Below are 72089 nucleotides of genomic sequence, written 5' to 3'. Positions count from 1 at the left end.
TATAGTAACAAAATATTAAGGTTAGGACCCAACTATATTATTTACAACTTAGAAAATGGATGTTGTAATCTAATTGTAAATTTTATAAGGGTAGGTAAATGACGATTTACCAATTCCACCAGAAAGAAATGAAATTAAGTGAAGTTCCTAGGTCTTTTGAGATTCACTGAAACTATTCAATGGCATGTTTAATCTTGGATTATGCTCTTCTATTTGCGACTGGGATACCGAGGATTACAAACAAAATGTGAATAATCATGCAAATGTGCTTGGTAACCTCAATGTCATTTATCATCTGAATTGATGTGCCATTAAACCACACACGCTCCATCAACAATGATAATTTATGAGATACCCATTACAACTCTTTATTAGTCCCTATTAGTGTGTCGGTTAACCACACACGCTCCACTAACGACTTATAAAGTGTAATGTGCAATTTCATGGGTTAGCATACTAATTCACATTTTTCCTAAAGTAACTAGATTTGGGATTTTAACAAAAAAAAAAGTTCTAGTACTTTTTAATACCATTATACTTTTAATGAGAATTAGTGTCCTATCAAGTCCATTCTGCTAACAAACCTCCACCAATCAAGGAAGCGGTGGGTGAGAGTGGACATCCATTCAACTACTATTTTATAGGCAGTTTCCTGATACCCCCCTTATAGATTGGCTTCATGAATAAGGCATACTAGCGACTTGACTGACTTAATCTTATACATATAGTAATTAACATTTAATATTATATATAAGGTGTATTTTAAAACTTTTCAAAATACTATGTTTATAATTTAAATTTCAAAAATTAATAAACAATTAATTTAAATTTAAAAATAAACCAAATGATTTAATATTTATCTATTAATTTAACAATTAACTAAATTAAATCAAATAAGGATTAACTAATTAAATTAATCAAATAATTGTAGGGTTTTGAGCATTCTAACACTCCTAAGGTGTACATGCAACCCTAGAAACCTTGATCTATGTTTGACTAAGATACATGCAAAATTGATTTTCCAAGGTTCATAATCATATCTAGCATACATGGGGAACTTTAAACATAAAAGTAAGCTAGAAAACATACCTTGTAGTAGTTTGGATTCCTTGAAAACCTTGAGAGCCTAGCACCCCAAGTGTGATGCCTCAAATGTCTCACACAACACCAAATGCACTTGGAATAAACTTGAGAGAAATGTCACACTACTTGAAATCGGCTAGCCCTCTTCTTTCTTGCTTAAGTACCGATTTTGGTGAACATAAGGATCCTTATATAGTGTGTTACAATTAGGGTTACACCATGTAAACCCTAATTGTCATGACCTTTCATTTCCATGACCCATGGGTTCTATAACCACCATGAAGCATCCAATGGGTTTTGGCCCAACTTGATAATCCATGGAGCATTAGCCCACTATACAAGTATGAGTGATTTACACAATCAACCCATATATTTAATTAGTCTTTTTTGATCACTTAATTAATTCTTGATCAATACTAATTAAATAATATTATTAATATATTAGAACTTATAATATATTAACAAACCATAAGTGTTATTTCTCTCATTTTAGTCTATCCAAATGCATGATGTCATGCAACCCAAATGGACCATGCCAAACCGGGTCAAGTACATACCAGAAATAGTTATGGACTTAGACACCTTATCCAACAATAATTTAATCCTAATCCTAACCCACTAATTTTCAAAAATTAGGGTATAGGAGTTAGGGGTGAGAAAAAACCGAACCGCAAACCGAAAAAACCGCATAAACCGAAACCGAAAAACTGAAACCGAAATAAAAACCGATGGTGCGGTTTTTAGTTTTGCAAAAACCGAAAATGTTTGGTGCGGTGCGGTTTCTAGTCTTGTAAAAACCGCAAAAAATCTGAACTGCACCGCATATATATATATATATATATATATATATATATATATATATATATATATATATATATATATATATATATATATATATATATATATATATATATATATTAAATGTTGATATTTGTAAGAACGAAGAACTCGTGACAATTAAAATTTCTATAAATATAAATATTTATCTTATGAGAGGATGAGTGTATATTTTTAAGCATACATTTAGTGATATTTATAAGAACAAATAATGTTTATGACATTTTTTAACATTTAAATATGAAGAGTACTATCGATGATAGTATAATTTTTATGAATACATTAATTGATATTATCTGATGTAAATGTGAAATAAATATTATATTTAATTTGTATTATATTCAAGCATTAGAAACATGTTGGATGAATGGTTATGTCATTTGATTTCAAACCAAGAGGTGGTGGTATCATAAAAACTGAATCGCAAAAAACAAAAGGCAAAACAAAAACAAAAAATAATAATAATAAGAAAAACTGACAAAAAACCACAAAAAAAAAAAACCGAACCGCATAAAAACCGAACGGTGCGATTTCTAAACTTCAAAAAACCGAAGTTGCGGTTTTCGGTTCGGTTTTGGGCAAAAACCGCACAATGCTCACCTCTAATAGGAGTTATCCGATTCTAATTATTTCTTTTTAGGCAAGTAAAATAATAATTACCAAAATTAGGAAACCCTAACTAACCTAGCCATTCTCAAAAACTTGGGGAGGAGGCTAGGGTTGTGAAGGATTTCAAAATACATTTTTTGCCGAAAAATGATGAAATCTATGAAAATTCACATCAAATATGGGGGCAATATTTTGTCAATTTCGCATTTATATTTGTTGCTTAACAAGACAGAAAGAACATTTTATGCTATTTTTGTTAGGGCTGAAAAATATATACCATGAAAAATCAACCGACCCAAAAATGTTGGTAATCAATATATTTGGTTGTTAGTACCATAGCAATTGAGTATTTATGGTATGGTAGTGGTACAAAGTTTTTAATATCATGGTAGTACTGTACCAACTAATATATATATATATATATATATATAGGTATGTTCAAATGTTTCTCACATTTATTGTATGCTAGAATGCACCAATAAGAATTTAGTAAAAATTAAGTTATTATTTAATCAAATAAAGATAAATATTAAATTATTTCTATAATTATATGTATATTATATGATATCCATACTTATAATTCTTTTTTATAGAAACTAATTAAATTCTTCATTAATGTCAACAATAATATATTCTTTCAGAATGATTTTTTGTATCTAGAAGAATGAGAGTGTATTCTTATTCAATGCAACTTTATTGTATTTTAAGTGAGTGGGTGCTGAAATGAAACACAAACCCAAACATAAAAAGCTAGATGTGAATTCATTCTGAAAGAATGTTACTGCTGACATTAATGACGAATTTAATTAGTTTCCATAAAAAGAGAATTATAATTATAGATATCTTTCAGGGCCGGTCCTGAGGATTCAAATGCCCGGGACGAGTCGGAAAAAAAATGCTCTTAACCCTAATGTGTAACGAATTAAAATACATAAACTGATAGCATTAGTATTTAGTAAATTGATTATATATGAGATATTCCATTCAGTGAGACAATAAGTGACTCCATGATTAGTATTAGTAACCCATTGCTATCTTATCTTATTTCATTTTGAACGATAACCAAAGCAATTAATAACAAAGATAATAAAACATTACCAAATGTATGACAGTTATGGTTAAGTCAATTGGTGATTACATAGACAGCATAAGCAATTACAGGGATCCACCCAAAAAAGGTGAGAAGCATACATATCCAGAATTCCACCTGCACTTGGTATATAAATAAAAGAAACAGTTAATCTCTATCATATATGTCATTATGCATGTGTGATGTTTGCACGAGAAACAAATAGCTAGAATAACTGGATGTGTAATCTTCAAACAATCATATATTTTATCCCAAGTGAGGTTATGGAAGTCAATGAACGCAATGTATGCCTATGTCATGTGATTTTATGTATATCGTTGATCACAAGTGCAAGATACTCACAATCAGATCACACATTATCCTAATCGATGTCGAGCCCGGAAGTCATTGATTAAAAAATTCATAGTCATTAAAAACATAATGATAATCGATTACCTGATCAAATTATAAACTGATAATGATTCTGGATTGAGTAATCGACGCTACCCTAAACCCTTCACCCTTCTTGCTGTCGCTGAAGCCTGAATGGCTGGAATCTGGATGATCGGCTATCGCTCATCTTCTGTTGCAATTTGCTAATCTCTTCGTTGCATTCTCTATTCGTTGAAGCCTTCTCGCCTGTGGACTACATTTTTTTGGACCCCTCAAAAAAATGGGCTCTGTGCATAAGCCCCTCTTGCCCCCCCTTACCACCGGCCATGATATCTTTTAATATACATACAGTTATGGAAATCATTTAATATCTATCTTTATTTAATTAAATAATTATTTAATTTTACTAAATTTCTATTGGTGTATTTTAGCATACAAAAAATGTAAGAAACACATTAACCCAGCCTATATATATATATATATATATATATATATATATATATATATATATATATATATATATATATATATATATATATATATATATATATATATATATAATCTTTAGTATGTTTGGTGTTTAAGATTTTAAGAGATGTGATATTAACATGTAACATATGAGTAAACTTTAAAGTTTAAACTCATGTTGGTGTGCCCCGTTTTCCTTTATTATTTTAACTTTTAAACTCATGATAGAAATTAAGAAAACCATCTTAAATTGAATTTTCAATCCCAATAATTACAAATATGTTATTCTCGAAACCTCCATTCACGTTCCACAATGTTCAAGAACATGAAAATCCTCTACTCAAAACCCCCATTCACGTTCCACAACGCTCAAGAACACAAAAACCCTCTTCTCAAAACCCCCAAACATGTTCGTATATATAATCACCAATATATACCAACCGAACTTACTGGTAGCCAAACAAGTTGGTACCAACTATAGTTTGTATCGTAGTTGTAGCAAAAAATTTGTGTCAGCTATAATTGATACGGTATACAGTTTAGGAAAAAAAATTGATTGATACCATACCATTGTCATCCCTAATTTTTTTTTTTGGCGAATGTTAAGTCTCTAATGTTTTTTATTTTACTTAAAATTATAATATGTATAAAAAGTATGTTATCATAAAACAAAATTTATAGATTTTTAATATATATATATATATATATATATATATATATATATATATATATATATATATATTTAGGTTCATATGAGATCATCATATTTTATGAGACATGGGGAAGCAATCCTAGTCATTCATTTTGGAGATAAAAAAAATATTTTTAAAATACAAAATAAATAAAATTTTTGGAATAAAATAATATTATTTTCTTCATTTAGATTATCCAAAATAAATAAATAAATAAATAATTACCTTTTTTTTAAATATATGTGAAATATTCTAATAGAATATTATATTATAAATATTCAAATCGAACTTTTACAATGTTAGACTATTCTACTAAAATATTAAACTATAAATATTCAAACAATTCTAATAGAATATTAAAATATTTTATCAAATCTAACAATTCTAATAGAATATTATAATATTTTAATATATCCAACAATTTTATAAAATATTAGAATATTCTAACATTCTAAAAATTCGATTTGAATATTTACAGTATAATATTCTATTACAATATTTTTCATGTATATTTTGAAACAAACGGTAATTTTTTTTTTTTTTTGGATAAATTAAATGACGAAAATAATATTTAAAAAAAATCAGATTTTTACTTTTAATTTGCATTTTACAATTTTTTTAATTTTTTAATGTCGAAGATGAATGGTTAAGATCGCGTCCCCATGTCTTACAAAATTAGCATGGTCTCTCTCTCTCTCTCTCTCTCTCTCTCTCTCTCTCTCTATATATATATATATATATATATATATATATATATATATATATATATATATATATAGTGTTAGGTTAATTTGAGACGGGTCTAATTTTATGAAACCGTGAGATTATTTTTTTCTAGTGAAATATTCTAATATTCTGTTATTCAAATATATATATATATATATATATATATATATATATATATATATATAATATTCTGATATTCTAAAATAATTTTTTGAACACATTTTACATTGAAATATTTTAAAGGTATATAATCTTAGAATATTATACATATTATATTTTTACGATTACTAGAATATTAAAATATTTCACTAGAAAAAAATTGGTCTCACGGTCTCACAAAATTATGTCTGTCTCAAATGAACTCTCTCTCTCTCTCTCTCTCTCTCTCTCTCTATATATATATATATATATATATATATATATATATATATATATATATATCTTAAATTAATTTTTATTTGAAAATATTTTTATTTTACTTAAAATTATAATATGTATAAAAAGTATTTGATCACAAAACAAAATTTACAGATTTTGAAAATATATATCAGTACTAATTTTTATTTGAAAAGAAAAAAATGAAGACGTTTTTTAAATAAAAATAAAAATAAAAATATAGATATATACATTTTGCTCGCAAATAAAAATTATACAACCTTTAGCATTTTGCCATGCGTGTACGAACTTTTCAAGTTGGGTTCGCCACTTTTATTTTCCTATTTCCGTTTCTTTAAACTTAATTCAGCCATTTTCTTCTTGTCGTGACCAGGTTCAGTAAAGTCATCGTTAATTATGATACGTTGCAATGTTGCATAAAGGAAGGGAATCCATGCAATATAAATATATATTTAAATTGGCAACGTAAGGTAATGATGTTAAACTTTTTATATTATTTATTTAGAAATATCCATAAAAATATATTAAGGGTCATCGTCATAGGAACAAAGTGGACAACTGTACTCGACCTAATTTTTTTTATTATATATTAGATATTTTTTTTATTTAAAAATAAAAACTTATAATAACGATAAGTGTTTTTTTTTCTTGTTCGTGTTGGGCCGTTTGATGAATGGCATTGGTTATAGTCTTCGAGTAGAGGTCAAATCAACATATTTGACTCAACCACTACCCAAATACTCCTTCCGTCCTAAAATTATTGTCCACCTTACTATTTTAGTTTGTCCCAAAATTATTGTCCACTACCAAAAATAGATATACACTTTTACCATATTACCCCTAACATTTAATAAAATAAACTTGAATAATTACAAACGCATATTTCCTATTGGTTTTAGAAAATGGCAAGAGGGTCATTTTACTCAAAAAGACAAAATTAATGATTGTTTTTTTTAATCTATGTGTTTTTTGTCTGTGAACAATAAAAAGTTCAGTAACATAGGTGTTCATTATATATATAAGTACGTTTGATCTTTTAATAATGTCAAATCATATAAACAAATGGAACGTTTTCTGTAAAAACAATGACTTAATACGTGTAAAAAAACCTGAGAAACTAAATGGAACATATATATAAAAAAATATGCGTGGCATTTTCTAGCATTTGATCAAACATTAGGGTCAAGAATGTGATTTGAAAACAGGTGATCATCTGGAACACCATGACCACCAACACGTACACATAAAATTCAAACATGTTGCATAGGCAAACCTACTAAGTTAAGTTTTATTGTTGTCATAAATAGATATACTTACACATCCACATCTACACCGATATCTAAATTAGAATTGTCTTCTCGTATCCATTCAATATGATGACCTAATATTAGTATATAGCCGACATGGTACAACATCTAATGCATGTTGAACATATATATACATACATCTACTTCACAATTAATATGAGCATTTACAGGAGAGAAAAGGAAAGCAAATTAAGTATATGAACTTTTGAGGAGCTGCTTTGATAGATAAGGCCTATATCGATCTTCATGTTCAGGTGAAATCATTTGTTCTTATGTCAACCTCTGTGTTATACGATACGATTTGTATTTTCTTTTTGTTTTACAAATATTTTAGTTTTCATTTTCGTTCGTCAAGAAACATCAGTTGATTATAACCTTAAAAATAATAAAAAGTTGTTATGATAAGAATATTTTTAGTTAAAGATTGTTTTACTAATAAACTAATAGGATCGATCTTTAATTGGAGTTTTATTGAGAGTTTGATCATTTAAAATCAACCCTTTTTTTTCTTTTCTTTTTTGTTATTGGAGGTGATACATTTTTGGGTCAATATATATTTATCACTTTTATTCTACTAAATATTATTTTTCAGTCTCCTATGATTTATACAATTAACATTTTTTATTCAATAATGTTCTATTTTTACTCCATAATGATATTTAACTTTCAAAGCTTTATTATTTTTTATTAATATCAATTAATTTGTTTCATTTTACTCTCCGATATTAAATATTAAATTCATAATAGTCTATGATTATAATCTTCAAAACATATCATCAACTATCATACAACGCGATAAAAATAAAATAAGGACTCATGATTAATTAGTACTATTTGTATAAATTTCATGTATTGTTTATATATTGATTTTATTCGATATTATTGTTTATTTTTTTCATAAATATTACATATGTTTAAAAAATATTAAATTAGATGGGATGATTTTATAAAACATTTTATTATGAAGGTAAATTATATAATAATAATAATAATAATAAATCTTTTAAAAATTGTCACTAATTGGAAAGAGTTTAAACAATGTCTCCTTGCTTCATGATTTATTAATAAGTAAAATGTGTTGAAAGGGTTATCAAATGTTTTTTTTATTAAATAGTAAACAATAAATTTATTGTTACAAAAGATAACAATAGTTTACTTGCATTTTCATTTTACAAAAACTATAATAAATATTATATATATATATATATATATATATATATATATATATATATATATATATATATATATAATCAACATCAAATTTTATATCACTATTTTATTCATTTATAAAACAAAAGAAATATTAAGTTTAAAATTAAATATTTAAATAATGACTTCCTTCGTTGCGTCCTCTAATATGTCGCACCCATGAACTGCCAATATGACTTCCTACGATGTTGTCTATGGTTAAGCGGCGTTCTTTCCTTGTCTTTTGGATTGGGATGGTTTAGCCATGGGTTGGTTTTAGGAAAAGTATTTGAATTCTGGCTCAGGTGGGGTTGGGTTTCGGGAACATATATGGGAATAGGCCATAAGTTGGGAAATCGGGTTGGGGTTAGGTTTTGCGTGGTTAAATGAATATGTCATGCTCGGGAAATTGAAATTGGATGGGTGAGTATATATGGGCGTCAAATTGTGACCGGTAAAATGGTGTTGAAGAATTGAAAAAAAAATGTTTCTAGTATGCATGTTGGAACTACTAACACATGATTGGTTTCGAATGGATGTTAGGGTAGTGTTGTTGGGAGAATCATTTCAAGCCAATTGAATGTAAAATTGGATTGAAATAATTAGAAGATTAAGATAGAGGATTGAGTGAAGGTGTGGTAAAAAGTGTTAGAATTGGCTGGGAAATGGAGTGAGGCGTGATGGCCTTCCACCACGCTTACCCCACCACAATGCTACCTCAGTCTACCACACCCTAGGCTGACCACTCATCGGTCTATGGTTTTCAAGGCTTTAAAATTGGTTTCACTTGTCATAAGAGAAAAAGAGTAGGTGATCTAATGAGTGCACAATTAGAGAGGACCCACATATTGGTGAAGAGGTCTTTGTTTTGTCTGGATCATTAGTTTGTTATTTGAATAAGTTTCTTAGTATTACGTTTAGAATAAGTCTTCATTTATTTTAGGAGTGTCTTTTATTTGTTTGATGTATAGGCCTATATAAAGCCATTTAGCTCATTTTAATAAAGCACACATTTTGGGGCTTCAAATTACTTTCTTTGTTTACTTAATACATTTGTATGATAAACTGGGATCAGAGCTTGGTTGATAGAGAAAAGAGAATAAACACAAGCGATGGGTGAGGAAAAAATCTCCAATTTGATGGTGCTCATTACAATCATTGGAGTGAACTAATAGAGAACCTGTTACGAGCAAAGGGTCTTTGGAATATGATCAATCCAGGGTTTGACGAGCCGACAACCCAGGCACTAGCAGCCCTACTAAAGCACAGAGGAATCAAATAGAAAAGAAACGACAGAAGGACCACAAAGTGAAACACTATCTGTTCAGAGCCATCGACTAAACAATATTCGGACAGATTATGGATCGGCGCAGTTCCAAAATCGTTTGGGACTCGCTAAAAGCTAAATACGTAGGAAACAAACGTGTAAAGAGGGTGATGTTAAACGCTTTAAGACCTGATTTTGAAGTGCTACAGATGAAAGAAGGTGAAACTATTTCTGAATACTTTGGTAGAGTTATGAGTGTTGCAAACAAGATGTGCACCAATGGTGAAAATATGTGTGACCAACAAAATTTTCTAAAAGATCTTGTGTACATTGACAGATAAGTATACATACATTGTCGTTTCAATTGAAGAATCAAAAGACACGAATGCCATGATAGTGGATGACCTTTATATTTCTCTTTTGATTCATGAGCAAAAATTAAAAAGAGTAACACATGAGGATGAGGGTCAAGCTCTCAAAGCTAAAGGAAGCAGAAGCAGAGGTCGAAGTGATAAGAAGTGGAAGACTACGGATGAAGATGGGCAAGCTTTTAAGATAGAAAGCAGTATAGGTAGAGGTCGAGGAAGCTTTCGAGTCGGATGAGGTCGTGGTAGGGGAAGGCAATAACCTTTCTTAAAAGCCCACAAAGAATGTCACAAATGTCTTTATCTTAGGCATTTTCAATATGAATGTCTAACATGGGGAAACGAAGCAAATTATTCCAAGCTAGAGGAAGATGAGGAGCTACTTCTGATGTCTCAAATAGATGAAGAACTATTCTACAAAAACCAAGTAGAAAAAAGACAAAGTTTAGGTGTTTAATATGTATAACAACATGTGGTTTCTTGACTCAGGATGCTAAAACCATATTTATGGAGATAAAGACATGTTCCGCGAGATAGAAGACTGCAGCAAAGGCTACATTAAATGTGGAAACAACTCCAAAATGAAGGTTGCTAGAAAAGGGAGTATGAAATTGATTTTTAATAGTGTTGTCTTTAATGGGGTGTGCAATATTTATCATCCAAAAAGGGGAGTAATAGTTCGGTCAAAGATGAATGAAATAGAATGTTCATTTTGATCAATGAACAGTCAATTCAAACAACCTAAGACAGTGATGAATACTTTCATACAAGCCAAGACTTCACACAAAATAACATGGTACACGGGCTACCTAAACTATAAAACCCCGGTATTACTTGTGTTGATTGTCTCTTTGGAAAACAAAATAAAAGTGACATTCCCAAGAAGAGCCAGTGGAGAGTAAGTGGCATCCTGGAGCTTATACACGCTGCTATATGTGGTCCCATAGAATCTGTCTCAAAAAGTGAAAAGATGTATATTTTGTGTTTCATTGATGATTTTAGTCGAAAGGTTTAGGTTCATCTCTTAAGTCAAAAATCATAAGCTCTTAAATGTTTCAAGCTTTTGAAAACATATGTAGAAAAAGAGACATGTGAATTTATTAAAGGCTTACAAACTGACATAGAGGAGAGTTTAACTCCTCTGATTGCAAGGTGTTCTGCATGAAAGCAAGTATCAAAAGGCAGTTGACTAATGCCTACACACCACATCAAAACGGTGTGGTAGAAATGGAAAATAGAACAGTGATGAACATGGTTAGATGTATGTTGATTGCAAAAAGGGTTCCAAAGCCATTTTGGGCAGAAGCTGTAAAATGGACCTTTTATGTTTTGAATCGTATTCCAACCATGGTAGGGAAGGACATCACTCCACAAGAAGCATGGATTGGAATAAAATCCTTAGTTGTTCACTTTAAAGTTTGGGTTTTCATAGGACATGTCCACATACCTGAGAACAAAAGAAGTAAGTTTGGTAACAAAAGTTTTCCTTGTATTTTTTTAGGTGTCATCAAAGAATCCAAGGGATATCGGCTATTTGACCCAGTCATAAAGAATATCATAACAAGAAAGGATGTATTCTTCGAAGAAAACAAAATTTGGGATTGGGACAGCAGTTTCAAAGACCAAATCGATGTAGAACTAACATGGGGTGATGACTCTTCTGATGATGAAAGCGATGAAGATGATGAAAGTACACCACAAGATGAAAATAACACTCAAATAGATGGGGAAATAGGAAACATGTCACAAGGTGGGACAAGTAATACAGCATGTAGGAGATCAAGAAGACCTCCAGCATGGCTAAGGGATTATGAAAGCGGTGAAGGCCTAAGCGGCCAAGAAGAAACTGGACATATGGCATATATGGAAATAGAAGACACAAATGACCCCATGTATTTTGAAGATGCTATAAAAGAAGAAAAGTAGAGAAAAGCCATGAACAAAGAGATAAGCTCAATTGAAAAAAGAAAAAAAAACAACACTTCGAGCTTAACTCACTTGTTGAAAGGAGCAAAGAAGGTTGGTGTCAAATGGATCTACAAGACCAAATGTGATGAACATGGAGATGTGATCAAACAAAAAGCCTGTCTTGTAGCAAAATGGTACTCACAAAGGGAAGGAGTCGATTACATAGAAGTTTATGCACCTATAGCAAGACTCGGTACAATACGCACCATCATCGCCTTGGCAGCCAATAGGAAATGGAATGCTTATCAATTGATGTAAAATCAGCTTCTTGCATGGTACGTTGAATGAGAATGTATACATTGAGCAACCAAAGGGTTATGAGCGGGAAGGAAAAGAACAAATGGTGTATAAGCTTCACAAAACATTGTATGGACTAAAACAAGCTCCACAAGCTTGGTTCAGTCGCATTGAAGCTTATTTCTTGAAGGAATGGTTTGAAAAATATGTTACGGAACAAGTGTTGTTTATCAAGAAAGGTAGTGATGGACACTTAATTATTGTAAGTGTTTATGTAGATGACTTGTTGATTACATGAGATAACCGTTAACTGTTGTTAAGCTTCAAGAAATCAATGATGAAAGAGTTTGAAATGATCGATCTAGGAAAGATGAGCTATTTTTTGGGAATTGAGACTATACAAAAGGAAGAAGGTTTTTTTTATTTGTCAAAGGAAATATGCAATTAAAGTTCTGAAAAGGTTTGGCATGTACGAAAGCAAAGAGGTATGTACTCCAATTGTCTCAGGTTCAAGGCTTACCGAAGATTTACATTGAAAAGAAATTGATAAAACATGGTACAAACAACTTGTGGGAAGTCTGTTCTATTTGACTTCCACAAGGCCAGATATGACATATGTTACAAGCTGGTTGAGTAGATATATGAGCAGGCCAACATAAATATACCTCCACGCAGCGAAAAGAAATCTTAGATACCTTAAAGGGTCTGTGAACTTTGGTATGTTTTTTATAAACATTCGGCTCCAAGCAAGTTCAGTGATTTTGTGAGCTACACTATCAGTGATCATGCAGGAGATGAGGATGATAGTAGAAGCTTTGTGGGCTACACCGACAGTAATCATGTAGGATATGAGGATGATAGCAGAAGCACAAGCGTGTATGTTTTTATGTTCAACTATAAAGTTGTTTCATGGAGCTTAAAGAAGCAACCAATTGTAACCTTATCTTCCACAGAAGCGGAATATGTAGCAGTTGTGTCAGGAGCATGTCAAGTAGTTTGGTTGAATTGAATTTTGGAGCATCTTGGTGTTGATGATGGTGAAAGTTCAAGCATCATGTGTGACAACACATCGGCTATAAAGTTGTCACGAAATCCAATTTTTCATGGACGAAGCACACATATACGAGTACGTTATCATTTCCTTAGAGAACTTGTAAATGAAGGTGCTATAGAATTGTTACATTGTTGAAGTTATGAACAAGTTGCGGATATAATGACAAAACCAATCAAAGCATAGGCATTGCAAAATTCATGATGGGATGTGTGAAGTCAACAATGTAAGTTGATCAAGTTCTACTGTATTCAGCTTAGGGAAGGGTATGAAGAGGTCTTTATTTTGTCCAGGTCCTTAGTTTATTATTTGAATAAGTTTCCTAGTATTACATTTAGAATAAGTCTTCAGTTATTTTAGGAATATCTTTTATTTGTTTGATATATCGGTTATGTAAAGCCATTTAGCTCATTTTAATAAAGCACACAATTTGGGGCTTCAAATTAATTTCTCTCTTTACTCAATAACGGACCATTCTTTGCTAGATATTCTTTTTCTAAAAACGCATACACACATGAATTTGTAACATACATTGGATAACAATCGTTAAATTAATACATAAAATTTCTCCATGTTTCATTTGGCTTTACATTTGTATTAGCCTATGTTGTGCTAACCTTTCTATTCAGCCCAAATCTTTTTCTAATGAATAAAAATTTCGTACATACAAAGTAAGACATAACTTCGAATTCACAATGTTAAAGTCATTATATGCTCCTTGACTAAAAACATTTCCTCCTCTATTTGCTTTCTTTGTATTTATCTCATTTAATAGGTTTTTTAGAAAATTAAATGGAAATAATATGTTGTAATGAGACTACCTTCTTCATAACTTTTACACAATCACGTATGTATGTATATCCTGCGAACCAATTTCTCTAAAAAAATAATTATTTCATGCCCCACAACTTTCATCACTTTTGGATGAATATTAATTAATAATATTCTTTTTTGTTATTTTATAAAAACTACACGTATAGTTAATTTGCAGTAAAAAACCAAATGGTTAGCTAAAAAGATAAATCAGTCAAATCATAAATACATTAGAGAAAGAGAAACACCAAACCCCGTAATTTCATCATCTTAGCTTCGAAGGTAGCAAAATGGTTTCCTCCAACAACACTTCTCTTGAGTTGCACAGCAAGGATGCCATCATCATCGCCATTATTACACCAAATTATCTTGTTATTTATACTTGTTTCATTACACATTCACCATGTCACCATGGCTACCCAAATAACAATTTTCTTCGTGGTTATTATCATTTTGATTTTCAATGGGGACACTAACAGTTTGTTACTTGGTCTCAATGAAGGTCAAGTTACTGATACAACAATGCATAGGTTTGTGGATTTATCTTCATTACTATGTTTGTGTTCTAGACTTTATTTGATTTCATTATTGAATTTGCAGGGTTGATTGCAAGGGTGACGTGGAAATGGAAGATGATGCATGGATGATGGTGCAAAAAAGTGGGAACCAATTTGTGGTGAATAATCAACCGTTTTATGTAAATGGTTTCAATACATACTGGTTGATGGTATTTGCTGTGGACAACTCTACAAGAGGAAAAGTTACTCAAGTCTTTCAACAAGCATCTGATGTGGGATTGACCGTGTGTCGAACATGGGCTTTTAATGATGGTCAATGGCGCGCTCTTCAGAAAAAACCATCTGTTTATGATGAAGATGTTTTCAAGGTTTTTTTTATCTGTCATCTGTTAGGGTTTTATTCTTCACTTCACCTTTGACTAATATACGAAAGCTTACAGGCATTAGATTTTGTGGTGAGTGAAGCAAAGAAATTCAATATTAGGCTCATACTGTCGTTGACAAACAACTGGGATGCTTATGGTGGAAAACCGCAATACGTCAAATGGGGGAAGGAAGCTGGTTTAAATTTGACTAATGATGATGACTTCTTCTCTCACCCGACTCTAAAAAGCTACTACAAGTCCCATGTCAAGGCAAGTTTTCTTTTTTTAATAGAGAACTTTGTTTACCTGATTTTCATCTCACATAATGTTTTTATGGTCGAGCTGTATGAGTTGGGTCAGCTCAAAGGTTGCAAAAAGAATAACCATTTTGCAGAAACTTCCATAATTTACTTTACACGCTTCTTAACTTTGTAGACGGTGTTAAATCGAGTGAATACTGTAACCAACATGACTTACAAGGATGATCCCACTATTTTTGCTTGGGAATTGATTAATGAGCCGAGATGTGAATCAGATCCTTCGGGGGATAAACTTCAGGTACTCTTTTAGGGTTTAGGGTTTATCGATAAAAAAACATTTATGATTTGTATGCTTTGAACTAAGTATATAATACGTAATCATATAGGAATGGATAGAAGAGATGGCGGTTTATGTGAAAACAATCGATCCAAAACATTTAGTAGAAATCGGTCTTGAAGGGTTTTATGGTCCTTCAACACCTAATAAGGTTCAATACAATCCAAATACCTATGCTCAACAAGTGGGTACCGATTTCATCAGAAACCATCAAGTTCTTGGTGTTGATTTTGCTTCCGTTCATATTTATGCCGACTCTTGGTATGTCAACCGTCAACTATCAACTATCAATTGTTAATACTGTCTGTCTGACTGACAGATTCAATGGTTTTATTCAGGATTTCACCATCAATATCTTATGATCATATTGCATTCACAAAGTCATGGATGCAATCACACATTGATGATGCGGAGAACTACCTCGGGATGCCGGTTGTTTTCAGTGAGTTTGGTGTATCTAAAAAAGACCCGGGATACAACGAGTCGTTCCTCGACAACTTAATAAGCACGGTGTACAACACGTTACTTGATTCGGCCAAGAAAGGAGGGAGTGGAGGTGGGTCCCTTTTATGGCAGGTGTTTCCTGATGGAACAGAGTATATGGATGATGGGTATGCAATCATTCTTTCAAAATCTCCTTCAACATCAAGCATCATATCGCGACATTCCACAAGGCTCACGCTTTTTAATTCCTTATGCAAATGGAAGTGTCATTGGGGTTGCAAGAAAAAGCATGAGTTTGATGGAGGATTCCATTTCCTTGATGAGCTTTAAACAATGGTGGTATTTACTATTTACTTTTTACCATATGTTACAGTCGTACAATGAATCTACAAACATATGTTACATGTAAGTAATGACACTGTCTGTTTTATAAGATACACCAAAGTAATGCCATATTCCAGTCGTCTCATATTTTCTTGTGTTATTTCCACTACTCGGTTTCAACTTTCAAATTAAGTTTTATTAAATAATGACCAGCTTTTAGTTTTGTTTCACCTAGTTACCTCAAAAAATTTTAAGGGTTTTGACATCTAAACTTTTTTGTTTTTTTTTTTTTAAATTGCAATTTTTAAGAGCTTCTTCCATTGTATGTTTTCTTTTAACTATATATAAATCAATAAAACAAACTTTAATTTATGGACTTATATAATTATATATCGCAATAATCTATTTTAAGAGTTTCTTCCAATTTAAAATTTAAATTATCCATGAATAACCATAGAGACTAAGCATATCACAAATAAAATTGTAATAAAACACACTAAAATTGAAATCAGAAATACAAGTTTTTTAGAACAAATAAGTAGTACCATTAGCATGCTGGGCTTTGTCTGTGAAGAAAAGAGGCTGCAGGCTTGACATAAGTAAACCCCTGAAAGAGGTCAAATGAGCCATTTGGGCTTGATGCAGGTGAATCCAGTAGGGGCATATCCGTCCAACGTTTATCAAAATTAGCAATGCATTGATTTCCAGAAACTTCCGGACGAAAACTTGGCTGGATTTCACGTGCATCCAGTTTCTTCCAGTTTATTGGTTTGAACCATTTGTGATTCTTTATTTCATCACTTCCTGTTACCCCATTGCCTAGCCTCTTGCTTGGATCCTTTTGTAGCAACTAAAAAAAAAAGAAAAAACAATATTATTATGTGGTCAAACATGGTCAAGATTCAATTTTTTTTAGAAAATACACTTACCCCTTTTAAAAGGGCGTGTGCTTCACTTGACAAAAATGCAGGGAGCTTCATCTTATCTTTCACTATCTTTTTCTGTATTTTGTCCCTGTTTCCTCCATGAAACGGTGGCTGTTCAAGATTAAATGAGACTTGATAAGGACAAAACGGTCATTTCACTAGGAAATTTTTACCAATAAGAAAATCACAATCACCTGTCCTGTGAGCATCTCAAACAACAAGATTCCAACACTCCACCAATCAGCAGCCTTGTCATGGCCTTTACCAAGAATAATTTCAGGTGACATGTATTCTACTGTTCCACATAAAGAATTTGATCTTGCATTTTCATCAAACTCTTTTGCTAGCCCAAAATCCGTAAGCAAAGCCTAAATAAATAAACTCACATGTTTAATAAAAGAACTCTGTGTGTGTGTGTGTGTGTGTGAGAGAGAGAGAGTGAGAGAGAGAGAGAGAGAGAGAGAGAGAAAATTAACAATTTTAAAAAAATAAAAAGTACATGTCCATCCACATCAAGTAGTATATTTTCAGGCTTAAGATCCCTATGCATTATCCCATTTGCATGAAGGTGAGAAACAGCTGAAACAATCTCTGCAGCATAAATACGTGCCAAATCCTCTCTGAAACAATCATAATCATAAATTCTTAATCAGTTTATTTTATTTTTTAAAGTAACAAAAATAAATAAATAAAACTCACCGAAACAGTCCATGGTGATATAGCTGGAAAAAAAGATGTCCACCATTCACAAAGTCCAAAACGAGGTAAAGTCTATATTTTGTCTGAAAATTAAAAGTGTGAGCATAAACAGATACAAAAAGGGTAGTTTTGGAATTTAGAAAAAAAGTACCTGGAAAGAGTATCGAAGCTGGACAATAAAGGGATGATCAATCTTTGTCAAGATATCCCTCTCTGCTTTCATATACTCAGCATGATTTTTCTCCACAATCTTATCTTTTCTCACAACTTTCATTGCATATATTTCCAAACTATCTCTCTTTCTCACTTGATACACTTTACCAAAAGCCCCTTGCCCCACAACTTTCATGACTTCAAAATCTTCAAGCCCTATGCTCTTCGCCTTACAACCATTTTCAGAATCTTCTTCTTCTTCAATCTCTTTATCTATCACATCACTGAAATCCTCCAATGATTCATCCGTTTCACATATGGTTAACTTCCTTAGATTGAGCAAGTGGTTTACACATGGCGTGGGACCCACTAAAGAATGTGAACGGCTGTAAATGACCACAGGGTCATCACTTGGAATTTCAGAATTGCCAGCTGGCAGTGGGAGAGGACCAAATGTATCAGAAAAGTCCAATTCAAGAGTATCTGATGTTTCATTGGGAGGGTTTTTTGGGAATTGTAAATAGTTCTTGGAGGATTTGAATGGTTTGTTTTCAATTAAAGCAGTTAATTGAGAAGAAACCATTGTGAAAATTGGAAAACAGAAAGGAATGTTTTGTTTGTATTACAGACTATGGATGGAAAGATACTAAGATTCGAGCTGATGAAAGGCTTCTACCAATGGCTTTAATTAGAAGGAAGTTCAAGTAAACAATTGGATTTTTAAAGAAATTTGAGAGAATGCAAACCAAAGTAGAGTAAGTGGAGTTCTTCTTGTTTCCCGATTTACAGGAAACGATGGATGCAATGCTGTTTCTTGAATTCATGAAGATCTGGTCTAAATTCTGCTTACATGAAGAAACAACACACAAGTCAGAATTTGTATTTTTGTAAATATGCATCGTGATGGATTTTAGTTGTTATTGACTTATTTCAGTATGTTGTATTATCATATGATAAATTTATACAGACAATAGTAATTCCAGTTTATGAGACTATACGCTCCTTCACACAAAACATGCAAGCCAAGCCTACCACCTAAAAGATTAATATGAACTTCGCAAAAGTACAATTTTGACTTACATGGTCAAATTGACAATTTTGTCATGGTAATATTACTAGGAATCTATTTCCAACCTTGAATGTTCTAGTTCTTTTGTGCAACATACCGTATTTTAAAGTTAAAGCAAGTTCATATCAAGCGTTGACCTTAAATTTTTAAAAGATACCCATAAGATCAGATGCGATATCAGATCTTTCAGGGGGAAAAAAGGCATAACCTAATTCAACAGGGGAAACCAAAATTCCAGATTCTTTAACAATTCACTTTCTGGATTTCATTTCAACAAATGATAAAAGCGCGAGATCGGAATTTTGCTGCGAATTTTGTGTAAAAATATACGCCAAGTAATACGGATTAAAGAATGAATTCTACTAAAACAAACATGAAACTCGTAATGTAGCGAAATCCCAACATAACAACTAACATAAACAGATGGAAGGAGAAAATTTGGGTACCTTTGAGGCGCTTCAAGGATGGTTTTGGTCTTTGGAGATGTGTTTTTGGGGGTTGTTCTTGAGATCGGAAGATAAAAGCACCAAATTTTGGGCCGCCACTTTAAAATATGGAGGACAATTTCTGAGAATGTGGGCTTTACCACGTGTCGACTTTTTAGTGGTTGCTTGAATCCAATACGAAATCATTTTGCCTTTTTCATCTAACGACACAAAAAATGTTGACACTTCAAATTTTAAATTAAGTGAATTTGTTATGCCGCACTTGATTTTTTGTACTAATTTTAGGCTGTTTTTAGGGGTTTTACACTTAATTCAGTAAATGTTTTAGTCTCTTATTGGTATCTTTCTTAATTTTTATTATATTTGGTTGGGGATTTAGGTAAAGTATGGTATTATATTAAATGAATGATGGTTGGTAATTTAGTTGTGGACATGTCTATTCTATAATCATTTTTCTGAAAAAGTGAAATTGTTGTTATACCTGCTTACTTTCTCTACTAACCAGATCAGTTTCAAAAAAAAGAAAAAAAAAAGTATGACCTAATTACCATGAAGACTTCAATTTCTCCCTAAAATATTTATCCAGCTTTGATTATTCAATAAAGAATCCCTAAAGAAAGAAGTGATAAGCTACGAAATTGATAATAGTCTTTTTTTTCAATATTATAACATCTCCGATATCTACCCCACGGCAACAATTATTGTATTGTTGCTAATACGGACAATCGACAACTGCAGTGTAAGATTTCGTTTTTATTTCTCCTTCTCATCATGCAATTCCTTCTTCTTTCTTGATTCTTATCGTGCACTTACTCTTACTATATAATTGGTTTTTCCATTTTTGTTGTTTTTTTTCATTTAAATAGTACAACCAATATCTTAGCATTAGTTGGTTCATTATGGTAGCAAAAAAATGCAGAAAGAAACAAAACTCTTGTTGTAGAATTAGAATTACAGACACAATTGAAATCAATGATGTAGTCTTGATTTTTGAAAGTAGATATTGCTACTCCTGCTCTTCTCAAGTAATGTGTATTTGGGTTGATGTTACTAAGTTTTTTATGTTAATTAATTTATAAATAAACAAAGTTGGTTTTCATCTTTTTACAGATTGTTTAGTCATCTTTTTGAAGCATGCCAACTGTTTGCCAAAATACCACTACCCAATAAGGGTACATTAGGTGTTTGTAAAAATGTTTCATAGAGTACATGGGGCTTATCCGGCATAATATCAAAGACTTTAGCATATATCAAGGCTCTTTTGGAAATGTTTTCTTGCTTTGAAATCCTATCAAGTTAGTAACAACAAAAATGGCATGCTTTTACTTTTGTATGATGAATAAACCAACATGTTTTCAAATAAAAACTGTTCAAAAAAATGTCATTTCATAATACGTATTAGCAAATAAAAATTGTTCAAATATCATAAACCAGGTTCATTGTTTTATTTCCTTACCTGGTTCATATCTACCCATAATATTTTACTAAGATACTTACAATTGGTTGATGTCGTTATCCAATACGTGTCTCTGGATCTTCGACGTCCGCCGTTGTCGACCTCTTCATAGGCTCTACTGATCTCCAACTCTTATTTGCTCTTGAACAACATATCTTCAAGTTCAGGTACTTTTTTGAAAATCATGTCTTCACCTGCGTTAATATAATGTCCATGTTCTTCAATAAATGGTAGGTTGCTGGTATATAGAACTAGAGAAACTAAATGAGATTCTAAGAAAAAAAACACTAAAGTTAGGGGGTGATTGGCAGAGATTGAGGAAGAGAATTGAGAGTTTATGTTACGAGAATTATTTTAAGTCATTAGTTATAATTAGGTGAGAAAAAGACAAAAGCATGGAATACACTTGGAAATTTTGGGGTATTTTATATGTTTAAAATTTAATATAAATCATTCCTTAAATTGATTTATATTTCTCTCTCTCTCTCTCTCTCACACACACACACACACACACACACACACACACACATATATATATATATATATATATATATATATAGAAGTAAGTTTAAATAAAAACAGTAAATAGTGTGAGAACGTAAAAACACTATGTTTATGTTATTATTCTGTAATGAATTTTGTATATGTGTATTGTTGAAGTAATTCTAATATAAATATTAACTTTCGATTAGTCATATATTCATTACAATGTTATTATTCTATTATAAACTTATGTATGTGCATTTTTGTAGTAAATTCTAATTTTAATGTTAACTTTTGACTATTCATTTATTCTTTGCTGAATAATGACATAAAACTGTCGATACAAAATTCATTGCAGAATAATAACATAAAAAAGTGTTTTTACGTTCTCACACTATTTACTGTTTTTTATTTGAACTGTCCCCTATATATATATATATATATATATATATATATATATATATATATATATATATATATATATATATATATATATGCTTGTACAAAATTATTTTTTAGGGATATTGATAACAATATATTAGTATGTTGAATCATTTATTTGAGTTTAAACCAGACTATCATACATAGTCTGGTTTAATAAAGAAATAATTTCAACATATATAATATATTATATCGTTCCAAAATTAAGACCAAAAATTTTCATTTTTAAATTAATAAAACTATTATCCAAAACATCATCATAAACCATGGTGGAACAAGGTGTATCAACTACATCATAAAACATCAGAGTAATCATAAAATGTGAAACGAAATGGTGTGCACTGCAATCATCTCGGGCTCTTCCCATTCGAACCAGAAGTACCTGAAAACATAAACTGAAAACCGTAAGTACAAAGCTTAGTGAGTTCTCCAAAATATCACATATCATACATAATAAACATATAATGGGCCTCACTCGTCATCGGGCCTCGCCCGGCATCGGGCCCCGCCCAGTATACATATAAACATATAAACATATAATCATACAAACATGTGTAATAATCACAAGGATAAATAGCATACAGGATGGTCATCGAGCCTCGCCCGGTAAGCATACAAGCACATAACACATGCAAGAGTCACGCAGACATCTAGCATTCTGACATAACAAACCATGGGCCGACATTATTGCCTTCGACCCGCCAAACACAGTGAGGAAACTCACTTCTAGCTGCTGAAATACGCAAAAGAATCTCTGCCTGCTGGTCCGGAAAATCCTCGCGCTATCATCATCAAAATAATATCCAATTATTAATTGGATCTTGATCCAGCCAAGAAACTAAGTTACTTAGCCCATAACCAGGGCCAAAGACCATTTTACCATTTTTCTTACTTTGCCCAAAACCAAGGCACAACTCAACTACTCAAAAGGCCCAAATCTTAAATGGAAACCCAAGGCCCAATTATGGCCCAATCTTCTAAATTGGGCCCAAAAACCATCATGGGCCTAATTCCAAAGAAGCCCAATATACTAGCCAAAAGCCCAAATCATAAGTCTAATGGCCCAACAAGGCCCAAACTTAGGAAGCCCAAACTATGGCCCAATCCAAGAATCGCCAAGCCCAAACGCCCTACTGTTGAGTACACGGGGCGTACTCAGCTCGTACGCCCAACGTACTCCCCTGATTACTAGTTCTCGGTCACACCCCCAAACCGGAACGGCAGAAACGTTCGGGGGCGGAGGACGTCATGTTTAGTATTACAACACATGCATCATAGTAATCAAAGTAACAAACAGCCATTGTATTAATATTAATGTAATTGATTCACAAAAGATTTACTCCAAAAGTAAATAACAAAACAAGACATGAAGCTACTATGCTCCATCTTTTGAATCCCAATGCGCGTACCTGCCTACCAGTTTCCTGAGAATACAAGTTATTTTGAAAGAGTAGATCAACATTTAAGCTGGTGAGTTCATAAGTATTTTAGTGATGTAAAGTAAGTTGTAAGTTCTTTTTAGAAAAGTTCGCATGTTCCTCCAGAAGATCCTATATCTTTTATATGATGAATGACAGTAAAAATGACTCTGCAATTCCTTCTATGAGTACTAAATGGATACAAGTTATATACAATCTAGATCAAACAGGCAATCGGTTGTGTGAATCTGCCCTAAGCCCACAACCAAACAAGGAACAGGGAATGAGGCGGAAGTCACACATCCCATTGTTTGTTAGATCTTCATTGTATATAACCTTGGTGTATTCATTTGGTACTTACAGAGTTAACTGTAATAGTTCCTTTATTTGATGAAAAGAAAATCATATATTTCCTTTAGTAAAAATGGTAACCACAATAGTTCATTCTATAATCACTTAGTTTATACTAGCTATATGTAATCTAATATCGAACGGATAGTTAATTGTGTGAATCTACCCTAAGCCCACAACCAAACAAGGAACAGGAAGTAAGGCGGAAAACACACATCCAACTACCTATCGGATATTAATTATATATAACCCTGATGTATGAACTAAGGTATTATAGAATTAACCACTAAAGGTCCTTTAAGTTATACTGGTTTAATAAGAAGTATTAAACCTCTTTTTATAAATAAGTTTCTCGTTTCACTAGCTCAATTGTGAACCGTTGTTTTTGGTAAAACGCTATTGTTTTCAGAAAGTACAATCAAAACTGTTTACCTTAAAAGTATGATGTTTACCATAGAAAATCCTATATTTTCTATAAAGGCCAACTTGATGTCCATGTTGTTCTAAGTTTGAAAAGCACAAGTATACTCCCTATACTTACTACAATGATGTATAGTTTTGTTGATATGTTAAACTGAATAAAGACTTGGTTGTTCTGGATACCTGATTACGACGCTACTACCCTCCTATGATTACCTAATACATACGAGTTGCATATAACCGAGATCGAATAGACGGTTGAATGGGTGAATCTGCCCTAAGCCCACAACCAAACAAGGAACAGGAAATGAGGCGGAAAACACACATTCCACTGTCTATCGGACTTCAGTTCTATCTAACCCTAAAGTATACATTGGGTAATCACATAGTTAGTGTCCTTTCAGATTTGTTCATGAAAAGTTTATTACTACGTAAATATATCGTTGTTATCTATTTGTGAGTTTTACGACCATACTTATTGGACTGGTTAACCACGACGTATGGTAGACGTCGAAAAGAATATGGCATTTGTCACCCGCAGACCTGTCGGTCCGACTGTAGCTAACAGTGAGGTGTGGGATTGTCAATCCCGTATAGATCTATACACAAACTCACGCTCTCCCTCCAGGAGACTCTGGTCGTAAAGGTAGACTTTCGCTGGTACTTATATGAGTACAAGAAGACGTGTCTCACAAGCTGGATTAACGACTTTACAAGTAATAATATGGAAAACCCTTTTTATATTTAACATATAAGTTTATAAAAAGATCCTTTTGTTCTTTAAGTTAAGCTTATTAAAGTTTATAAGCTTATTTCTATGTTCTATTCACTGTTTCATGTTCTACATAAAGTTTATTGGTACAAAGACATAATAAGCAGTTTATATTTTAAAACACAACATTTCTTGTGTTTTACTTGTATTCCCCCCCCCCCCCCTAAAAGCATTTAAAACCATTTAAAAGATTAATTATGGGGGTATGAACTCACCTTATGTGGGTGATTCAACTGAAGATTCGAGTAAGGATGAGAAGTTCCACGAATGAATTCCCGAAACACAAACGAGCCCTAAATGACATATAATGGCATATATAGGCATGTAATTAGTGTTTAAAACAACTAACATGCAAGGAAACAACCTTAGGGACTAGGAAACACTTGTAATGAAGTGTATCAATCACATGTGATTGATTAAAGGGAGTTCACGGCCACACAAAGTGTGTTTACGACCAAGGAAGAGTTTACGGCCAAAGATGCTTAAGTGTTTACCGCCAAAGCTTGATCTAAGAAGGGTTTACAGCCAAAGCATGATCTTATGAAGGGTTTACGGCCGTAAACTCTTGAAGATCATGCACTTATGGTTTGTTTCATGGCTAGGAATCAAGTGTTTCTTATGGATAACTAGATGATAGAAGAGATACTCACACTTTGGAGGTCTTTAGGGTGTTTACGGACCAAGAACAAGTGGGTGTTCTTGGTGTTCTTGGTGAAAAGATGAAGACTTGAAGATCTTGAAGGAAAAGTGATGAATTCATGGATGAAATCAAAGGGTTTCACAAGATCAAGAAGGATATCAAGAAACAATGGAAGAATCACTTACAATATTGAAGAGAAATGGAAGTGTTCTTGATGATACTTGAGAGAGAAATGAGTTTCAGCCTTGAAGACGTGAAGAATGATGAAGAAATGAAGGAATTTGATACATAAAGGGAAGGGGTTCACGGCTGCCTAGAGTTTACGGCCGTAAACTCTAGTTTGCAGCCGTAAACTCCTTGTGATGGAGTTTCCGGCTTGATTGCAACCCAATGAACTTTAGCTAACATATCCCTACACACAAACCTTAAGTAAACTAGGCTTAGAACCCTCAAATAGACCCCTGACGATGTTAAAAGATAGCAGAAACAAGGCTGGCCTTTGATTGGATTGATTGGCTTTACCAGATAGAAATTTTTGGGTTGTCACATTCTCGTCATTAGACACTTAATCGGTTAAGACCTTTTGCTATACTCCCATATCTGGTCCCTAAAGGTGACTTATCACGTAAAGTTGGCAACTTTACACACATGCATGGCTTAATGGGACCCAATACTCAAAAAGAAGCTTAATAAAGATCTTAATACATGCATGGACCAATATCCTTCATAAAGATTTCATTTTTATGAACATGGGGCCTAAATTGAGCTAAGATCTAGCATCCATTGCTTATGGAGTAGATCAAAAGCTCAACTTTAACTCAAAAGACTCAAAAGTGCATAAATAACACCATAAAGTAGAGTTAGCACAAAAGACCATCAAGGTGAGAGCTTTTTACCTCAAAAGGCTTGAAAATGATAGGTACTTAGGGTTATCTACTAGCACAAGCTATCCCCCAAGCAATCACCAAGAGTTCTTCTTCTTCTTCTTTCACTAAAAAAACCACCAAAATCACACTTACAGTCTCAAAACTCATAAGAGGCACTTAGGGTTTCGTTTTCAGGGTAAAGGGAGGTGGAGGCTGGTCAAACATGTCCAAGAGGTGCTATAATGAGGTTTAAATAGGGTGCAAACCTTAAAATTTAGGGTTTGCCCAAACCGTGCGTACGCCCAACGTACGTGGGTGATGCCCGCGACCAGCAAGTAGCTAGTACGCTAAGCGTACTCATAGAGTATGCACTGTGTACTAGCCAAGGACCAAATTGAAAGGAATTTGCATAAAAGGGCTAAAAGGAAACTTACCAAAAATTTGAATGTTACATATATGGCTTATTTGATTTTTATACCGGTTATATCTTTTAAATTTAATTTAAAATACAATAATTTCATAATGTTTATCAATCTAATTTCAATATTATAATACCTATTAATATATCTAATATTTATAAACAAGTCCACAACATGGTATAATATTAACCATAAGTATCTTCACTTTTACAAAATATTTTTTTTAGTATCATATTCAAATCAGTCTCGGTTATGTTCTTGTATTTCGACTTGGATTCCTTCTCGAATCTGGAACTCGATCTTCGACCCATCATTCCTTTAGAATACTTTAACACGCTTCTTTGTGATTATGACTCTTTTTTGTATGCAATGAACTCCAATTATTGTTTATAATGTTATGATACCATCAATTCTTCTTGATCGCTCCTTGATTCTGAAAGATAATGTGCAGATTTCTTCCCCTAGTCGTTAACTACACTTTGTTAATAGCAGCGTAAATAATGGAGAAAGTAATCGGTTCTTCCCTATTAATATGGTGTTACCTTCTTTAATGGAGATGTAAAATTACTTCATTATCCTATAATAAACATTCATTTCTAATTCAATGTATTTTCTTATTTTTTTTTAATCTAATAATATTAATATCTCACTTACCAGCTATAACATATTTGATTGGCTCACATTCAACCCTACATTCACACAATACTTATCATCCACATGATAACCTGATCATATATATATATATATATATATATATATATATATATTACTTCTTATGTCTGCAGATGGAAAGACATTTGTTTAAAATACTGTTTGTTTTTTAAAACACAAAAGACAAAAAAAAAATCTTTTTCACCTCATTTCTAAAAGACAAAAAAAATAGTTTTTTGATTTTCGAAGACGTTTTCTAATTCTAACCCTATGTGATATTTCTTTTCCACAACCAATGTCGCCCTCACTACTACCACCACTAACACCATTGCCCACCGCCACCGATTTTGCCACCACCCTACCCCCACCCAACCTCCACCTCTTCCACCACAACTACCTCTATCACCATCTCCACCAACACCACCATTGTCGCCTCCACCAATATCAACTATCTTTTTTAAGATAACTTTAAAAAACAAACATTTTTTTATTAATACTAAAGACATGAAAAAAAAACTGTAACATCCCAAATTTCAAGGCTAAAAATTTCATTTTTAGATAAGTTATTATAAAACCAACAGTATAAGAAAACATCCATAATATCATGTCATGTCAAAACCAAAGTAGAAATAATCAAAACATGTTATCATAAAACAATATCAAAGTGTAATCCCAAAGATCTCATGTGCAGAAAACCATAGTGTGATGCGCTGCGATCGAGCCGACTCCTTTCTTTGAAAACGAGTACCTGAAACCAAAACTGTAAACCGTAAGCACGAAGCTTAGTGAGTTCCCCCATCATACCACATACCATACAATCACGTAGCATACATACTGTCGGGCAATTCTGGGGTGCCCAACCTACCCGCTCCGGCCATTCTGGGGTGCCGACCTACCCTGTCAAGCAGTTTTGGGGTGCCGACCTACCCTGTCAATTCTGGGGTGCTGGCCTACCCATGTCAAGCCATTCTGGGGTGCTGACCTACCCATGTTAATCCATTCTGGGGTGCTGACCTACCCATGTCAAGCCATTCTGGGGTGCTGACCTACCCTTCGGTCCTAACAACCGAACTCCGGGGACTATTTCACCCCTACTACTAATATCACACATATCATAACATAATCATACTGTCATGCATATCTGGGGTGCCCGACCTACCCTTCGGTCCCTACGACCGAGATACGAGGACTATTTCACCCCTACAACTACCACATAATAACATAGCATAAACATACTGTCAGGCATATCTGGGGTGCCCGAACTGCCCTTCGGTCCTAACAACCGAACTTGGGGATTATTCCCCTCATACTACCACTATCACATATAACATATCATGCTAGCACATAAACATATCAGGTAGTAGCAAACCTAGATGAATATCACAAAGACAATCATCTAACATACAACTCCTACTGCTGGGCCGACATTGTGGTCGTAGACCCACCGCTACTGGAAGGTAACTCACCTCACACTGCTGAAGTCCCGTAGACTCAACCCCACACTGCTGAAGTCCCGCAGACTCAACCCCAGCTGCTGGATGACAGATTCCCTAACTGTCAACACCAAAATAACACCCAATTAATAATTGGGTTCCAATACATAACCATAAGTCCATGCTTGGGGGTAAAAGACTACTCTACCTCTAACTTGCCTTGATTCAAGCCCGAGGCCCAATCCAAAGGCCCAAAAGTCCAACTATGGCTCAAAGCCCAACATATGGCCCAATTTTCCAAATTGGGCCTAAGCCTTTACATGTCTTATTTAAAGGCCCAACCAAAAAGTCCAGTCCAACATTTGGTATTCTAATGGCCCAATATCTCAAAATCATAAAGGCCCAAACTATGGCCCATCTATGGCCCAATTTTCCAAATTGGGCCCAACTCCTCATATGGGCCTTACCTCAAAGCCCATTAATTATTCTAGTCCATTTGCTTGATCTTGGATGTCCCATTAATAACCCAAGTGAAATTAGGGTTTCACATGAAATGACGATTAGGGTTAAGTGTTTCTCACTTAACCCATTAAGGACTTAATCCATTAAGTCCATCATTCTTCTAAATAAATCATATGGTGTGATTGGGCTTAATACACAATTTCATTCCAATGGCCCAAATGTGTGTCCCGATAACTCCAAGCCCATAAATCCAATATTAGGGTTTTCTAAACCCTAATTAGGGTTTCCAATCCCATCTTAGCCCAATAGGCCCAAAACCAAGTCCTTAAGCCCATTAGGGTTTTCCTTAGGTCATTTACCGTTTATTACACCCATTAGTCACATGTTTGGGCTTCTAGGGTCCATTAGGGCTTCCTTGGGCCCATTAGGGTTTAATAGGCCCATTAGGGTTTTAGTCCTTTGTCCAAACATCCAACAAGCAATCCCAACACAACTAAGCACACCGCCACCCGACACGGCGGCCGGTGGCGGCAGGAGGCGGCAGCCACCACATCACGGTGGTGGTTATGGATTTTCTATTATTATTCATATACCGAGTACAATTTACAACCCAATCCGAATGGCACACGCACACAATAATCTAATAAAACACACACACAAGCAGCATGTGGTGGTCGGCGGTGGCGCATGGCGCAGCCACCACCTCACGGTGGTGGTGGTGACTATTCTCAATCTTCCACCTAGACAAAGCACACCCAACACACGATTCCGGTTTGTTCAAGAGTCCAGCCACCCACCTGGTGGTTCACGGCAGCGGCGGCAGCTGATTCACGATAGCAGCGATGCGGGAAAGTGAAAGGAATGGCGGCAGGCGGCGGAATTACGATGACAGCCACCACCTCACGGTGATAGCAGCGGTTCTCTTTATTCCTGTGAGCAAAATAACGCACAAACACTTCGATTAGCTCCATAAACGGCCCTTAAAGGCGACACACATGCATTCAACCACCTACAAGGTGGCAGAACATCGCCGGATTGCTACAGAGGTGGCGACAGACGGCGACGACGACTCAAAACGGCGACCACAAGGCTGCCGACGGCAGCAATCGATATATACGACGCCGACTCACCGGGAATGGCGAAGGAGAGGAGAGGGAGGGACGGCAGATGTACTTACCATCGGTTTTTTCCCGGTCACTCACGACCCCCGCAGCAACAACACCCCACTCGATCATCGGTCTTGGCGGCCAACCCGGCGAACACAGCGTTTCCGGTAGCGGGCTGCGACGGCGGCGATCCTCGGCGAGGCAGCAGCGGTTGAAGACGTTCCAATGGTTGTGGCGGCTGGGGAAGGGACGATCTAAGGTTACGCTTGAGCAATGCAACAAGAGGGAAGGAATATGTCGGGTTAAAGTCCCACTCCCATCAAACCTTTGCACAATAGACGAGTTTGGTCCCTCCCCATGAGAAATTTTTCAACCAATGTCCGAAATTTACCATTTAAACCCTGCCCATGAAAACCTTTACTAATTAAGTCCGAATTTTACAAAACAGCCCCTTGCTTGACAAATTCTTCTCAACTAAGTTCCTATAATTACCACGGATCCCCTGTCTTTATAAATAAATATAAACGGGGTCCAGGACTTACACTTTTAATCCCCGACTTCTAAAATTGTGACAATTAGCTCTGGGAGACCACCCTTTTACATGTAATTATTTATTTTAGGGCTACTATCCGTTCATTAATTTATTTATTTATCTAATAAATAAACGGGGTGTTACAACACCCCCCACTTAAATTAGATTTCGTCCTCGAAATCATTCCTTACCATTTCTTATGCACCAAACCACTCAAGTAACATGGTCACCATCCTAGGCACACCCTAGCCTTCCCAGGGTAGTCGTGACCAGTCTTCGCTAAGCCCTAAAATCCGCAGGTGAACGAATTCCTCACAACAGATCACATCTACTTCGTCTGAAATTTGCTGTCTTGAGATAGTCTGATTCCTTGACAGACCACTCATACAGAATCATTATCGTTGAATCCAGTCCGTTTATCCCACAACTGACTACTTAACTTCTGATTACTCGCGGTTCCCACTATAAAACAGGGTCACATACCCAAATATCCTTGCATATCACTTATTCTTGGCCAAGGCTCAGCTAATCCTGTTGTGAGTGACAAATACTAACACTGCCCAAACGCAGAAACTGCCCGAACACTGAACTGCATGAAGCAGTATGTTGCCACATGGATGCTTTCCAAAATCTAACAAGACCTCCCTGGTCTCAATTCGTTCACCAATCATCTGAAACACCAGGTTCCAGCCCGGCTGCGGAGCCAAAGGGCTCCCTACTTAGTCGACTTTTGAACGAAATCCTTCTCCAGAATTAGTTGCCACTAGTTATCATGCCACTGTGGCTCTAGCAACCCCCCGATCTAACCGATCGAGTCCATGCGTCGAATCCTGTCATCCTCAAATCCAAGGCTAAAAGTGATTGCCACCTAACCGATGGTAGCCTTACATCACAAGCAATCTTATACGGTCCATTGCTTTCATGATCCCATAACTGCAGTGGCGCTCCTACAGTCCTATCACTGGCTCAACCAGATCTAATCCATCTGGGTAGTTTCGAAATCTAATCCGTAGATTTCCTTATCCTCACTGCTGCACCCGAACTGGTGGTTACTACTGTTCCTTCTGCGATCTAACAACACGCTCATGCCATCTACCAACCTAGTGTATGCTACGGCTACACCCGCAACCTTACAACACTCTATCACTATCTGCCGACCTCATGAATGCTACGGCTACACCCGTAGACTTACAACATCCTAGCACTATCTGCATGTTTTTGAATGCTACGGCTACCCCCGTAGTCTTACAACACTTTCCATACTATCTGAATGCTAGTGAATGGTACGGCTACCCCCGTAGTTTTACACCACTTTCCATACCATCTAACTGTTAGTGAATGCTACGGCTACCCCCGTAGTCTTACAGCACTTTCCATACCATCTGACTGTTAGTGAATGTTACGGCTACCCTCGTACTTACAACACTTTCCATACCATCTGACTGTTAGTGAATGCTACGGCTACCCCCGTAGTCTTACAACACTTTCCATACTAACTGACCACTAGTGAATGCTACGGCTACCCCCGTAGTCTTACAACACTTTCCATACTAACTGACCACTAGTGAATGCTACGGTTACCCCCCGCAGTCTTACAACACTTTCCATACTATCTGATCGCTAGTGAATGCTACGGCTACCCCCACAGTCTTACAACACTTTACATACCAGTCGAACACACACTCGACCTAACACACAACTAAACTTGAGTTATAACCTGGTTCCCGAAATCTGCTATCTGAGAGTCTCGAAGGTTGTCTGCTGCTCAGGCCCCCAACGAAAGGCCACCGACTTCTTGGTCAGTCGGGTCAAAGGAACTGCAATCTCAGAGAAGTCTCGTATAAATCTCCGGTAATAACCCGCTAGACCCAGGAAACTCCGAATCTCAGTTGGAGACCTCGGAATCTCCCACTGCATCACGACCTCTATCTTGGCCGGATCGACCAGAATACCCTTCTGGTTGACAAGGTGCCCAAGAGATTGCACCTCGCGCAACCAGAACTCACATTTGGAGAACTTTATAAAAAGTCTCTCCCCCACTTAGATTCGACTAAGTCTTCACGGCACGCGAGAATTGAAGGATTCCCAATCCTTCTTACTTCCTATTAGTCCACTGCCGACAATCTGAGCTTACCAATGCTAACGATCAATTACCAGTCAAACCTTAAGATCGCCCATCCTCTGAAATCTTGAAGAGTACTCTTGAAATCTGGTACAGTCTGACACCTCAGTCCATCTCCCATGCTGTCAACTGAAGGCCTTAATCTTCACTCTGGCTGACGAATCCTCGTTCCCACTTCCAATCTTGCAGCACCATTGAAGTCTAACCGAACACAGCGCATGCGAAAATGCAATTCTCTTGAACATTCCAATGACCAATCACTTATGCACCTAACACTCGCAACTGACACTACCATCTTCATGTTACCAGTCCTGTCCTAGCAACGGTAGTGCCTTGAACTCCAAAGTTCATCCATAGACAATTGACGACCATTCCTGAACCATGATAGAACCACTGATCGTTGACTTCACTGAAGAACTATCGCTCCAACCCAGACCGAGTATCCTCTAAATAATACTCCTGCACAGATCCCGACAAAGATCCGGAATGATAATGGTACACGCGGAACCCACTCTGCAAGATGTGCCCCTCTATGGGTTCATCAAGGACTTTTCGGCATGCAGGATGGCATATATGATCCTTGATAACCCAAACGCTAGCAGAAGACTGACCCGAGATCTGACCTATCCAAACTCACTCACAATTCCAAAGCGATACATATTCCCATCATCCATCTATTATCAGTAGAAGATGACATACCCGCAACATCTGGAGGAATACTAATCACCTTCAGCTGACATGATCAACCCTGCCACACCTGTAGCAGCCTAAACCCTTGGAGTGACAAACTCCCTTGTGTACTTTCTCGTGCGTGCTGTACTGACTCCGACCCTGCTGGCCTTTCACCCGATGATCGGAGGTCATGGGTCTCTTCCCGGGACCCTCTACTATACTCACCTGGCACGACCCTCTCTTTCCAGGGTGCTCCAAATCGATCTCGCATCTGCAACTTCTTGGAAATCATATCCTTCAGGGTCTGACACCCTGTCACGCTCACTAGCTCGCTTGCCCATGGCTAAGCTGCAACAAATGGAACATCCTCTGTCCCCAAACTGAGTCACAAACTCTTCCCTGAAGCTTCTCAAATTCTCCAAGACTCTCACCGATTCGAGTATGAATCATGTGCTTTCAGTAGTACGGGCCCAATACTACCTTCCACACCTATCCATACTTTCCTCAACAATCCTCCTGAATCCTCCAAGTCACTTCCTCAAACTGGTACACCCAAGTGTCACTGAGCCTCACCACTAACCCACATATCCTAGGCTTTCCTAGGTTCCCGAAATCACCCAGTCCTCAGCTACTGAAAGATTCCCGGTAATGTCAACTAGCTACCTTATGAATATAGCCACATGCAACAGAGATCAGATAATCCTTCGAGTAAAAGACCCATCCCTAGAATGGTTGGACTCAAACAAGAGTTGCGCAATAGGGTCAAATCTATCACTCTGAGATTATCCAGCCTGTGCCACATGTGACTTAGCATATTCACTTAATAGTTAGCTCACATTACTAAGAGTCCCACAAAGCACAAAGCAAGCAACATTCAGACAATGGAAAATCTAACCATCATATTCCAATCAAACCATTATATCCTCTAATCAGGAATCTGTACATGCAATTCAAAGGCTCATACAATCAGGCATAACCTAAACAGGCTATCCTATTACTGACTGATCAGTACTAGCATTCAAGTCTACAAGCACATACATTAGGCATATAAGGCATCCTCCTAGATCCTCAGCCCTAATCTAGCATGCAGTTCTCATAACCATATCATATCATATCACAACATAATATGTATGGGTATCTTGGGGAAAACTGACTTGAGCTCGGCTGATTGCACGCATCACACACCTTGTTCTTTTCAAAGTTCTTTTCTCTTTCAAATTCTTTTCAAACTTCTTTTATAAAATGATTTTACTTTTGAAAATCTTCATACCAAGTCCTTAGTTTGAGTTCAGACACACCCGAGAGTGTCCCCGAATCCCTCAAACCAAGACTCTGATACCAACTTGTAACATCCTAAATTTCAAGGCCAAAAATTCCATTTTTAGATAAGTTATTATAAAACCAACAGTATAAGAAAACATCCATAATATCATGTCATGTCAAAACCAAAGTAGAAATAATCAAAACATGTTATCATAAAACAATATCAGAGTGTAATCCCAAAGATCTCATGTGCGGAAAACCATAGTGTGATGCGCTGCGATCGAGCCGACTCCTTTCTTTGAAAACAAGTACCTGAAACCAAAACTGTAAACCGTAAGCACGAAGCTTAGTGAGTTCCCCCATCATACCACATACCATACAATCACGTAGCATACATACTGCCGGGCAATTCTGGGGTGCCCAACCTACCCGCTCCGGCCATTCTGGGGTGCCGACCTACCCTGTCAAGCAGTTCTGGGGTGCTGACCTACCCATGTCAAGCCATTCTGGGGTGCTGACCTACCCATGTCAATCCATTCTGGGGTGCTGACCTACCCATGTCAAGCCATTCTGGGGTGCTGACCTACCCTTCGGTCCTAACAACCGAACTCCGGGAACTATTCACCCCTACTACTAATATCACACATATCATAACATAATCATATTGTCATGCATATCTGGGGTGCCCTACTTACCCTCCGGTCCCTACGACCGAGATACGAGGACTATTTCACCTCCTACTACTACCACATAATAACATAACATAAACATACTGTCAGGCATATCTGGGGTGCCCGAACTGCCCTTCGGTCCTAACAACCGAACTTGGGGACTATTCCCCTCATACTACCACTATCACATATAACATATCATGCTAGCACATAAACATATCAGGTAGTAGCAAACCTAGATGAATATCACAAAGACAATCATCTAACATACAACTCCTACTGGTTGGCCGACATTGTGGCCGTAGACCCACCGCTACTGGAAGGTAACTCACCTCACACTGCTGAAGTCCCGTAGACTCAACCCCACACTGCTGAAGTCCCGCAGACTCAACCCCAGCTGCTAGATGACAGATTCCCGAACTGTCAACACCAAAATAACACCCAATTAATAATTGGGTTCCAATACATAACCATAAGTCCATGCTTGGGGGTAAAAGACTACTCTACCCCTAACTTGCCTTGATTCAAGCCCGAGGCCCAATCCAAAGGCCCAAAAGTCCAACTATGGCTCAAAGCCCAACATATGGCCCAATTTGGAAGCCTTTACATGTCTTATTTAAAGGCCCAACCAAAAAGTCCAGTCCAACATTTGGTATTCTAATGGCCCAATATCTCAAAATCATAAAGGCCCAAACTATGGCCCATCTATGGCCCAATTTTCCAAATTGGGCCCAACTCCTCATATGGGTCTTACCTCAAAGCCCATTAATTATTCTAGTCCATTTGCTTGATCTTGGATGTCCCATTAATAACCCAAGTGAAATTAGGGTTTCACATGAAATGACGATTAGGGTTAAGTGTTTCTCACTTAACCCATTAAGGACTTAATCCATTAAGTCCATCACACTTCTAAATAAATTATATGGTGTGATTGGCCTTAATACACAATTCCATTCCAATGGCCCAAATGTGGGTCCCGATAACTCCAAGCCCATAAATCCAATATTAGGGTTTTCTAAACCCTAATTAGGGTTTCCAATCCCATCTTAGCCCAATAGGCCCAAAACCAAGTCCTTAAGCCCATTAGGGTTTTCCTTAGGTCAATTAGGGTTTATTACACCCATTAGTCACATGTTTGGGCTTTTGGGTCCATTAGGGCTCCATTGGGCCCATTAGGGTTTAATAGGCCCATTAGGGTTTTAGTCCTTTGTCCAAACATCCAACAAGCAATCCCAACACAACTAAGCACACCGCCACCCGACACGGTGGCTGGTGGCGGCAGCCACCACCTCACGGTGGTGGTTATGGATTTTCTATTATTATTCATATACCGGGTACAATTTACAACCCAATCCGAATGGCACACGCACACACTAATCTAATAAAACACACACACAGCCACCATGTGGTGGCCGACGGTGGCGCATGGCGGCAGCCACCACCTCACGGTGGTGGTGACTATTCTCGATCTTCCACCTAGACAAAGCACACCCAACACACGATTCCGGTTTGTTCAAGAGTCCAGCCACCCACCTGGTGGTTCACGGCAGCGGCGGCAGCTGATTCACTATAGCAGCGACGCCGGAAAGTGAAAGGAATGGCGGCAGGCGGCGGAATTGCGATGACAGCCACCACCTCACGGTGGTGGCAGCGGTTCTCTTTATTCCTGTGAGCAAAATAACGCACAAACACTCCGATTAGCTCCATAAACGGCCCTTAAAGGCGACACACATGCATTCAGCCACCTACAAGGTGGTAGAACATCGCCGGATTGCTACAGAGGTGGCGACAGACGGCGACAACGACTCAAAACGGCGACCACAAGGCTGTCGACGGCAGCAATCGATATATACGACGTCGGCTCACCGGGAATGGCGAAGGAGATGAGAGGGAGGGACGGCAGATGTACTTACCATCGATTTTTTCCCGTTCACTCACGACCCCCGCAGCAACAACACCCCACTCGATCGTCGGTCTTGGCGGCTAACCCGGTGAACACAGCGTTTCCGGTAGCGGGCTGTGACGGCGGCGATCCTCGGCGAGGCAGCAGCGGTTGAAGACGTTCCAATGGTTGTGGCGGCTGGGGAAGGGACGATCTAGGGTTACGCTTGAGCAATACAACAGGAGGGAAGGAATATGTCGGGTTAAAGTCCCGCTCCCATCAAACCTTTGCACAATAGACGAGTTTGGTCCCTTCCCATGAGAAACTTTTCAACCAATGTCCGAAATTTACCATTTAAACCCTGCCCATGAAAACTTTTACTAATTAAGTCCGAATTTTACAAAACAGCCTCTTGCTTGACAAATTCTTCTCAACTAAGTTCCTATAATTACCACGGAGCCCCTGTCTTCATAAATAATTATAAACGGAGTCCAGGACTTACACTTTTAATCCCCGACTTCTAAAATTGTGACAATTAGCTCTGGGAGACCACCCTTTTACATGTAATTATTTATTTTAGGACTACTATCCGTTCATTAATTTATTTATTTATCTAATAAATAAACGGGGTGTTACAAAAACTTTTGGTCCACGTTTTATTTTGCAAACATGGAAAAATATTGAAGATATGAGCAATGGGGTCACATGTTGTGACAACCGTCAAAATTTGAGACAGTTCTAGATTTGAATAAACTTAGTTGCACATATAGGCGCAACACATACTAGACTTTGTAACTAGGAGCTATGTTGTAACCTACTAGAAACTTGGAAACAAGTAGAAACGAAGAATAGTGTACTTTGATTTCACATTGGTATGTGAATTCTACAACTACTTAACTGTAATGACTATCCATATTCGGTTCATTCCTTGAATTGAACATCTTTGCATGAATCATGTAGACACATCATGCACTTGACCTAGAAGTAGAAATTAGGTCAAAGTCTCATGGAAACTTAAGTCAAAGTTGAAACTAGGACTAATATATTTCATTCATCAAATTCACTTGAATCTCGGAACCACTACATAGAATGCCAATAAACAGATAAAAATAAATTACAAACATTATTTCTAACTTGAAAAAGAGTTAGGAAACACAAAAATAATTTGCAGTCTCAAAGATTCAATTTATTATGATATCCAAAGATTTACAAAATTCCTTAAAACCCTAAAAGTCCTAAAAACTTAAATTTATGAAGTTTTACATTAAAATCCCATGAAAAATTTTATAAACTCTATAATATCAAATTAATATATTTAAAATGTGGAAATATAATCAAGGAAATTAATTTATTTCATTAACATTAACCTTACTTTTATAAGCTAAAAATCTAAGAGTTATGAACAAAATTTATATAAAATAAACATTTTATATAAATTGAAAGAAATTGTATATAAATTAAGGAATTAATACAAAATAAATAAATAAAATGAAATGAAACCCTCCTCATAAGTTCAAATTTTCGGCCATACCCTCCCCCTTCCCAATACTAATCATTTTGATCACCCATTCACTCCACCTTTCTCTTTCTCTCTCTTAAAACTTCCCTCTTCATTTTCTCTGCAAATGACGAACCTAGAAGCAATACCACTAGGAGAGATTTTTACATTCAATTCTTCATGAGTTCATAAGCATCTCCGTATTTTGGTGGACGATTTTGGTGGAGTATAACCCCAAAAAGATGACGAGAGATATGAGTTATCCAGAGAGATAGAATCTCTCTTTTCTCTCTTTTCCTCTCTCTAAAACCCCCATTCTTTCCCTCTATGAATTAGCTCCAAAACCCACGAAATTTCCAGAAAATATCCCTCATTTTACTCAAGAATATTCATCATTTGAAGTTGATCTTCAATGTAAAATCAATTTTCCTTACATTTTGTTCACTTTTCTTTCAAAAATATCAAGTTTTCTTGCATTTTTCTTCTCTATAAACATTTTTCTTTGAGATTATTCACATGCATGTTCATGCATGTCGAATTTGATGATGATGGTGGTAGGATTTCACCCAAAAACAACATGCATGTTGTTAGAAGGTGAAATCCAATGATCAAAACCTAAATCAAATCCATCAACTTGAGTTTTATAAGTTTTAAAGATTCAAAACCACATGCATTCAACTTTTTCATTTAGAAACATCATTTTAAACAAAAATAAGTTCATTCATGGTCTTCAAATCATAATGCGTGTGATGAACATCAAGCTTAAAGGCTTGATGATCAAAGTATATTGTTAAGAATGCTCATAAAGGATTTATTCATAAATAAATATCTAAAACTTCTTTTCTGCTCAAATCTGATTTTTCCCAGAGTCCAAATAACAAAGTAAGATGATCTAGAATTTTTCAGAAAATAAACCGTTTTTCTCGATTTATTGTAATTTTTGCAAGAAAATAGAGCGATAATTCATATAAAATACTTTTGATGGTTAATAAATTCTGGTAAATTTCGGATATCACCTATGCACTGATTAAAGACTTTTCATGGAGTTGTATGCATTTCTAAGGCTGTTTTCTAATTTATTTTTTTAAAGAGAAATAAATACCAAAATACAATTATGAATGTCCAAAGTCGTATTTAATAACTTTTGCATCTTCTAGACATCGTAAAGACTTCATGAAAATTTTTCCAGATTTTTGCAAGACAATTTCTTATTTTTCCCGATTTAATGAATGTTTAAGGGATTAAATTGATGAAAAATAGATAAGTTTATCCAAAAATTATGAAACTTCATCAGAGTATCTTATATTACATATACATCATAAATAAAAATTTTAGTGAAATTTACCTACTGTTTAATAATTTTTCACGAATTAATGCTTATTTAAATGAATAAAACAAAGAAAAATAGTTAAACTGTTTGAAAACCATATTTGATATTTTTTTTCCAGCTTATATATGTTAAATAACAGCGGCACAAAATGTTTGGAGAATTTTATAAACTGATTCCTATTTATTTTGATTTTTGCTATAATAAATACACAAAAATCATAAAATCGGGTTAAATTGTTTGAAAATCAATTTGAATATTTTTCCAAGTTTATATACATTGTATAACAGTTTTACAAAAAGATTGGGAACTTTTATTAATTGTTTATTATTTTTCACGATTTTATGATGTTTTCAAGGAATTAAATGGTGGAAAAATGGTTAAACATATTTAAAAATCATGAAAAATTACAGGAGGGTTCTAAATTATAGTTAGAACTGAAATGTAAAGTTAGGAAATTTTAAGAACTGATTTGATTTAGTTTTGGATTTTTAGTTTGTAAAGCTCTTCCAAAAGTCCTAAAATGCATTTCAAACAATAACACAAAATGGGATTTGTCACTTGCAAATGTTAATAAGTCAATTGGTATATAGAAATATGAATTTTCAGAAAAGTATTTGCAACTTATACAAAACCTAATTTTGACACAATATTGACATAATTCTATTGTAGAAATTAAGTATACTAGTGTTAGATTTTCGACTAGAGACTTACTAGTGTGTAACCTTATCGTAGGGAATCGGTAGTAGGACGTGAGGGAAGTTAGCTCAAGGCATCACAAATACCTTCACGTATCATTGTTAGTATTCACGACTCCCCCTATTTTCGGTTTTAAATGTTTTGGGGTGGAAAAACATGTCTAAAAATTGTTTATTGTTCGTTGTATTTAATTTGACTTGTATCAAACTTGGTTGTTATATTTTGTTGTGTATGTGTATGCTATTGTTAATTCATGAGGCCTTATCGCGTTTAAGTCCTTGGAATCAGTTCACACAACTCATTAACTCATTTGAGCCCATGGTCATTATGGATAGCGCTATTAGGAGGTAGACAACTCCTCACTCACACGATTCGCTTGAGTGCATTTTACCATTATTTCTCCCTATGTTAGAGATAGACATAGCATTCAAGAGGGCATTCGGTCTTAGGCTTGGTTGTGAACTCATGATTTGATCACTACGCACATACAAACTTTGTTTCTCATTATAGCAACGAACTTTTATTACTGGAAACTTATTTACTTGTCTTAGCAATGAACTTGTATACTTTTTCTAGCAACGAACTTGTTTGCTTTTTGTAGCAACGAACTTATTTGCTCTTTGTAGCAGTGAACTTGTTTACTCATTTGAGCAACGAATTTTGTTTCTCATATTAGCAACAAATTAAACTTCTATTTATGGAAACTTTATTACTCGTTTTAGCAACGAACTTCTATTTATGAAAACTTATTTACTTATTTTAGCAATGAACATTTGTTTATGGAAACTGTTATCAATATTCTAATTTTTATGATTTCAAACTATATTATGTTATAAACCTGTGAGTACTCACCAACTATTTCGGTAGTTGACCGCTCATTTTACATGTTTTTTCAGGAATCATCTAGTAAGAGTCACCTAAGGACACATCACTTGTAGGAGCATTCGCATGTGTGATTCTTTTTATACATTGTAATTACTTTTAAAAGTTGTTTAAACTTAATGTAAATTGTAAAGCTTTTAATACTATGGTTGGTGTTGTCTTTATCTTTTGCTATGAAACCCTTTGTACTGCTACGCCCCATATTTCCGATTTAGCGGGGTGTGACACATGCTGATGGGTTTTTATACATAGCAAACAATCCTATGTGTGCATGCAACCCTAATTTGAGGATCTATGTTTTCACTATTAGACATACAAGCATTGAACACAAAAACTGGAAACCCGAGATGTATCTAATAATTTTGAAATCTATGTAAGAAGGATTAGATCACATACCTTTATTGCTATATAGTAATAATAATGAAATCTTGAAGATCCTTGCTTTGAGAACAAGTCACACAAGCGTAGTACCTCTAATGGCTCACAAACACACTAGGGCAAGAGGATGATTATGAGAGAGAGGAGAGATGAGATATGCACTCAAAGTTTCGGCTCTTCTAGGGTTTCATAAGCATAGCCGAAACTCATAGGGTGAGGGCTCTATTTATAGTTGAGGTAGCTTATATCAAAGCTAGGGTTTTGAGATGGAAACCCTAATTCCTTAGCTTATGGCCTAAGCATCCCATGGACCCCCCTCCATGAGGCTTGGACGAAATCCCCTAGGATCTTCTAGGGATTTTCCGCCTACCCCAATAAGAGTGATCCAAGAGCCCAAAACACTAACTATCAAATAATTACAAAACAACCCCTGTACTTTTAATCAGTTCCTTTAATTCCAAAGTTAATTCCAAATTAATTTCTGATTAATTACTAATTAATAATATGATTTCTAATTAATATATTATTTACATAACATATTAATAAATCATTTTATACACCAATTTATTTCCAAATAATAAATTCAACCTCTCTCTCCAACATTCATCATGTCTAGTTGTCAGTGTGAAGGCATCCCAAAAGGACTATGCTACTATCAAATCAAGTACATACCAATTATAGTTATGAGTTTAGACACCTAATCTGACACATGCCCCCAACGAAATCTTAATAATCATATTGACAACATGTAAAATTTGGCTTAAAGGAATATAATATACTAAAGGTCCTCAATGACTTAGACATGCTTTCTTATTTCATGTCTCCTCTTTACAATTTTACCCTTTCATAGGGTTTAATATGTTGGTCCTTGTCTTGGATCATATATTAAGTGCATGTCCTTGATAATGTTCTAGCATAGGTTTGCCTTTCATCTTAAAATAATTATTAATATTATAATTCTTTTTGACAATGCATTTTCTTCTAAAAATAAGGGAGGTTAAACTCAAAAGTAGGATAAATGTTTGCCAATTTATTAATATGTTAATATGCCCTATTTAAATTTGGATCACAACAATAACTTCAATAGTATATAATTCGTGCCAGTGCCATGAATAATAACAAATATCACAATAATTAATAAAGGAGCTCACAAGTTTTAATTTAATCACATTTAGTAAATGTCGAAAATAAGCAGTGACATAACATAAACAATTAATAAGTGCACCTAAAGTCAGAGGTGTGTATATTTTGCAATTAATTAGTGGTACTTAAAGTTAGAGGCTTGTATATTTTGCTTGAGATTATGCATTTTACTACCAGAAGTATATTTTCTTGAGAATTCAACAACTTTCAATTTTTTTTTTTTATGTTCAAGTTTACTTATATCTAAAACCATCTTAATTCGACCTAAAAAAAAGAGTGTTTGATATTTTTCTTGTGCCCCCAACAGTTACAAATCCTAGATCTGTTACTGCATGTGACATATGACACCACGAATAGACATGTATTTTAACTGTGTTACACGAAAACACAAATAGACATGTTTTAATACCATTTTTTAAGCTAGGATAACATACAAATAATTTTAATCCAAAGTACAAACTCCCAATTACATTTCTAATATTTTAGAAGTGTAAACTTTAGCCCCTAAATCTATCCGTGTATATATTTGTTTATACATGTTTATAAGCGTCACATGTCGACATGAATTTGTGTCGAGTCTTATACGTGTTTAAACAGGTAAATTTGTGTTTGACACGTGTAAGACATGAAACACGAATTTAAAATATGTGTTGACACCAATAAACACAAAACATGAATTTCTAAAACACATACACGGAAAAACTTATATTGTGTTCCTATCGTGTTAATCATATTATATATCAAATTTTTAGGTCTAGGTCTACCAAAAGACCATATCGAGCAATGTTTAAACAAGGGAAAATGACTTGATAGGGTAAGATACTTTTTGAAATGTACACATTTAGTCTTTATTCTTTTTTTTTTGTAAAATAAACTCTTATACTTTATTTTTTGTAACAATGCAATCCTTGTGACCGGCTATACCCGGTATACCGGTCATATACGAATTTTCTTTTAGGGAAAATGACTTGATAGGGTAAGATACTTTTTGAATTGTACACATTTAGTCCTTATTCTTTTTTTTTGTAAAATAAACCCTTATACTTTATTAATATGTACACATTAGGTCCTTTTCACCGGATTCTACAGGTTTTGCTGATGTGGAAGCACAAGTGACACTAAATAGCAATTAATTAGCTTAGTCACCGGAGGTGGGTGATCCTCCAGCAACAAGAAAAGGGCGGCGACCCTTCTCTTTCTCGTCTCTCTTCCTTCCGGTCGAACAGCAACAGCCAAACACCCTTTACATGTTGTGTTTCTCCGATCTGTCTCTCTTTGCCTCCATCTTTGAGATATGTTGCCAGAAAAAGAAGAAAGAATCGACGAGGGGGCTACCAGAGCAGCTCCTCGCCGCCAACTACCGTCTCTACTTCCTTCTGCCTCCCCCTTCGACCTTGTTGTTTTTGCCATCATTCCTCCTTGCTACCAGTGATGTGTAGGAACACACAAAGGAGTCGCCGGAGATCGGGGTTCTCCCTCTTTTTCATGATGAATAAAAATTGGAAAAATCTCGTTGTGGATATGTGGATGTCATCTGGATATTTCATTTCAACAAAATAAAAGAAAGGGAAAATGACTTGATAGGGTAAGATACTTTTTGAAATGTACACATTTAGTCCTTATTCTTTTTTTTTGTAAAATAAACCCTTCCACGTCAGCAAAACCTGTAGAATCCGGTGAAAGGGACCTAATGTGTACATATTAATAAAGTATAAGTGTTTATTTAAAAAAAAAGAATAAGGACTAAATGTGTACATTTCAAAAAGTATCTTACCCTATCAAGTCATTATCCCTTTAAACAATTAATAATAAGAGATAAAGTAATACATATAACACTTATAAATAGTACACGTATCTAAATAATCAACTATTTTTCTAGATCCAATTCAGTTAAAAATACAATAACCTTCTTTGATCTGTTTTACTTAATTTTTATATTGATGCGAATAGAATATTTCTTTTCTTTATAGAATCGAGAGATTATTTAATGTTTTGTTCTTTTTGGAGAATCCAACACTGATAAATTTGAAATAAGAAGTTCAAGAAAAAATTAGAATTTTTTTTGGAAATGAAATAGCCGTTAGTCCCGCTTGGGTTACTTTCAAATTCAAAACACATTTCTGCAACACCCTCTTCTTCCTATTTTAAAACACACACACACACACACACATTCTCTCAGCTTCGTTCATCACAGCTCAAGATTCTCGTCAATAATGCCAACAGATCAATCTCCGATCACAGGAAACCCTCTCGTCCGGCCAAAAACCGGCCGACAGCCTCTTAAACCGATCAGATCCCCGTCGAATGTACATCCTCCACCGTCTGGAAACACCTACCAAAAGCCAAATCTAAAGCATGGATGGATCGAGATCTCTGAAGATTCTAACAAGGAGAATCCTAATCAGAATGAGAAACGAAATATTACTTCTAATCTGGATCCGAATCCTTCTTCGATCTGTGCTGTTTCTGTTGCTGCAGCTCCGGTGCAAATCGAGGAATTTGAAGTCTCGCTGGCTGAGGAACTGAATGCCATTCGGGAAAAGATGGAGAGGTTGAGGTCCGACAGAGAGAAGACAGAGAAGATGCTCAGAGACAGGGAGTTAATGATGGAGACGAAGATGAAGGAGCTCGATCAGAGAGGAGAGATTCAGAAGGTGCTTGAAATTGAAGTGGATCGGCTTTATAGATTAAACGAGCTCAGATCTTTATGCAACGTAAGTTTAAGACATGAAAACAATCCCAAAAAAAATTCAGTTCGATAACTGTGCCTTTTTATTGTGTGTTTCAGAGGATACTACCGATCAAATCATTGAGAGAGAAGGAGCATGAGAAGATCAAACCAGATAAATCACAGGCAAGTAGTTAATTTGAATTTTCATGAACACAATCGTGAATTTGTATCATTTATACTCATAATCCATTATCAAGTTCAATAACTTATATGAAGAAACTTCAAAATTGTTAGGCGACGGAAGAAGAAAAGGTCAGATTGTTGAGAGAGAAGGAGAAGACCAAACCAGATAAACCCCAGGTAAGTCATAAATCAGCAACAGATTTGAATTTTTTTGATCCTGATCATGAATTTGTATAAATTTCTATAAATTATACTTATCCTCAATGATTAATTACTAAATGAAGAAAATTCGAATTTGTTAGGTGGGAAATGCTGAAGAAACGGAAGAAGAAAAGGTGACAAGTCCTTGTGGGGTAAATGATTCGAAGAATTGAAATAATTAAGTTGAAGTTTTGCTTTTGGATTTTTGGTTTGTTGTTGGGGTCAAAAAGGAAAAAGTGGGTATAATTCCTTGTTGTATTCATTGATTGATATTGAAAAATAGTAGAAGCATGTGTGTCGTCATAATTGCAAATCACCATCATCTCAATTTTTTTTACTCCTATTAAGAGCATATTTTGCAATTTCTACAAAATATCAAGAAATACACAAAATTTTTCCTTTTACATGTAATTTCTTAGAATTATCAATCATTCTTAAGAATTATAGGGTTAACCGATATAAATATGTTGTTTTTTAACATAAGATCCAATAAAATATGGCATGTAAGTCATGAAATTAATTGAATTCTTTACGACACTTCAGTTTTTACATAGCATAAAACTGTTTGTGTTTTTTATATTATACATATTCTATATATTTTTTTAAAATGTTATTTCTCTATATACGAGTTTTTTTTTTACCTATTCATACGATTAAAATGTATTTTCTAACAGTATCATATGTTTTTTTAGAAATATAACTACATATTTAGAAACATATGTACATTTTTTAGAAGTATACATACATATATTTATGACAAATCCTGCGATTTTTGAGAAAATGTTTCCATTTTTTACGGAAATCTAACAAAAGTTTAAAGAAACCATTACATACCTTCTCTATTTCCTCTCTCAATAGATGAAACACTGTCTACATATTTCCTCATTAACTAAGTAAGAATCATATTGTCTCATTTTGTTACAGCCCTACACCTAAAAGAAACTACTACTTTACATAAAACTCTTACACACCTCCTCTCTCTATCTCTTCACCACTGCCCAACACATATTCTGTACCCCTCATGTCCCTATTTCCAAAACCAAATCCAATATTATGTATCAACCAAATTGCCAAAATGCCCTTTTCAATTCTCGAACCCGAATACCACCCTTGCTCTATCAACCTTCCAACCTAAAAGGTTGAAAACAAATCATCAGCCATTGATAACATTATATGAAAATTTTAGAGTAAATTACACGAATGGTCCCTATGGTTTAGGGTAATTTGCGCGTTTGGTCCCTAACTTATTTTTTTAACTCGGAAGGTCCCTACTGTTTGATTTTGCTACACGCTTGGTCCCTGTCTTACCTAAAAAAACTATTTTGCCCTTGATTTTTTAATTTATTTAAATAAACACACCCCAACCCTACCCCCTTCACCTTACCTTACCTACCCCACCATTTTTCCTTATTTAAATAATAGTCTTTTTAGGTAAGACAGGAACCAAGCGCGTAACAAAAACAAATAGTAGGGACCAAGCGCGTAACAAAAACAAACAGTAGGGACTTTCCGAGTTAAAAAAATAAGTTAGGGACCAAACGCGCAAATTACCCCAAACCATAGGGACCATTCGTGTAAAATTTTATAACTGCACTTACTACTTTTATTAATCTCTCTTGAATTCAAAACCATATGGGCCCCACATACTACATAAAACCGAATCAATTTTAGTCACTAGATCTTCGAAGCGTACTTGACCCATAAAAGAATCTTCTTTTTCTCAATATCTCAGCTTCTCTAGCTATCTGAATATCTGAAGGCCTAAACATTCTATGCATAGCTTTGATTATAAATCTAGGAAGTAATGCCACCACTATTATAAGCCAAATCGATAGCCAATATGTAGGTTGTTTTGCCAATTCATATATTGTCCTGAAAAATACAAAAAATAACCACTATTAGTTCCTTATTATTATAAAAATATATATAAGTTTGTAAAACTAACCTGTAATTAGGGAAAACAGGAATGGAATCCAACACAACTACACAAGCATATGTCATAACCACAGATCCCCAAATTGAGATATGAGTATAAAGCACCCATCTTTGAATGTCCATGGCTAAATGTATATTTACCAAAATGACCACTGAAACAGTCCACAAACTACCCATACTCCAAATATCAATTGTGCTTTGTGAAAATGCAAATCTTGGAACACAAAAAAGTGCAAGACTTTGCCATATGGTATCAGCCATCATCATCCAAAAAAGACAACTGTTGTAACTTTCTTGCCTGTGTCCAGATTCATACAACTTTGGATACTGAAGAAGTGTCTTATGACTCAAGTCTTTGTCTAGAATTCCAACCACAATTGTAGGGACTGAAGTGTAAATTACTGAGTAGAACACACTGCTCCAGTCAGTAAGTGCAGATGTTGTTGAAAAAGCTGCACATAATATATACCTGAACATAACAAAATCCAACATTTTTTTTATATTTATATACATCATAAAGAGAAAGATATAATACGAGTATTTACCAAAAAAGCATGAAGACAAAAACAGCATTTCTGTAGAAGTTATAAAGAACCAAATAACCCATGCGTTGATAATTCCAATGACCATGTACTAAAAGTAGTCTTTTTAAGAATCTAAATTGTCCCATTGCAAAATCTGAAGCCATGACAGCCTGGCGTCCCTCTTGTCCACATATGCCAACACCAACATCCGCCATTTGGATCATTGACACATCATTTGCACCTAAAAAATGTGTTAAAAAAGACTAAATTTTGGAAGGATAAAAACGTCTTTTTAAATATATAGTTAAACTAACTTACCATCACCTATTGCTAGTGTCATATCATCAGTTCGACTCTTGATCAAATCAACAATTCCAGCTTTTTGTAAAGGTGCAACTCGACAACACAAAACAACTCTACAAGATGTTGCCAGATTGAACAGCTGTCAATTAAAAAAAGAAATGTTAAGAAGTCATGAAATAATGATAAATTTTATGAAATATGAAAATAAGACAAGAAAATACTTCATGCCTCTGATTCCAAATCTCTTTCCAAGATGTAAACCAAACTATTCCCATCAATTATCAATGCCAATTCCCCATCTGTTCTTCCTTCTATGTTTTCAGTATTCTTCAAATCTCTACATTTAACACCATATCTAGCCATTGATTCAGACAGAAGCTGTCTACATTCAGTTTCTGAAGTTCCATTTATAACAATCTGATGCATATCTGATGTCAAAAGCTTACAAGAAAGAGCAATTGAAATTGCAGTTTCCTGTTTATCTCCAGTCAAAACCCAAACCTTAATTCCTGCTTCACGTAAACACTCGATAGTTTCAGGAACTCCTTCTTGAAGTTTGTCTTCAATTCCAGTTGCTCCAAGCAAATGTAAATTACATTCAACAAGTGATGCAGTTTGTCTTAGTTTCAAAGATCTATCAACCAATGAAGTGGTGGCATCTTCATACATTGATTGCCATTCTTCAAGTTCTTGATTTGTAAGATCCCTAGAAGCAAGTACAAGTGTCCGAAGACCTTCTGATGAATACTCATTCAAATGGTGTTGTGTTATGATGCTTAAATTGTTATCGTTTCCAGAATCGTCCCTCAAGATGCTGAGAATTGACGTATCTGCCCCTTTTACCAATACCTTTACTTCATTGTTTGGGAATCTGATAACCACTGACATTCTTTTTCGGACACTGTCAAACTCATGCAGCCCTAATACATCCAGCCTACATTTCACATCAAGATTTTGACATTTTGTTTTAGTTTATGATATATTGATATGAATTATGAAACATGAAACATGTAATCAAGTGAGTTTTCTACCTTAATTTCTCACCATTGACATCAACTGCAATATGACCAGATGTTCTTTCAAAAAGAATGTATCCATATGCACAAGCTGCAGCTACAAGAGCTTGTTCATCAGGAGATTCTCCTTGATAATCAATAGCTTCAAGATCTTCATGAATTTCAGTCCCCATGGAAGACCCTTGTGAACTACTTTGATTAAGAATTGGAATCACAGTGTTGCATGCTGCTAGTGTTAGAAAAAACTCATGAGCAGAAATTCTTTCATTCCCATTTAGCCCTTTATGAAGCAACCCCATGAGGTCAGGATCCACAGTAATATCAGATTTCAGCTTCTTTCCTTTCATGTCTGCTTCTGTGGAAACAACAATGTTATAAATTCACAAAAAGAATGTTATAAAATAAAACTACTAAAAGAAAGTCAAAAGTCAAACCTGGATTCTTTTTATCCACAATTGGTGGATTATGATAATGCTTCCCGAAAACAGATGCTTTTCTAAATTCCATTTTGTTTTCAGTAAGTGTTCCAGTTTTATCAGAAAACACATAACGAATTTGACCTAAATCTTCATTTATATTTAAGGATCTGCATTGAAACCTTGAGTTTGTACTGCTGTCATACATGTGTTTGTCTTCTATCATGAAATAAGATTGACCTAATCGAACCAATTCCATGGTGATGTATAAAGATATTGGAATCATTATCTGAAACACAATAACAGAACTCAAAAAAGCAAAAAACGTCTCCATAGGAATCCCATAATACTTATACGGTTTTCCTGGAAACTTTCCCTTTATAAGATAGCTCTTTCTGTAATAAGGAATCGTATCAATTGCATCCTGATGACTCATCAACCATAAACACATCCCAATAGCAACAACAAGACACAATATGAATAGAAAAACAGATAACCAAATAGTTTCTGAGTTCATTGCTTGTTCAAGTCTGCTTCTTTTTGAAGGGGAAACTGCACTATTTAGCATAGCTTTTGTCTCTTGTCCAGCATACACCACAACACCTATAACCCATTCTGTGTTTTTCACCTGACATCCACGTAGGATAATGTTTGATTGACTTAGGGAAACTTTATGACCATTTAACTCCATATTAGCTGTGAACTCATATATGTTTCTATTAGGTTGTTCACATCTAATTACCCCTGATATTGATCCTAATGGCATTAAGGATGTTTCTTGTCTAGCGTAACGTGTCTTTAAATTCGACTCTCCATCTAAATTCATGGTTTGTATGTAAGCAATGCCACTAGGATCACTTGTCCACATCAGCACCATGTCACAAGGGATTGTCTCATCAGCTTTAATTTTCACCACCTCACCTACTTTGATGTCTTTCCATCTTTTGGATTGGAAGTTTCCGGATTCAAGAACAAGGGATTCTTTGTTGTTCTCATTTCGATCAGATCTGTGTCTTCTCCAATCCTCGTATCCGTCTTTTATAGCAGTGACTGTGAGAACAAAAAGGAGAGGGAAGAGAGAGACTGTTCTTCCAAAGACTGCAAGAGGAGGAAGCTGATTGAGAGCTGCAATGGCTAAAAAGTATATGTAAGCCACTCGATGAAACTGAATGAAAAGATTCTTGGGTAAGAAGTTTATAAGTGTGTATTTGCTAGTGGTGATCTTGTTTCCTGTGAATTCATACTCTTCATTGGTTCTTTGAGGATTATCGATGTATATCAGTCTAGAATTATCACGTGCTAGCTTTTCATTATCTAACTGCATGCTTTTATAACGAATCTCAGATCAGGGAAATGTATCTGGGACCCGAGAAAAAGCAGCAAGAGATAACAACTTTTCCTTTCACATACAGAGCTTTATGGTGAATGCTGCAGATAGAACTTAGGTTCAAAGGGGTAAAGTGTGTTATTTCTTTCCCCTTCATTCACAAAGTGAAAACTAGAACTTCAATCCATTCTGTTTCCCCAACAAGAAGACTTATTGGGTACCCAAGATAGTCATGTTCAATGCATTGAGAATCTGTCGTGGGACAACTTGTTAACCAAAAGAAGGTCAAGAAGTCATTTGCTTTAGGGTTCTTTTCCTGTGAGTTTTAAGATATCTGCAGTGTCTCAAATCCAGAAATTAACGTTTCTGACACTTCAATGGAAGAGGATACACTAATAGACCTTCAGGGTTTGCACAATTGGGAATTTCACCTGTCGTACAAGACCAAAAACTCGTTCTGTCATTTACGCAAACACATTGTGTTCGAATTGTAAATCGCAAAACGAGAACAGAAAAAACAAAGAAACCCCAGCAATTTGGCGTAGATAGATACACAGACATGCACATAATTACATTCAAAGAAAAAAAAAAGTTGATGAATGATGAAACTGACCCAGATCAGATTAATCCTTCCACACACTAACGAACAGATCTGGAACGTCAAGAAACACAAAGATTGCAGCTTTTTCCTACAATTATCTGGCAAATTGTGAAGGCACAAATTAGATTGAAACAGATAAACGGACGAAGGCAGGCGGAGCGCGGAGATCGAGGAGAAAGAGAAACTGATGCGTGAGTAATGAGAGAAAGAGAGAGAAAGAGAGAAGGACGAGTGGATGAGCATAAATGTTGGTTCTTTACTCCTCTCTGCTTTAAACTTTAAAGTGATGAGTCGTCTAGTCCCATCTATCTGCCTGCAAATTGCTTGCAATTTGCCTTTAATTCACGTTTTTAGTGATTGATTGCCTTCGACCCACAAAAACAGCTACCCGTATTCGTCATTCCCAAAAGCTTACATTCCATTTTTTAACTATTATTTCCACATTCTTTACCTATTAAAACTATTTGTATATTTTTCATAAAATGTTTGTTTATTCCCGTTTAAAAAGAGGAGTTTTACTGTTTAGAGAAAAATATTTGACAAATTATACATATAAAATGATCGAAAAAAATACATCTTATATGTCTTTGTTTTTTAAAGGTAAAAATATAATTTAGTTTTGGGATATCGACTTATCAGAATAATTATCTTTTCGTTTCATTCACATTTTGATAACTTTTTTTTGTACGCATCTAGGCAACGAACTTGTTCAAAGTGTTCACATACGACCATTATGACCAACTGTAGCAAGTTACAACTTACATGACATATATGTGACAACGATAATGACACATGAGGGTAATGAACCATTGGTTTTGTTCACATCTAGACAATTTTTTTTCCAAATTCGATCATCCAACTTTTTGAAGTTATTCACATAATACCATTGTTTCAAAAAATTAAAACGGTAGTTGAATTCGTCGTCAAACTTGTTGAAGTTGTTCACATAATACCATTATTTCTAAAATCGAGACACTTGGTTCGATCTGACACAAGAACACCATTTTGTTTTTTAGGGTGAGGTTCGAAACAGACGATTAAACTTCTGTTTTACGATTATTATCCTAACGGAAGCTTGAGCTCACTTCTCCATTGTGTTGGAATTAGGAAACGAGGAGCATAGTGGGAAACTAGGTATGAGGTTGTACTAGGTGTAGCTCATGTTCTTGCGTATAATAAATGGGTAGGAGACTAGGTATGAGGTTGTACTAGGCGTGGCTCATATTCTCGTATATAACAAACGGGAGTGTGGGAGAGTGGGAATGAACTGAGGTTTCTTGTAACGTCCCAAAAATTACAAAGAGATTTTTCATTTTTGAAATAGATTAACCAATTAAACCTTTATTTTAGAAATCATTAAATAACGTTTGAGTGATTGAAAACCATACATTATCAGAGTTAAAGTTACAAAACCGCGGAAACGAATATATTTGATGCGTGTGTACAGTCACGCCAAGCTCTTCTCACGAACGACCTGCAAAATGTTTAATCCACAATTGTAAGCATAAAGCTTAGTGAGTTCCCCATTATACCATATATTCCATCATATATACAATGCATTCACACAAAGTCCTCGACTCTAACGTCGACTTGCCAACTCTCCTATCAACATGTATAAAACATACATAACAATCATACATACAATAACGAATCTCTCCCACCCCGAGTGAATGTTATGGCCAAATCATAGTCTTATAGTCACTTCTTGTTATGGGCCAAATCATGGTCTTTCTTGGTAATGTCAATGGCCAAATTCGGGTCTTACATGAAAGTGTTAGGGGCTAGATCCTGGTCTTCCATACAAGTGTCCGGGGCCAGATCCTAGTCTTTCATATATCTGCCAGGGGCCAGATTCTGGTATTTCATACATTTCCCAGGGGTCGTATTATGTTTTTTCATGTAATACACGGTTTCATATGTAGTCAGGGATCATATAGACATTTGAACAGATGACCCACCTGAGAGTGAACAGTCAAATAAGAACATCGTAATAAGGCATTATACCAAAAGTTCTTAGGCTATCCAACTTGAACTACACAGATACAAAGATATCATTACCCCATAATCATATAACATAAATACATAACAGATAATAGTATATTCATACCCTTAGCAACTAGCCTTCCCTAGTAACTCTGCCATTGATCACTTCTCAATTAAGTCTTTCGCTGGTCAATCATACATAATCCTGATAACTGGCATACCCTAACTACCATAACCAAACATAACTCCTAACAGTATCATACGATCCACAGGCAAGACCCTACCAATCTAGCATACCAAGACACCAAGTGTCATAAACTACACATGCATAACAAGGAGTTATCCTAGTCAACTAACATACGTGTACTCTAACAGTACATTTATCCTACCATGCAAATGATATATAATGGGATACGTGGCATAGTGAGACACTCGCCTGAGCTGAAGAACCGGAGAAGCACATAAACACTCTCACACCTTGCACTGCTCAATCCCATGAACCGACTAACACCAAAAGATATGAATCCTCAATCAACAACCCTAAACCTCCAAGTTTGACCCCAAGTCAACTGGTTAAAATTCAACGATCAACGGTCAGCAAAAGTCAATGCTCACGATGATGTGGAGACCTCTTGACCACGCCATGAGAATGTTTCGACAAAACAGTCGACATGCAGGACATCACCACGTCGTGGGCCCTCCTTGGCCATGTCGTGGGCATGTCAGGACAAAATCATGAAGTTGAACTCCACCACGCTGTGGAAAGTCCTTAGCTACGTCGTGGTTGCTGGCAGATTTTCCATTCCTTCATTAAGAGCTTAATCCTTATAGATCAAGGCTCAAAATTACAGATCTAATCCTTCTCACTGACTTAATGGATAAAGTTTCCAACTTTATCCATTAAGACCTCACTCTAAAACAAGATTTACAACCCTATGTCCAAAAATGGCATAAATCCTTCACAAAGCATGCATGGCTCCAAGGACAAGGTCAAGCTACCAACTTTCCAACAAAAAAAAGTTCTGGAAGATAATCCTTAGTGCTTAGAAAGGGCTGGAGTCACCTCAACTCCAAGCATACCACCAAATAGGGACCAAAAGCATAAAAATGGACCAAAAACTAGATCTAAAAAAGTATAAGAAAAAATTGAAGCTTTATACTCACAATGGTCCAAAAATGAAGTCACTTTGCTAGATCTACGCTTGAGCTCTTCACCAAAACACTTTGCAAGCAACTTGATCTTCAAGTTCCTCACCAAAACATGAGAAATGAGCCTTCAAATTGCCAAGAACACCTCAAGAACACTAAAAGGCGCTAGGGTTTCGAGATAGGAGAGTGAAGGCTGAAGAGAATGACCTAACCCTAAAGTTATGGTCTTTAAATATGGGAGAAACCCTAAAAATCATGGGCTTGGGCTGCAACAGCTTCCACGTCGTAGCCATCACCTTGCCACGCCATGGAAAACAAGCCAAACACGCTCTTCATTAAATTGTCATGCCACGCCGTGGTCACCAACCCATCACATCGTGGCATGTGGTTTTCTCCAAAAACCATAACTTTGGCCCATTAAGTCTTCAGTTGATCCATACTAGAAAACGGGTGTTATTGATATTGTTTTATATATATATATATATATATATATATATATATATATATATATATATATATATATATATATATATATATAGAGAGAGAGAGAGAGAGAGAGCCAGGTTCTTTTGAGAACCAAAAGATTTGTGAGAACTTGCGAACTCATAATCAACTCATCATTTTTCAACACCAAAAACACCAATCTTTTCCAAATGGTGCGTCTAAGCCATATCTAGGCTCAAAAAAAGTTTGAAGATTTTATTTTATTTTTTTTTGGTTTTTTGTATGACTGCTGATGAGCACAATCAACAATCATATGGACTCCTGGTGAGCACAATCAGCAGCCATATGGACTGCTGATTGCTCATTAGCAGTCCATATGGTTGTTGATTGTGCACATCCGCAGTCCATATGAATGTTGATTATGCCCATCAGCAGTACGTACAACTGTTGATTGTGCATACATGCAAATTTTAAAAATAAAATAAAAAAATTGTCAAATCTTTTTTTAGCCTAGATATGGTTTAGATACACCATTTGGAGAAGATTGGTGTTTTTGGTGTTGAAAACTGATGAGTTGATTATGAGTTTGCAAGTTCTCACAAATCTTTTGGTTCGCACAATAACTCAACCTTATATATATATATATATATATATATATATATATATATATATGCATTATTTTAATATATTTTAGCTATATTTTGGTTTAGTACAAAGATATTTGGTACTTATGAAGTATAAATTCTATTTTGTTGCCAAAGAAGGACATTCTCGTGAAAAGTGACTAAAGTAGAGCAAAGTTGGAAACTTGGAGGAGGATGCTTGCATCGAGAAGAAGAAGAGAAGAATTTTGCATCAAAGAAGAAACCCACGGCGATGCATCTCCCGATCCACGACATGGCTTTTAGAACCTTCTCAACTGGCCATTAACGAAGGTTGAGGAATACGCGTCTGAAATGATTTCACGGCATGGCGAATATTTGGCCACGACGTGGAAATTATAATTTCGCAAGTATAAATATCATTTTTTAGGTCAAATTTCGGTATGCATGCATATGAAGCTGCTATTTTCTTTAATCTAAAGCGACAAAGAACCCTTGGAGACCTAATTTCCATTGGAGAATAAGAGTTAGAGAGATTGAAGTAAAGATTCATCATTAATCATTGGTTTGCCTAGATTTACTATGTTTAACCTAGTTTACTTTATGATTATGAGTGTTACTTCTATAATCATAGGCTAATAACCCTTTACTTTCGTTTATATTAGATGAACCCTAATAAAATGTGTTATTTTATGCTTTTATGGATTATTGAAGTTGGTTTTAGCTTGTGTTTAGTATATCGTATCCTAGCATGTTAAAGTTTCTATGGGGTCGGAAAAAAATCATTCTTGCTAGTCATCACCGACATGAAAGTAATGACAGAAACAGACAAAACAAACTCAACTACTAGCGCCTTAGTGACCTTGTGACTCTTCCTTATCCAAGTACAAGTCATGTGCTTCGGGTAGTATAGGCCTCTACTACCTTTCATACCTACCCATAGTCGTCCCAAGAATTGCCTCACAGTCCCCAAGTTACTACACCTAAAATCACAAAACAATTTAACATATAAGAATATGTTCAAATAAGCACATGTCTAAAATAGACTCAACTAGGCGCTCAAATGTTGACTATGTGTTCTACCATACACATACAAATTTTCCTAGACCCTCCTTTTAGGATCCTTTTCGCGCATATGCTAGACCTAGTATAATATTACTCTGCACTTCTTTATCTCAACTTCAATAATCTCACAAATTTTCAACATATAAAGAGGTCATTTAAGAATGCATCTATAGAAATGTTGGCTTAATAATCACCGGTCCTGCTCCTTCATTAAAGACATCTTAACTTTAATTGTAATTCTACTTCCAAACACTTCGTACAAATTCTTTATCGTGTAGTGTCAAATCTACAAGGCACACTATATAAAATTTATTACACTGGTATGGAGGTAAATTCCCTCGAATTACTTCTATCAGCATCATTGGTGCCTAGCCAATCCATTATGTCAAAACCATAGTTCCTTATTGTCACACCCGTGGCCGGTGATGGAAAAACTGCAGTGTGCAACACTCGACATTGGATCAGAGTCATATATTGAATAGTTTAACATAATTAGGGATTTTATAACTTCTAAAAACGTTGACAATAGTATTCAAGGTTCACCATGCTCCATGTCTCTTACACCATGCTACATAATATAATATTATCTATATGGGATGACCACTTCATGTCTTGAACTCTGGATAAATATCTATATGGGATGACCACTTCATGTCTTGAACTCCGGATAAACAACTTCCCTCTCTTAATCTGCTTAATCTTCTGCTGCCTCCAGGGTCATATGAAATACTCTCGCCTTTGGCTTTGGCGACACATTTGGCATTACAGCTTCCTTCTTCTTTGGACAATCCTTTGAAATATGCCCACTACCTCCACATTCGTAACATTTATTTTCATTGAACATACAATCTTTGGAATAGTGATCAGTCCTTCCACATTTTTAGCATGTCACTTCTCTGTCGTATCTCCCAAAGTACTTCTTCTTACACCTCTCATACCACCTACCTTCGTTGTTACCCCCATACCTCTTTTCTTTGGGTTCGCACTTCGAGAAGCTACTCTTCTTATTTAATTTATAGAAACCTTCACTCTTTCTCTTCTCGCCAACTTCGATTCTCCCTTTAATGTTTGTTTTGTGAATAAATATAATCAAATATGTTGTTACATTTAGAAATAAATCGACGTTAGGCTTAAAATAAGTGTCCAAAAAGTTGTACCGTATTTTAAAACGGTTAATATATTCGGAAAGTACTCGTTGAAGTGATTCCAAGGATATAGACTTTGTAGAAATCTGACTCCAATTGGAGGAGTTATAATTTTTGTAAAAAGTAAAATCAACCGCGTAAATAATTATTACGACGTCGAAACGACACATAGAGATCGGTTAAGTTTTGACTAAAGTTACAAAAAGGAGAATCGTAGTACTCCTCGAGATAAGAACTTTAGGAAAAAGAATGCCAAAAACAGGGTCCGTATGAGAGAGATATGAGTTTTGTAAAATCATTTATTTTTACCCCCGTTAGACAAAAACAAGAAAGTCAAAACTAGCTAAAACAACATAAAGGAAAGTTGTAGTACTAGTTTAGATCGACACATATATATAAATTGGGGAAAGATTGGAGCTCGTACTCATAAGATATTGATTTTTCAAAATCCTTTTTGTGTGCGCGTGGTGCGCGCCATCACGCAACGTACATCTGATACCGGATTTGATCGGATTGAGAGTGACGTGGCCCCAAGAGAGAGTGACACGTGGTGACTCCCAGATGGAGCCATAATGATCACGCGCGACGCACACTGCTAATTGTGCCGCGCACACCCTAAAATCTCGACTATAAATAAAAGGGTTTGTAGTCCCATTTCTGCATCCCTCAAAGCAACTATCTCTCCCTCTGTTCGAAGCCACTGCAATCCTGAGGCAACTTCCAGAGTCTTGAGCCCTGATTCTACCCTACATCAGCGGTATCACGCATTGAGGGTGAGTTCATGACTCTAGTTTTACTATTTTCAAATGTTTTATGTGGGGGAATACATGCTTCCAAACTGCTTTGTCAACTTTTAAAAATATATTTTATATCCGTAGTTTATACAAAGCATGAAACATTAGGATAATATGCCGGTAGATAGTCTGCCTAGTTTTATGTAATGATATTATGCCTAATCGTTATACTACCCAATATACTAGGAAAGGATTATACCTAGATGTTATGTTGACCGTTTTCATAGGATAACATAGTACCTAGAAGTAATGATGGCCAAGTTTAAGGATATGCACTGTACTTAATTGTTACTCTGTCCTAATATCTTGTTTATCCAGATAATCATAATTATTGTGTGTATATATATATATATATATATATATATATATATATATATATATATATATATATATATATATATATATATAATTAAGATAGGTAATACATCCAAAAGGAAAGAAAGGTTTAGGATAAAACAGAAAACTATAAATTCTTTTCGATCAAATAAAAGGATAAAATAGGAAACTATAAAACATGTGAACTCACCAACTTTATGTTGACGTTTTCAAAATACATGTATTCTCAGGAAGTTGAGTGTGGAGGATAGTTGTGGAAGGAAGGAAGTCATCGAGGAAGTCTCTGGAAGTTATTTCTGTTTATTTATGTTTAGTTATGTATAGGAAGAATGCTTGAATATCAAACAATGTAATCCTAAAATACATTTATAATAAATTAAAGTAATGTTGGTGTTATATTTATGTGCATTGTTCAATATACCTGCCATCGTGATCTAATGTTCCTACGTGGCACAGCCTGGTGTTTCCGTCGCCGGCCGGGGGTAAGACAGATTGGTATTAGAGGTACAAGTTATAACAAACTAGTAATTCCTTAGGAACTATGACTATAACCTAGGGCATACACTATGAATTAGTTAAATCTAATAAAAATCATTGTTATTAATTACCATACAGATAGACTACTTACGGGAAAGGTGTCTAGTTTGAATTGGCGCTTGGGTTGTTGGATTTCAGAACGACTATATGCTAAAATGGTCATGCCGTCCGACACTTCTCACCTGACCGATCCTTACTTGATAGTCTTGAAGTACAAAACATAAAATTAATAAAATACCATTAATCGAACAATAATCAGATAAAATAGTTATATAAACTCTTATAAATATACCTAAAGATCATAAAGATCGTCCTTTTAAATCACAACTTAAGATTTTAGGTCAAAAATGAATCTAAGGGCTATTACAATACTGCGGTCGTACCACAACTAGACCTAGAATGCACATCTAAGTTTTCTTATGGTCCGATCAACGCACACCTAAACATGGATGTTGTAGATGACAATCTAAATGCTTGAGCATTTATGGATCGATATCTTAGTTCGATTAGTTGATTTAAGAATTAGACCGAGACCTAATACTTGAGGATTCATGGATCGGTGACCTAGATAGACTTCCTGAGGATTGGAGACTCAGACCGAGACTTATTACATGAGGATTCAACTCTTAGCTTAATTTGTACCTATGAGGATATCCGGATGGATGGATTAGAGTTAGGTATCTGACATACCCCCCATATAGAGAATCATAGGAGATACAATACTATCTACTACATACTTATAATAGGAAATTATTTGTATTTGATGATTCTCATATTATCTCTCATAAACCTCTTTCCTGTTTGATGTCTTATGCAGGGTATAAGAGTGATATGGATGACATATGGGCTTGGGTGTCGTATCCTTCACTCGAAGAGGACCAGTTATGCTACTGACACCAGAGATAGAGAGTGATTATGATCCTATGATTCTTTTACCCCCTTACCCCAGTAACAGTTGATGAGGATGATGAGCCATTCGAGGACGAGGAGGAGCCCACTACGGAGTATGAGCCATTCGAGGATGAGGAGGAGCCCGTTAAGGAGGATGATCAACATTTGAGGATGTTGATTGATATAGTACATGAGTTAGAGCAGAGTATGGATGTGGATGAGATGAGGATCATTCATGCATACATCCATTTAGAGGAGGCTCATTCTCAGGTTTAACTTTAACAGGTTGAAAGAGATGGATTGGAGCAGTGTGTGGGAGAGTTAAAGCAGAGGGTGATAGTGTCAGAGATCAGTGTGATTACCACAGAGGCGATGATTGTTACCTACAATATTAGATGGCACAACTAGTAGCATTTATAGTGGTTTATTTTGGTATATGGTTGATAGTTCGAGCTCGGAAAGCTAGGAACTATATTTTTTAGGTCTGAAGAATGGAAAAGTTAGCATATTATAGTATGATGCTATGTCTTTTGTATGTAACATAGACACTTTTCATGTTCAAACCACTAGTTTGTATACTTCTGGGAAATCTTGATGTAAAAATGTAACCCAAATTAATGAAAATATATATTTCACAAATGATCCTGTTGCATTATGAAATTATCACACACTTGATTTGTTTCATATGGTTAACTCTTTTAACTAATTCTCAAACAGATCTCGACTATGTATAAGGATTATAATAACTAACATATACCCTGAATATAGAACCATGCCACACACAAAAAGAAACCCAAGACCACAAGACACTAACCCCAAACCTATGAACTCGACTGCGATTGAGGCTTTAGTGGCCCAATGTGTCGCCGATGCAATCGCGAACTTAGAAACCAAAAGGAACGCAGGTTCAAGAAGTAATGGTGGAGAAAGTTCTCACGGAGAAAACCGAGGTCCATCTAAAGCTTGTTCATATAAGGGTTTTATGAACTGCAAACCGAAATCCTTCCACGGAAACGAAGGACTAGTCAGTTTAACTCGGTGGATAGAGAAAATGGAATCAGTCTTTGAGATTAGCTTTTGTGCGTAGGATTGCAAGGTGAAATTTGCCACTTGTACCCTGGCAGATACAACCATGAGCTGGTGGACTAGTTATACAAAAACCATAGGATTTAGTGTTGCAGATGTCATGGCTTGGAGTGAGATGAAGCAACTCATGATTAACGAATATTGACCCCGCAATAAATGCAGAAGTTAGAGCAGGAATTGTGGAATTTGGTGATGAAGGAGGTTGATATTGTTGCATATACGAACCATTTTAATGATCTCACCACCTTATGTCCCGGAGTGGTCACTCTGGAATATAAGAAGGTGGAAAGATACATTTAGGGTTTGCCCCATGCCATTCAAGGTTTAGCTACCGCCTCAAAGCCAACTATGCATGCCAATGTTAAACGAATAGCCTTCAGCCTGACGAATCAAGAGATACGTCGCGACACAATGGTCCAGAAGATTGATCTCCCAAAAAGGCGGAGAGTAAAAAGAGAAAGTTTGGATAGGACTCCAAAGGAAGGGCTGGACAACCATCAGAAAAGAGACGTGAAGCGGTTTAGGCATATGCAGTTACAACAACCCCAACATGGACCACCACAGGAGGTAGTCCAAAGTGTAATCGGGGTGGGTATCATCATACCGGAGCTTGTTGGGTCTATACCAATTGTGGCAAAAAAAGGTCATATTGCCAATAGATTTAGAGTTCCAACAAACCAAGGAACCGCAATAGCAACATAAGTTAGAGCATGTTTTGAGTGCAAAAACTTTGGGCATATCAGGGAAAATTGTCCAAAGTTGAAAGGACAGGGAGGAAATGCTAGAGGTCGAGCGTTTATAATAGGAGCTAAGGAGGCCTTCCAGGATTCGACGGTAGTCATGGGTACGTTTCTAATCAATGACTCATATGCAAATGTCCTTTTCGGTACCGGTGCCAATAAAAGCTATATTACTCCCGAATTTAGGAAGTCATTAAGCCATCCATCTAGTAAACTTAAGGAAGCCTATGGAGCAGAAATGGCTAACGGTCAATTCGGCAGTGCCTAGGAAGTACTAAACAATTGTACATTAACGTTAAATAACCATACTTTTCTCGTCAATCTCATGCCTATGGTCATTGGAAGCTTCGATGTCATCATTGGCACGGATTGGTTATCCCTTAACCACGTCGAAGTATTATGCTTTGAGAAAGCATTGTGTCTACCCTTATCGAGCGGAGAATTCTTAATAGTCTAGGGAGACAAACTTAGTAAAGACCTTAAGATTATTTCCTGCATGAAGGCCATAAAATACTTGTAGAAAAAGTATTACGCCTTTCTAGCCCACGTTGTCGATAGGAAAGACAATAAGAGAATGATTGAGGAAGTGCCTCAGGTGTGTGATTACCCTGATGTGTTCCCTGAATATCTACTCGAATTGCCACCAACACGTCAAGTCAAGTTTCAGATTGATATAATTCTAGGAGCTGCCCCAGTAGCAAAGTCTCCTTATAGATTGGTACCGTCAGAGATGCAATATGTAACACCCGGTTTTGAAAATGTTTGATTGTGCCTTCGAAGGCCAAGGGTATAAGCGTAACCCGACGATTCGGTCTTTTATGGGTCTCGGGTTTTATTCGGAAGGTTTTAGGCTTGGGGGTGTAGCTAGGAACATAAGGCTTCTCGCCACCTTTTCGTGAATATAAAGTTCGTCGGAAACAGACTTAGAACGAAGTGTTGGATTAATGTCTAAGTCCATAACTATAATTGGTAAGACTTGACCCGACCCGGCATGGTCCATTTGGGTTGCATGGCATCATGCATTTGGATAGACTATAATGAGAGAAATAACACTTAAGGTTGGTTAATATATTATAAGTTCTAATATATTAATAAGGTTATTTAATTAGTATTGATCAAGAATTAATTTGGAATTAATTAAGTGATCAAAAGGAGACTAATTAAATATATGGGTTGATTGTGTAAATCATTCATTCTTATATATGTGGGCTTGTAATCCAAGATTTCTTATGTTGGACTAAGTCCATGGGGTGACCCATGGATACTCCATGGAGGTTAAAATCCATGGAGCATAAGGAATAGGTAAAGTTATGAGTTACATGGTGTAACCCTAATAGCCACCATATAAAAGAATCATATGGCTCAAGAAATCGTGCACTAATGTGTGAATATGAGGGCTAGACGATTTCAAGGAGTGTTCCATTTCTCTCAAGTCATTCCATGTGCATTTGGTGTTGTGTGAACCATTTGAGGTGTCACACTTGGGGCACTAGGCACTCAAGCTTCATGGAGACAAGCTACATCAAACAAAGGTATGTATTCTATCCATTTGATTACCCAAGTATCAAGTATTGTATGCTAGATACGGTAATACCTTGGAAAGTTCATAATTGCATGTATAATAGAGAAAACATAGATCCAAGGTATATAGGGTTGCATGTACACTTAGGAGTGTTAGAATGCGCAAAACCCATCAGTGGTATCAGAGACAAGGCTTGTTTTCTTGTTATACTTGCAAAATTAGCTGAAAAATCGAATTGTATTAGTTTAAAAGTTATGCTAATTACTTGAAAAAGAATTTGATGTGAATTATCTTTGTTCATATGAGTTTATTAGATTAATAGAAAAGTTAATTGATTATGTGTTTTCAATCCATTTTAATCTAAGAGTTGATTCTAAAATGTGTTTTTGTAACTTGTCCTCAAGTTATATGAAAAGTCACATTTAAGTTTCATAAAACTCATAAAAAGTTGGCAATGGTTACAAAAATGAAGAGTCTTGTCCTCATTAAATGGTTTTATGACTCCATAACTTGTCCTCAAGTTATGGAGGTTCAAGAGTCACTTCATTAAATGATAAAATGTGTAACCTTAATTAGTTCCATAAGTTACAAAAATAAAGAAAAGTTACATTCTTTTATTAGTTTAAAGTCTTCCATAACTTGTCCTCAAGTTATGGAACTTGAAGAGTTTTTTTTAATTAAAACTACTTTAAACACATTAGTTATGGAATTAATTAGTTTTGAATATTTTCAAAACTTGCCCTCAAGTTTTGGAATTTGTAAAGTTTTCCCCATGAATACTTTAATTCCAAGTTAGCCCTTAGAATTTTAAAAGTTAAAATTCAACCCTTATACTTTATAGTATTATAAATTAATAATAAATATATGTATAAGAGCAAGTCAGTCTTACCGTTAGTAGGCCTCATTCACGAAGCCAGTCTATAAGGGGGGTATAAGGTTACTGCCTATAAAATGGCAGTTTAATGGGTGTCCACTCTCACCCACCGCTTCCTTGACTGGTGGAGGGTCGTTAGCCGAACGGGTAGGACAAGGACTATAATTCTCCCTTCATTAAAAGTATTAATGATAAATACTAAGTAACTAAACTTTTTATAAATTCCCAATCTTAGTTACTTAGGAAAATGTGAATAAGGTGCTAATCCATGAAATTACACTTTGCACTTTGTTTAAACCGTTAGTGGAGCGTGTGTGGTTAACCGGCACACTAACCTGGATTTAACAAAATAGGCAAAGGGTAACTTAATATTTATCATAGTATCGGTGGAGCTCGTGTGGTTAACCGGCACATCGATTGAGGGGTAAATATTAAGGGTACCAAGTATATTTGCATGGTTACTTCACACCTTGTTTTGTGATCCTCGGCATCCCAGTCACAAAACCTGAAGGGCACACTCGAGATTGAAACATGCCATTGAAAAGTTCAATGAATCTCAAAAGAATCTAGGAGTTTCAAAACCAATTAAAACCTAATAATACATTTCGTTTATCTTGGTGGAAATTGGTGAATCGTCATTCACCTACCTTCAAATATTTTATAGCTTGGATTACGGCATCCCTCTTCCAAGTTATAAAATAGTTTGTTGGGTCCTAGCCTTAATATATCATATTGGGTGTTATATTAAGGACTTAAATCAACTTTACGTGAATTTCTCCTATTGTTGATGTCTGGTTTAGACAACAATGATCTTCCCAAACCAAGCTTTCCTAATGAATATGACTTCCCGAGTTTGGCTCATGGAAGTCATACTTCTCTTCCTCCACCTCCTCCAATTATTCTCCCTAACCCACAAGTTCAAGGTCACTCAAGCCCTAATGGCAAGCAAGGTCTATGTGTGATCACATCTTAGAGATGAAGTCACATATTGACAAGCCGGGAGAGTTGGGTGTCAAAGTCTTGAGAAAGTTGGATGTTCAATCACTTTCTAAGTCACATAGTGAGTTCCTTTGGGACTATTATGAAACAGACTATGACATGAACCTTAATGATCATATCTATTTGCTTGGTGCTACTGAATCAGCAATGATTTGGAGGACCAGTAAAGCAAATTTGATTAGAAGATCAACTTCCCAAACTTCTATGGACTTTGAAAATGGTAACATTGGATATCCAGAAAATCTTTCGCTTCCCAATGGAAAGGGATTGGCCATAGTCAACTCGGTTGACCAAATGGTAAAGAGAAAGGCAAGTCTGTGATAGTCCAGTACACCATTCCCAAAGAGTCCATATGTTTCTCTTTCCAAAGGAAGGGGCATTGATTGCGAAGCTGCCTATTTACCTGAAAGATCATAAGGTTGATCAATTCAAGAAGTTTGACTCTTCTTCAGGTAAAAGTCCATTATCTAACTCTGTTAAGTTTCTATTATGAGATTCTCATTACATGATGTGACTGGGTCACATGTTGATGCTTTAAGAATCAAAGAAAAGTGAAGAAACTTAAAGGAAGTACATGCTGATTCTGATCACGAAGATGGATTTCGATCGCATGGTTTGGTGATCAGAATTTTTGAAGCTGTTACTTAGGAGTTATGATATATTGTTTAGGAATAGATAACAACAAGTTTTTCATATGCATTTGCATTGTAAGGATAAGTTTTTCCGGAAGTTTTAAAATAAAAAACAGTTTTGATTTATTTATTTTAAGTATCCTTACAATGGCATTTGTGAAAAATTATTGTTTACATGTTTCCATTGATAGCAATATTGGAAAATGGATTTGATTCTTTCATTTGTGGTAGTGTCATAATTTACCAAATAAGGAAATATTCTCATTCCCAAGGCTTCAGTTGGATAGAAACTTGGAATCATGCAAGTTGAATAGTATGATGAATGAGAACTTTCAAGCATTGGAAAATTAAGACTTGTTCACATGGATGTGTGAGTCAAGTTAAGGACTAAAGGGATCGAGTACACATTCTTGTGCACTGGTCAAGTCCACCACAAAGCTCGTTAAGACTATTCGTCATGATTTACTAAATTTTAGTAAATATGGTTATACTTACAAGTTTAAGTATAATTCTGAAACATTGGAAAAGTCTCAATGTATGGCAGAACGAATGGGAAGAATCAAATTAGGCAGACAGATAAAAGTTTCTCAAATCTGAAAAGATGGGAGAGTACTTTAGTATCATGTTTTGTGATCATCTTAATGATTAAAGAACCACATCACAATTGGTCTTCTAAGGACATCTTAGTGCATTCTTATGACTAAGAAGAGGAGTCATGAATTGTTGAAATGGTTAAATCAAGAAGATGAGTCATACTTCGTTTCAAAACAAGTCTTAGAGTCATACTCCAGGACTATAAGTTGAGTGACATATCTTAAAGAAAGGTTTATGACACTTGTCAAATGTAAGAGTAAAAGTGTCCTACTCTTGTACATTTGAAGTTGGTAAGTTGTGATGTTTTGGATTAAACAAAGACCAACTAAGGCCAATTGTGTGAAGTGTTTGTCTTGATAAAGAATTCGCACTATCTCTTGAATATTTGGCAAGATAGTCTTATATGTCAAGAGGACAGTGGGAGTCTTAAAGATCCTAAAAAGAATTTCAAGAACTAATCAAGAATAAAACCTGAGGTTCTTCACTAGCACACGACTTGAGGTTTATAACCTATCATGTTGACATATTCTGTGCCCATTCCAGTTAAAGTTGGCTTTGCATAGGAGTTCTGAAAGTTCTCAATTGGTTGCATAACAACTTGGAAGCAATGGCAGGCCCTGTACTGCCAGGTGGCAAGAAGTTAAGATTGCATAAGTTCAGTCCATATGAGTTTGGATTTGTCACTATCCTTGTCTTATGACTATGGTTTTGACGATTCACATGGATAAGAACACATACACCATAAAATCTAAGGGTCATAAGGTTTCTCTCCGATTCATGAAAATGATGGTGAGGAAACACTTCCACCAAGTAGATTTGAAGCAGATGGCAAAAGGTCTAAACAATTGAGACTATGATTACAGCATCCCTTTTCATAGTTCTGAAATTGTTTAGACACACATGCATGCTATCTAAGGAAAGGTGTATGATTTTGATAAAGTTTTATCAAAGCATCTCGTATCAGAAATCTGAACTTTGGTAAGAAAGTCAATAAAGTATTGATTTCTAGAAGTCCAGCTGATTTCTGAGTACATGTCAAAGCTAGTGGGAGCATAAGTGTTATGCTAATAATCATCATGTTAGTGGGAGCATGATAATTATTGTTAGTGTTGCAAGTTAGCAATGTTAATTATAGAAAACAAAAGTTTCAATTAGTGAGGCTGCAGGGATTGAAAAAGTTGTTTTGCTATAATTAAGGGAGAGGATATACTTCATTTCAGTTCTAAAGGCTTAGATTGAGACCTTAATCATCTTTAGTCAAGAATATATATATGAATTTCATGTTGGATTGGTTCAACTTAAGGAAATTCTATATATTGCGTTCTCAAAATTCGATTATGATTACGGCATCCCTCTTCATAGTCAAATTTTGAAAACATGGCAAATAAAAATATTGTAGCAAAAGACTGGTCTAGAATCATGTCTTTATGTGAGACATCATGAATCGTGTACCATTTGCTTTGGGTACAGGATCGATTGCATGTGCTATAATATTTGTCATTTCTAAATTTTTCCAAATGCCCAGAGGCATTAAAAAGGGAAAAGGTCTAGAATTGGATATGACTAAAATGATTAAGCAATTGTCGAGGACAATCTGAGGTTTACCAAAGATTGGTTGCTCAGGGACAGTTGGAAGTATAGTGCTAATTTTGGAAGGACCATATTGACATATTCTGAAAAGAGACATCTCTTATTCAGAAGTGATAGTCAAAATGAGAATATGGAGTTGTCTCCATAGGTGGAAGTTATCTGTGTAAGATTAGAAAACTTAATGCAAGAAGCATGTCCAAAGCAATGTACTTTGAATATGAGACTTAGTTTCCATGGAGTTGATCTCCATTGGAATACCTTATAATGACTGTTGACAAGTCTTTGTGACTTTGTACATATTCATTACAGGAGGGTCAGTGCATATAAGTTTAAAATCTAAACAGATTTCGATAAATGATAGGAATTTGAAATTCTCACATTTTTCGATAAGGATTTGGGAGTGTGAAATTAGAATCATTGAAATTATGTTCAATTGGTTTATTTCACAAAGTAAGGATCATAGACAAACATAGAGTGCATACTTGGTGTATGGCAAAGCTATTGTTTAAGAAAAACATAGTGTACATGCTTGGAGCATGGGACAACTAGTGTTTTTAATTCAAGTATAAAGTTGATAAAACCGAAACAATGAATAATGAGTAATCAGTATGGTGATAAATAAAAGTGTTTATTTATATTCATAGGGTTCGATACCATATTTGATTCATTTATTCTTGTGTTTCACTTTGCATGTTTTGACTTCCAGAATAACTAAGTCGCTCTTCCTGAATGATTAAGTTATTCAAACCATCCACAGTCGGTCATATGTTGGAAGTAGATATGAATCAAGACTGTCATGGGTTGGTTTGTAGAGGTCCAAGATGGTGGACAAAATGGTGCTACAACACTCATGAGTGCTCATAAGTTCTGAGTTTTGGATTCAACCCACGCTCATTTGAATCACTTCATGGATTTTATCACGAGTGATCATGAGACGATAATATCTTATATTCTTCAAACCTAGAGATATGAGTTGTTACTATGAGTTGGTTGTACATTGATTGCACGAAAACGCATTCGGTAACTCGATGTTATAAAACGTGCCTTTGTGTATGATTCAACAAGTAGTAGAACAAGCCATATGAGTCGAAGTTTATCCATTCCTTTTACCTTCAGGATAAAAGCGATATTTGTGGGCCCCTCGATGATTTAGCGATGACACATGTGAGTGTTTGGCCAAGCCAGGACTGATTTGATTTGTTCAATCAGTCAGTCATCATAAATCGGAAATCGGGAAACAACAAATGGACAGAGAGAATGATTGATAATCCATGTCTTAGTCCATATGATATCTAAAATGGAGGAATATATGATCCCTTATCTAATGGACAAGTCATTGACAAAGGTCAGAGTTCATCGACAAGGTTAGAGTTCGACAGAAGCTTTTGAGAGCTACGATTGCTGATCGGTTCCTGAAGTCATACGCAATAATAGTTTTAGACTTATCCAAGTGGGAGACTGTTGGATTAATGTCTAAGTCCATAACTATAATTGGTAAGACTTGACCCGACCCGGCATGGTCCATTTGGGTTGCATGGCATCATGCATTTGGATAGACTATAATGAGAGAAATAACACTTAAGGTTGGTTAATATATTATAAGTTCTAATATATTAATAAGGTTATTTAATTAGTATTGATCAAGAATTAATTTGGAATTAATTAAGTGATCAAAAGGAGACTAGTTAAATATATGGGTTGATTGTGTAAATCATTCATTCTTATATATGTGGGCTTGTGATCCAAGATTTCTTATGTTGGACTAAGTCCATGGGGTGACCCATGGATACTCCATGGAGGTTAAAATCCATGGAGCATAAGGAATGGGTAAAGTTATGAGTTACATGGTGTAACCCTAATAGCCACCATATAAAAGAATCCCATGGCTCAAGAAATCGTGCACTAATGTGTGAATATGAGGGCTAGACGATT

The 72089-nt window shown here is 35.5% G+C and overlaps 4 protein-coding genes across 7 annotated transcripts; 2 read left to right on the top strand and 2 right to left on the bottom strand.

Annotated features, from left to right (window-relative positions):
* Positions 1 to 7742: 7742 nt before the first annotated feature.
* On the top strand, positions 7743 to 16864 carry MAN6 (Glycosyl hydrolase superfamily protein). Of its 2 annotated transcripts, XM_079047224.1 has the most exons (7): positions 7743 to 7834; positions 14972 to 14999; positions 15070 to 15355; positions 15428 to 15622; positions 15788 to 15910; positions 15999 to 16210; positions 16288 to 16864. In XM_079047224.1, the coding sequence occupies exons 2-7, from the start codon at positions 14992 to 14994 to the stop codon at positions 16721 to 16723; spliced, it is 1260 nt and encodes a 419-aa protein (XP_078903350.1). In that variant the 5' UTR covers positions 7743 to 7834; positions 14972 to 14991; the 3' UTR covers positions 16724 to 16864. The 2 variants fall into 2 exon arrangements, with proteins under 2 accessions (XP_078903350.1, XP_078903349.1); XM_079047223.1 differs by lacking the exon at positions 7743 to 7834 and having other exon boundaries at positions 14881 to 14999.
* A 277-nt stretch (positions 16865 to 17141) lies between these two features.
* Positions 17142 to 20140, bottom strand: LOC145110908 (serine/threonine-protein kinase AtPK2/AtPK19-like). Its single transcript, XM_079047222.1, has 7 exons — positions 20011 to 20140; positions 18494 to 19337; positions 18343 to 18425; positions 18143 to 18263; positions 17838 to 18011; positions 17647 to 17754; positions 17142 to 17567 (listed from the first exon to the last, which is right to left on the bottom strand). Exons 2-7 carry the CDS (start codon positions 19076 to 19078, stop codon positions 17265 to 17267), a joined length of 1374 nt encoding a protein of 457 aa, XP_078903348.1. The 5' UTR covers positions 19079 to 19337; positions 20011 to 20140; the 3' UTR covers positions 17142 to 17264.
* A 25933-nt stretch (positions 20141 to 46073) lies between these two features.
* LOC145115756 (uncharacterized) lies at positions 46074 to 47517 on the top strand. Its single transcript, XM_079052113.1, has 4 exons — positions 46074 to 46711; positions 46786 to 46851; positions 46963 to 47028; positions 47154 to 47517. Exons 1-4 carry the CDS (start codon positions 46211 to 46213, stop codon positions 47223 to 47225), a joined length of 705 nt encoding a protein of 234 aa, XP_078908239.1. The 5' UTR covers positions 46074 to 46210; the 3' UTR covers positions 47226 to 47517.
* Positions 47518 to 47865: 348 nt separating this feature from the next.
* On the bottom strand, positions 47866 to 53531 carry LOC145110905 (phospholipid-transporting ATPase 1-like). 3 transcript variants are annotated; one of them, XR_013710116.1, is made up of 9 exons: positions 53187 to 53526; positions 51265 to 53004; positions 50846 to 51185; positions 50043 to 50748; positions 49830 to 49953; positions 49533 to 49752; positions 48998 to 49456; positions 48651 to 48924; positions 47866 to 48183 (listed from the first exon to the last, which is right to left on the bottom strand). XR_013710116.1 is itself a non-coding variant. In XM_079047220.1 (9 exons), exons 2-9 carry the CDS (start codon positions 52568 to 52570, stop codon positions 48137 to 48139), a joined length of 3375 nt encoding a protein of 1124 aa, XP_078903346.1. In that variant the 5' UTR covers positions 52571 to 53004; positions 53187 to 53531; the 3' UTR covers positions 47866 to 48136. The 3 variants fall into 3 exon arrangements, 2 of the variants coding, with proteins under 2 accessions (XP_078903346.1, XP_078903345.1); XM_079047220.1 differs by having other exon boundaries at positions 48746 to 48924; positions 50846 to 51179; positions 53187 to 53531; XM_079047219.1 differs by having other exon boundaries at positions 48746 to 48924; positions 53187 to 53528.
* Positions 53532 to 72089: the final 18558 nt, after the last annotated feature.

The sequence above is a fragment of the Lactuca virosa genome, chromosome 5 (genome assembly GCF_052849685.1).
Source record: "Lactuca virosa cultivar CGN04683 chromosome 5, Lactuca_virosa_CGN04683_v6, whole genome shotgun sequence".
Classification (NCBI taxonomy): domain Eukaryota; kingdom Viridiplantae; phylum Streptophyta; class Magnoliopsida; order Asterales; family Asteraceae; genus Lactuca; species Lactuca virosa.
The sequence above is the reverse complement of the archived record's forward strand: the minus strand, read 5'-3'. Positions and strand labels throughout refer to the sequence as shown.

Bases quoted from the DNA above. Each gene is read 5' to 3' on its own strand.
- LOC145110908 (XM_079047222.1), bottom strand. From the start codon at position 19,078: ATGGTTTCTTCTCAATTAACTGCTTTAATTGAAAACAAACCATTCAAA. The intron at 18,264-18,342 runs GTGAGTTTTATT...TGATTGTTTCAG, and splicing joins TATCACCATGGACTGTTTCG to AGAGGATTTGGCACGTATTT. The intron at 17,568-17,646 runs GTAAGTGTATTT...TTTTTTTTTTAG, and splicing joins CACACGCCCTTTTAAAAGGG to TTGCTACAAAAGGATCCAAG.
- LOC145110905 (XM_079047219.1), bottom strand. From the start codon at position 52,570: ATGCAGTTAGATAATGAAAAGCTAGCACGTGATAATTCTAGACTGATA. The intron at 50,749-50,845 runs GTAGAAAACTCA...TGTGAAATGTAG, and splicing joins GTCAATGGTGAGAAATTAAG to GCTGGATGTATTAGGGCTGC. The intron at 48,184-48,745 runs GTACGCTTCGAA...TCAACCTTTTAG, and splicing joins AAGATTCTTTTATGGGTCAA to GTTGGAAGGTTGATAGAGCA.
- LOC145115756 (XM_079052113.1), top strand. From the start codon at position 46,211: ATGCCAACAGATCAATCTCCGATCACAGGAAACCCTCTCGTCCGGCCA. The intron at 46,712-46,785 runs GTAAGTTTAAGA...TGTGTGTTTCAG, and splicing joins AGCTCAGATCTTTATGCAAC to AGGATACTACCGATCAAATC. The intron at 46,852-46,962 runs GCAAGTAGTTAA...CAAAATTGTTAG, and splicing joins TCAAACCAGATAAATCACAG to GCGACGGAAGAAGAAAAGGT.
- MAN6 (XM_079047223.1), top strand. From the start codon at position 14,881: ATGGCTACCCAAATAACAATTTTCTTCGTGGTTATTATCATTTTGATT. The intron at 15,000-15,069 runs GTTTGTGGATTT...TTGAATTTGCAG, and splicing joins ACTGATACAACAATGCATAG to GGTTGATTGCAAGGGTGACG. The intron at 16,211-16,287 runs GTATGTCAACCG...GGTTTTATTCAG, and splicing joins CATATTTATGCCGACTCTTG to GATTTCACCATCAATATCTT.